Source organism: Lactuca saligna, chromosome 1 (genome assembly GCF_052625555.1).
Source record: "Lactuca saligna cultivar CGN05327 chromosome 1, ASM5262555v1, whole genome shotgun sequence".
Taxonomy (NCBI): domain Eukaryota; kingdom Viridiplantae; phylum Streptophyta; class Magnoliopsida; order Asterales; family Asteraceae; genus Lactuca; species Lactuca saligna.
In genome coordinates this window covers 12,124,740-12,196,828 of record NC_136417.1, presented here as the reverse complement: position 1 = coordinate 12,196,828, position 72,089 = coordinate 12,124,740, and the positions used below count along the sequence as shown (strand labels likewise).

At 35.0% G+C, this 72,089-nt stretch overlaps 4 protein-coding genes and 2 non-coding genes across 7 annotated transcripts; 3 read left to right on the top strand and 3 right to left on the bottom strand.

Moving 5' to 3' along the window:
• The first annotated feature begins 32,213 nt into the window (after positions 1-32,213).
• On the top strand, positions 32,214-37,402 carry BIM1 (basic helix-loop-helix (bHLH) DNA-binding superfamily protein). Of its 2 annotated transcripts, none has more exons than XM_078967000.1 (12): positions 32,214-32,630; positions 33,003-33,329; positions 33,521-33,592; positions 34,424-34,819; positions 34,889-35,009; positions 35,115-35,242; positions 35,373-35,463; positions 35,726-35,795; positions 35,893-35,988; positions 36,240-36,667; positions 36,757-36,889; positions 37,001-37,402. In XM_078967000.1, the coding sequence occupies exons 2-12, from the start codon at positions 33,293-33,295 to the stop codon at positions 37,109-37,111; spliced, it is 1,683 nt and encodes a 560-aa protein (XP_078823126.1). In that variant the 5' UTR covers positions 32,214-32,630; positions 33,003-33,292; the 3' UTR covers positions 37,112-37,402. The 2 variants fall into 2 exon arrangements, with proteins under 2 accessions (XP_078823126.1, XP_078823063.1); XM_078966937.1 differs by having other exon boundaries at positions 35,355-35,463.
• A 7,332-nt stretch (positions 37,403-44,734) lies between these two features.
• Positions 44,735-44,858, top strand: LOC145027876 (small nucleolar RNA SNORD14). Its single transcript, XR_013675639.1, has one exon. It is a non-coding gene; the product is annotated as a small nucleolar RNA SNORD14 (small nucleolar RNA).
• A 34-nt stretch (positions 44,859-44,892) lies between these two features.
• On the top strand, positions 44,893-44,977 carry LOC145028104 (small nucleolar RNA SNOR75). The gene has a single exon (XR_013675859.1). It is a non-coding gene; the product is annotated as a small nucleolar RNA SNOR75 (small nucleolar RNA).
• A 7,794-nt stretch (positions 44,978-52,771) lies between these two features.
• On the bottom strand, positions 52,772-54,357 carry LOC145008200 (uncharacterized). Its single transcript, XM_078966855.1, has 4 exons — positions 54,234-54,357; positions 53,996-54,085; positions 53,117-53,356; positions 52,772-53,017 (listed from the first exon to the last, which is right to left on the bottom strand). The coding sequence occupies exons 1-4, from the start codon at positions 54,291-54,293 to the stop codon at positions 52,964-52,966; spliced, it is 444 nt and encodes a 147-aa protein (XP_078822981.1). The 5' UTR covers positions 54,294-54,357; the 3' UTR covers positions 52,772-52,963.
• A 6,903-nt stretch (positions 54,358-61,260) lies between these two features.
• On the bottom strand, positions 61,261-64,274 carry LOC145008109 (GTP-binding protein-like protein). Its single transcript, XM_078966758.1, has 9 exons — positions 64,100-64,274; positions 63,105-63,158; positions 62,846-63,019; positions 62,683-62,754; positions 62,546-62,605; positions 62,330-62,439; positions 61,949-62,248; positions 61,681-61,872; positions 61,261-61,577 (listed from the first exon to the last, which is right to left on the bottom strand). Exons 1-9 carry the CDS (start codon positions 64,139-64,141, stop codon positions 61,475-61,477), a joined length of 1,107 nt encoding a protein of 368 aa, XP_078822884.1. The 5' UTR covers positions 64,142-64,274; the 3' UTR covers positions 61,261-61,474.
• A 5,498-nt stretch (positions 64,275-69,772) lies between these two features.
• On the bottom strand, positions 69,773-71,528 carry SKIP6 (SKP1 interacting partner 6). Its single transcript, XM_078966667.1, has 2 exons — positions 70,283-71,528; positions 69,773-70,083 (listed from the first exon to the last, which is right to left on the bottom strand). The coding sequence occupies exon 1, from the start codon at positions 71,426-71,428 to the stop codon at positions 70,316-70,318; it is 1,113 nt and encodes a 370-aa protein (XP_078822793.1). The 5' UTR covers positions 71,429-71,528; the 3' UTR covers positions 69,773-70,083; positions 70,283-70,315.
• Between the last annotated feature and the right edge of the window lie 561 nt (positions 71,529-72,089).

Sequence of the window (72,089 nt, the reverse complement as noted above, 5' to 3'; positions counted from 1 at the left end):
CAACAAATTTTTTTTCAAATGCCATTGTAAGGATATTTTAAAATAAATAAAACCAAAATTTTTCTTTTATTTTAAAACTATGCGGAAAAACTTATCCTTACAATCCATATGAAAACTTGTTGTTATCTATTCCTTAGCAATATCTCATAACTCCTAAGAATTAGCTCAAGAATCAAATCTTCAAACTATGCGATAGAAATCCATCTACGCGATCAGATTCAGCATATTCTTTCTTTAAGTTCCTTTACTTTTCTTTGATTCTTAAAACATCACCATGTGACCCAGTCACATCATGTATAAGGAATCTCAGAATAGAAACTTAACAGAGTTAGAGTAGTGGACTTTTACCTGAAGTAGAGTCAATCTTATTGACTTTAACATCCTTAGGTAAATTTGGCAGCTTCGCAACTAATGACCCTTACTTTGGCAATATAAACATATGGACCCTTTGATAATGGTACACAGGACTATTACAGACTTAGCTTTTCTCTTTACCATTTGTTCAACCGAGTTGACTATGGCCGATTCCTTTCCATTGGGAAGAGAATGCTTTTTCTGTATTTCCAGTGTCACCATTGTCAATGTCCATAAAGTTTCAGGAAGTTGATCTTAACAATAGATAAGATCATTAAGGGTCTTGTCATAGTCTATTTCATAGGTGTCCCAAAGGAACTCACTATGTGACTTAGAAAGTGATTGAACCACCAACTTTCTCAAGACTTTGACACCCAACTCTCCCGGCTTGTCAATATGTGACTACATCTCCAAGATGTGATCACACCTAGACCTTGCCTTGCCATTAGGGCTTGAGTGATCTTAAACTTTTCAAGAACTTGTGGGTTAGGGAGAATAATTGGAGGAGGAGAAAGAAGTATGATATCCATGGGACATCATCTTCACTTAGGAAAGCTTGTTTCAAGAGATTTGGGAAGATCATAAATGTCTAATCTAGACATGTTATGGGAGATATTCAAGATAGTTGATCTTTGAGTCCTTAATATGACACCCAATATGAAAATATTAAGGCTAGAACCCCAACAAACTATTTTATAACTTAGAAGAGGTATGCCGTAATCCAAGCTATAAAACAATTTGAAGGTAGGTGAATGACGATTCACCAATTTCCACCAAGATAAACGAAATGTATTATTAGGTTTTAATTGGTTTTGAAACTCCTAGATCTTTTGAGATTCATTGAACTGTTCAATGGCATGTTTCAATCTCGAGTGTGCCCTTCAGGTTTTGTGACTGGGATGCCAAGGATCACAAAACAAGGTGTGAAGTAACCATGCAAATTACTGGGTACCCTTAAGTGTTTATCCCTCAATCGATGTGTCGGTTAACCACACACGCTCCACCGATACTATGATAAACATTAAGTCACCCTTTGCCTACCTTGTTAAATACAAGTTAGTGTGCCGGTTAACCACACGCGCTCCACTAACCGACTTAAACAAAGTGCAAAGTGTAAGTTCATGGATTAGCACCTTATTCACATTTTTCTAAGTAACTAAGATTGGGTATTATTAAAAGTTTAGTTACTTAGTATTTATCATTAATACTTTTAATGAAGGGAGAATTATAGTCATGTCAAACCCGTTCGGCTAACGACCCTCCACCAGTCAAGCGAGCGGTGGGTGAGAGTGAACACCCATTAAGTTGCCATTTTATAGGCAACAACCTTATACCCACCTTATAGACCGGCTTCGTGAATGAGGCGTACTAGCGGTAAGACCGACTTTACTCTTATACATATAAATAAATATTATTAACTTATAATATTATAAAGTATAAGGGTTGAATTTTAACTTTTAAAATTCTAAGGGCTAACTTGGAATTAAAGTATTCATAAGAGAAAACTTTACAAATTCCAAAACTTGAGGGCAAGTTTTGAAACTATTCAAAACTAATTAATTCCATAACTTATGTATTTAAAGTAGTTTTAATCCAAAAACTCTTCAAGTTCCATAACTTGTGGACAAATTATGGAAGACTTTAAATTAATAAAGAATTAATCTTTTCTTTATTTTATAACTTATGGAATTAATTAAGGTTACATATTTTATTTATTTATTTTTTAATGAAGTGACTCTTGAACCTCCATAACTTAAGGACAAGACTCTTCATCTTTTTGTAACCTTTGCCAACTTTATGAGTTTTATGAGTCTTTAATGTGACTCTTCATGTAACTTAAGGATAAGTTACACAAACACATTTTATACTCAACTCTTAGATTAATTTGGATTGAAAACAATTTTTTCACTCAACTTTTCTATTAATCTAAGCAACTCATAAGAACAAGATAATTCAAATCAAACTTTTTCATGTAATTAGTCTAACCTTTAAACTAATACAAAACATGAATCTATTGATAATTATCTTGAAAATGGATTAGCATGAACATTACCACATTTAAAAACAAGTTTATAAGTTCAAAACACCTTAGGGTAATGTTCCTAGTCCATTTCTAGCCAAAAACCTCGAAGATATGCTGTCTGGGGTCCAACTCGTCGAGTGCATGAACACAACTCGGCGAGTTGGATGCATTTTGCCTTGGACTCGTCGAGTCCCTTTATGGACTCGGCGAGTCAGCTGGGCTGACAGCATCAAAACTCGATTTTTCAGCTTCTATTGCAGGTATAACAAGAAAACAAGCCTAGGCTCTGATACCACTGTTGGGTTATGAGCATTCTAACACTCCTAAGTGTACATGCAACCCTAAATACCTTGGATCTATGTTTTCTCTATTATACATGCAAATATGAACATCCAAGGTATTATCCTAATCTAGCATACAAAATATCAATATAACAAGATAGAATACATACCTCTTAAATGGTGCTTGTCTTCATGAAGCTTGAGTGCTTAGTGCCCCAAGTGTGACACCTCAAATGGTTCACACAACACCAAATACACTTGGAATAACTTGAGAGAAACTAGAACACTTCATGAAATCGGTTAGCCCTCTCTAGAATAATCTAGTGACCGATTATGGGAAGAATAATATCTTTATATAGTGTTACAATTAGGGTAAACCCTAATTGTCATGACTTTCCATTTCCTTGGATCCATGGGTTCAAATACACCATGGAGCATCATATGGGTTTTGGCCCAACTAGATAATCCATGGAGCATTAGCCCACTATATAAGTATGGATGATTTACACAATCAACCCATATATTTAATTAGTCTTCTTTTGATCACTTAATTAATCCTAGATTAATTCTTGATCAATACTAATTAAATAATCTTATTATTCTTATTATTAATATACTAGAACTTATAATATATTAATAACCATAAGTGTCTTATTTCTCTCATTATAGTCTATCCAAGTGCATGATGCCATGCAACCCAAATGGACCATGCCGGGTCGAGTCAAGTCTTACCAATTATAGTTATGGACTTAGACATTAATCCAACAGGGTGTAGGAGGGGGCGTATCCTTCAGATAGAGGAGCATGGGCGAGGCCCGTACCTCCTAGCTAGTTGAGTGTGGGTGAGGCTCGTATCTCATAAGTAGATGAGTGTGGGCGAGGCTCGTATCTCATAGTCAGCCGAGTGTGGGAGAGGCATGTATCTCATAGTCAGCCGAGTGTGGGCGGGGCCCCGTATCTCCTTGAGTGTGGGCGAGGCCTGTATCTCATAGTTTCATGTTATATATTATGTGTATGGTATGTGGTAGTTTGGGGAGACTCACTAAAATTCATGGTTACAGTTTTCAACTTTGTTTTCAAGTACTTCCACTATTAAGGGAAGAGTTCAGGATGACCGCATAGCACACACCACATCGTTTTAGCCTAGGAGGATTTACTCTAATGTTTTGACATATGATTTTGATATATTGACAGATGTTAAGATATTTTTGAGATAAACGAATTATGATTTTTATATGATGAATGAAACATATGGTTTTTATTAATGATTAAAAATGAAAATTTTAGACTGTATTTTTGGGATGTTTCAAGGTATTTTCCTTCTATTTACTTAAAATGTAGTATAGTGTAATTTTGACAAAAGGTCGTACACTAGGCATACATAGTGTATGCACGACGTACACGATTGAGGCGCAAAGCGGGGGAAGCCTTGTGTACGCTGTGCGTAATCTATCCATATGCAAATGCTAAATTGTAGGGTTTTCACCATATATAAAGACATTAACTCCGTCCCAAACCTCATCCCCTTAGCATCCATTATCCCTAAAGAGTATAAAATCGAACCCTAAACCTCTTGCATGCTTTGTGAGCTAACTTGGTGTACTTTTGGATGATTTTTTGGTGGTTTTGAAGAAGAAGAAGTTGGAAGAAGGAGCAAGAACATGAGAGGGGCTTATAGATCCAGTATTTTAGCATCATTTGTGACTCATTGAAGGTATCAAGCTTCAAACTTGACCATTGCATGCTTAGTTGTAGTTTTGGGGTATTTTAAGTGACATTTTGACTCCATATTTGAGATTTCTTGTGTTCTGGTAGTTCCAGGCCATAAGAGCAGTCCTTTTGAGCTCTTGGAAGCATTTAGAGCCATAAAAATCGGGCCTTGATGGTTACGCCACAACCATGCAAGTGTTAGATGGTCACAAAGTGTACTTAAGGACTTAAATCATGTATTAACCCTCATCCATCCATGCAAAGACATGAAGTTTGTAACTTTATGGTCTAGGATGTCTTAAAGGACATGGATCTATGTTTTGGATGTTATGACTTAATGGATTAAGTCATCAAGGAGTTCTAAGGAAACTGGCTGGTATGTTGGGCGTACCCATGGTATGTTGCATGTACTGGGTCAATTTCCCCAAAGTGGTCAAGACCAATGTACGATGGGTGTACGTTCCAGGTACACCGCGTGTATGCGTGCAAACTGTTCAAAAGGATGTTGCGCCTGAAAATATTTTGGCCTCATGACCCACTGTGGAGTAAGGCTTGTGGGCCTAAAAGTAGGATATATGGTATTGGGCCTTATTGGTCCTTAAAACTTAGATGGATGGACTTGGGCCTTAATTTAATTAGGAGTTGGGCCTTGGGAGAAAGAGGCCAAATAGGCCATGGATTTGGAAACCTTGCCTTGAGACATGAATTAGAAGTTTGGTCCATAAGGGAGTCCTATTTGGACCCAATGACTTATTAGGGAATTTATAATGCTTTAGGGAGAGCAGTTCTGAGCCATTCGAGGAGTATGATTTCAGCATACACAGTGAGGTGAGTCTCCCTTCGTATAAATCATGGGTCGAAGGCACCAATGCCGGCCCACTAATATTGATATGACTTAGTAATTTTCTTTCTAATAATTATTAAGGTGGTATGTATTATTTGATGCTTATGTGTGATATACATGGTTTTATGTGGGAGTGGTGGGGTGAAATAGACCCCATAATCGGTTGGAATAAAACCGATAGGTAGGTTGGGTACCGATGTATGCCTGACAGGGGTAGGTCGGACACCCCAGTATGTCTGACGTGGGTAGGTTGAGCACCTAGGTATGCTCAGCAAGGTAGGTTGGGCACCCAGATATGTTTAACAATATATTTATGATTTGTATGTTGTATGGAAGGGGAAACTCATTAAGCTTCATGCTTACAGTTTTCAGTTTTGGTTTCAGGTACTCCAAATCCAAGGGGAAAGGGTCGGCTTGATCGCATCGCATCACACCATGATTTCCACATTAGCAATTTTGGGATCATGACTCTGATGATGATTTTATATGCATCATCGGATTGCACAACTAAACTATTTAATGTTTACATGGTTTTGGGAAAAACAATATGGTTTATTTTAAGTTTGATAAACTTAAAAATGAAAATTCCGGGTTGTATTTTTAAGGGTGTTACACTAGGGTTTCTCCTAAGAGGTTCTAGATATGATGGAGGCTAAGAAAATACCATGAAACATGAATACTTACCATTAAATACCTTGAAAACCCTAAAAATTTCGTAGGCTTTGGGCTGCACATTTCTCGTGTTGTGAGAATATATTCTCACCTTGTGAGCACTCTCACATCGTGAGAATTATTTCTCACCTCATGAGAAATGGTTTTCACCCAATTTCACTCCAACTTCAAACAATCATAACTTCTTCATTTCAACTCCGTTTTCGGTGATCTTTATTTCTATGGAAAGGTATTAACGAGCCCAACACTTGTATCTAGTTAATTTTGGCATAACACATCTCAAACTAAAAACCATAATTCATGAAAGAAGTCTAAAACATCACTTTTCCCATTTTACCCTTTGACTCCAAGACACAAACCATGGATTTAGTCACTTATAAACATTGATATCATCCAATAAGGTCTAAACCCATTCCCTTGAAGCCCAAGACCTTTACTTGATCCATTTATTATCTACAGCCTCGAAAGAAGAAACTTCTTGAAATAGGATGTTACATAATTCATCCACTCTATTTTGGGAGTTTGCTACGAGGAGGATTGTAAGCTTTTATTGAAAGTTTAAAGTTTCATTTAAGTAAGATTTTTATTGTAAATTTGAATTTTGATTTTAGTAAAGTTATTATTGAAAGTTTAAAGTTTTGATTTGAGTTTAATTTTAATAAAAAGTTTGAAGTTTGTATTAAGCAAAGACATTAAAAGCTTTTAATAAGGCATCATGTAACACTTGTTCTGGTATGTTCATATTCAACAAATATTATTTTAAAGTGTTGCATTTTGCTCCTTGTAGCTAGTACGCGGGGTGTACCATAGTGTATGCTTGTACACTCAGCGTACGAGGGTTATATTGGGCGTACACTGGTCAGGGGCAAACCCTAATTTTTAGGGTTTTTTTTCCCTATTTAAGGTTCATTAACTCACCTCCTAGACATTTTAGACCAGCCTCCACCCTCAGAAAACCCTAATTCATCCCTTTGACTTGTGTGGTTCTCTTGTGCTCTTGTTTTAAACTTTAGAGGTTTTTGTGCGTCTTGAAGTGGTAAAACAAGAAGCTTGAAGACTTATTTGTAGCATCTGGGATTTCCCAAGTCTTATTATTATTCATCCTAATTCAAGTGTGGAGTGGTTTGGTTTGGGCGTTGACCTTTGGGCCTTGCTAATGGGCTAAGGAAGCTGCATACATGGGGCACACAGTACCATGTACGCCCAACGTACTCGTGTAAAGGAAGCGCGGAGGCCAAGCACGTACGCCCAACGTAGGTGTGCAGATCTTTAAACCCTAAAATTAGGGTTTACTCCCTATACAAGGAACATTATCCCCATTTGTTCAGCCTCCCTTCACCCTCATACAACCTCCACGAAAACCCTAGGCTACTTTTGTGTGTTCTTGTGATTTGGGTGCTTTGGTACGTTGCACGTACTGGGTCAAACTCCCCGTCTTGGTCAAGGCCAGCGTATATTGGGCGTACGTGCCAGGTATGCCGCGCGTACGCATGTAGATTGGGAAAATTGGGAATTGGGGACCTAAGTGGATGGGCCTGGACTTTTGGGCCCCATGGCCCACTGTGAAGTATCATTTTGGACTTATGAATATGGAACTTGAGTATTGGGCCTTTTGGGCCAAGATTGGGCCCTTGAGAATTATTATATTGGAGTTGGGAATTTTTGATCCTGTTTGGGGAAAATAAGGTCTAATTCAGAAATTGGACAATGAGTGGGACCTTAGGGAATCATTAATGGGCCGTAAGAGAGCTAGGAGTAGTTAGCTAGAATTGGGACTTAAGAATGTGACATTCCCATTTTCACGGCCAGAAAAGACCGATTTGTTTATGCTTTATTTGAAAATCAGAGTATATTTTTAAATAAATATATTGCGGAATTTGTTCCCAAAAAAACATGATAAATATATTTTCAAAGCATTTCCGAATAAATGTATTTTATTCATATTAAAATTTTGGGATGTCATCGTCAATACTGAAACATAAGCATAAACAGACCTTACATTTGTTTACACTAGTGATCTACATCTCCTTTAATCTCTCAGTGTAAAGTAGCTTCGTATCGATACCTGGGATACAAATAAACTCAGTAGGAAACCTGGTGAGTACATAGGGCTTTCAACCCACAATAATATAATTATTATGTTCAATTAAGAAAATAACACAATTACCCATCCTCATTATCTTCTTTATTCCTAAGTACCTTCCCTACATATTTATCCTAAGGGTCATCTCCTACATCGTATTTATCTCTCATCGCCTTACAACTCATTTCCTTATATGTTTGTTCCTAAGGAATTTTCCTAAGGATCATCACCTACATCGCATAGACAGTACTAATTTGGGGATTACTCCCTCAATATGTGTCTAGTAAGGGTTAGGGTATCATCGCATGAATACGTAGTTACAACATCGCTTGAACTCGTAATTCATAGTAAGTAGTTAGAGTATCATCGCATGGGTACGTAGTTACAACATCACCCGGACTCGTAGTTCATCACTTACAGGTTATGAGACCGCTGGTGTTTCCATATGACTATCTAGAATAGTCAGTGGTCGCCATCTATACTCTGGTAGATGACTACATCGCCACATCGCCGGTCGAGGTTATGGTACCTCCTCTCATCTCACATCACCTATTTATCATCACCTATCTATCATCACATAATTATCATCACATTTCTATCATCACCTGTTTCTCATCACCTAATTTTCATCACCTATCTCTCATCACCTAACTCATCTTTCATCACACAACAACTACTTCATCTACCCATGTTTTACCCAACATACTTGTAGATATAAAACACATGTACAGTTTAAATCATTTAAAACATGTATAAATCATTCATCTAACATAGATATCAAGAACACTTATAATATTCACATAACACACAATTTATATTAAATACTTCATATCTATGCATAAGATGAAAGTAAATATGCACTCACTTATAGCGTGCTTTGATAGAATCTAACTAGAAACGGTCAGTGGTTTGTGATTGTTGGGCTTGGGATGTGAAACGCCTTTAGCAAACGAGAGATAGGAAAAAAGGTTTGGTGTAAGGAATGAAAGGGTCTCGCTTGCTATTTATAGGCGGTTTTTGGCCCATTCACGTCGTGAACATGATAGGTTCACGTCGTGAACCTTGATGAGTCATCTCGTAGCTTTAACATGTGTTTTCTAACCCCTATTAGTATCCCTGAAAAATTTCACGTCGTGAACTTCATGTTCACGTCGTGACTTAAGGCGGCTAGGGTTTCTGCTACGTGTCATGCCCTTAGACAGCTACATGTTCGGAAGGCCATAACATTTGCATACGAACTCCGTTTTCGATGTTATTTATATCGATGCATAGGTGGAGACGTAATCTACAACTTTATTTTAGGTCACAAAGGCTAAAAATTATTTTATCATAAAATCATTTTTTTATGACTCCCAGTGTCGTACCGGTTTTGTCGCGAAACTTCGACAGGTCATAACTTATTCGTTATAACTCGGATTCCAGCGTTCTTTATATGTATGGAAACCTTGTGACATATACTACAACTTAGTTAATATTATTATTTCTAAATAATCCTATATCAAAAAGTCATTTTTGACTTTTATCGTCTCTAAATTGACTAGTCCGAATCTGCAGGCGTTACAAAGTATGTCCCAATTGGATCGAAGGGTAAAATGGTCATTTTACCCTGAGTAGTGTTATAGAATTTGATTGAGTGTTATGTGTCTCTGATAACCGCGAGTCATCAGAGCAACTGTTAGAAATTTCCTTTGCGATGTTCGACACACAGTTTACGAGGTGAGTTACATTCCAGTAGAAATGGGTCTAAGGCACCAAGGCCGACCCATTAGTAGGAGAATGTAGTAAAGATGATTGTGTTTGTGATAATTTTCTGGAATGTTGAACTTATTATATTTATGTGCTAGGATGCTATGATATATGTGTAGTAGTGGTAGGGGTGAAATAGTCTCTGGTTACCGGTTGAAAGATACCGAATGGGTGGATTGTACCCATACATGCCTAGCATTATTATCGTGACACATTATTATGTGATAGTGGTAGGGGAGAAATAGTCCCCGATTACCGGTTGAGAGATACTGAGGGGAGGTTAGCTCCCGGTTACTGGTTGAAAGATACCGAATGAGAGGTTAGCTCTCGGTTACCGGTTAAAAGATACCAAAGGAAAGGTTAGATCTTGGTTACCGGTTGAAAGGTACTGAAGGGGAGGGTAGTTCCCGGCTACCAGTTGGAAGATACCGAGGAAGGATCTAGGGAGGATGCTTTTTATGCCTGCTATGTGTATATGAGAACTGCATGCTAGAATAGGGCTAAGGATCTAGGAAGATGCATGCTATGCCTTTTGTATACGCTTATTGAGTTGCATGATATCCCGGATAGGATATGTTTGGGACGGGTTGTAACGCCCATAGATCCGGGCTAGTCAATTTAGAGGCAATAAATGTCGAAAATGACTTTTTGACAATAGATTATTTAGAATAAATAATCTTAACAAAGTTGTAGTATATGTTACAAGATTTCGGTACATATAAAGAACGCCGAAATCCGAGTTATAACAAAGAAGTTATGACCCGTCGAAGTTTCTTGATGAAACCGGCATGATACTGGGAAGCGTAAATAGTGAATTCACAATAAAGCGAGTTTTACCCTTAGTGATCTAAACAAAAGTCATAGAAAATGTTAAACTGAGAGCGTCCGTAAAAAGAATGCCCAAATCTGACTTCGTATGAGGAAGTTATGATTTTTCGAAGTTTCGGCTTAGCAGCGTACAGCCCAAAGTTCGAATATTAGATCGAGCAGTTTTTAACCGATACGACCTAAACGAGAATCGAAGATCTCATTATTTGTAGTGTAACGATAAAAAGAAAGACGAAAACAGACGTCGGATGAAGAAGTTATGAAATTTTAACGAACCAATCCTGTCCCAGCCTGTTAATAATAGAACTTTTAAAATAAAGTCAAAATTAGCTGACATAGTCTAAACGAAAGTTGTAGAGTACGTTCCCACCTTCACATGGATATAAAGAACGTCAGAAACGGAGCTTGTACGCGAAAGTTACGAATTTTTAAAGTTTGTAGTCGAATTTGCGAGACCTGATGCAAGAATGCTGACGTGGCACTTTCCCAGCCGTCTGATGATGATCGCTAAAGTCGCACTGGATAGAGGCACATTGCCCCTCGCTACGCCCCACGTCCGAGGCCAAGTACGAGCAGCGTACTTCAGTTCTTATCCTTTTCGAATGCGAGACAACTGGATCCGCTTGACACCCTTATCCGAAACCTACGCCTCGCATAGATTGTTGGACGCTTAGTGAAACCGAGGTTGTTGGCCCCTATAAATAGATGCGAAGGGTTCCGAGTTTTTCGCACCTTTCTTCACTCTCTCTCTAAGGTCTTTCTCTCTCTAGAGTTCCACCCCCCCCCCCCTAAACCCTAGGTAAAACCCCTAGCACCCGAGGGAAGCCCTGAGGCTCCCGGAATCCCGAGAAAAAAGGGTCTTTCGATTTCAAAACGCTGCTCCAAGCAAAGCCCGATTTTTTTAAAAACCCGTTGTAAGTGAGCTACGCCTACACAATTTTTAATATAACTTTTAAATAATTATAGTAATGTTATTAGGTCCTTAAAATGATTATTTGGGCTATTATTATGAGTTATATAGAGTGTTGTTTAACACTTATATAATAATAGTAGCTAGACTATTAATTAGTTGCGATTAATGTTAGACTAAACCCTAGTGATATTAATACTAGGTTTTATCTAGGGATAATTGTTTTGAGATAACGAAGCATTGTTCGAAGGCAGAATCACCACCTTTTTCAGGTGAGTGCAAAGTCCCTTTCATGAACATGATTTTAATACAATTATTGATTGAATGTATTAAATATATGTTTATGTGCGAATTATTTGATGTTGTCTGAATTACATGTTAAGGAACATACCTAGTTATTTATAATGATTTAGGGTAATGTGTAAACCTAAAATTTGTTATGAGGGTCATTAGGTAGTATCTCCTTATGAGTTAGAGTGAGATATATACGATGAATAGAACCCTTAAACATGTCATTGATCCAGAAGCATGGATTAGACATAGTCAACCGTCCCTATTCCGAGAGTATGGATTGGACTCAGTCAACTGCCGTTAATCCGAGAGTATGGATTAAGACATAGACAGTCGTCCTTAATCCGGGAGTATGGATTAAGACATAGTCAGTTGTCCTTAGTCCGGGAGTATGGACAGGACATAGTCATCTGTCATTAATCCGGGAGTATGGATTTAGACACAGACCAATTGTCCCTCATCCGAGAGTATAGAATAGGTACAATCAAGGACGCGAGAGCATGGATTAGATCTGGAGTAAGAGGTAAAAATTAAGGTCCGTGAATATGGATAGTCTCGTTGTGAGGACTGACATGGTGGGGGTAAGAGTTGATTATATATATGGGGAAATCGTATATTGAGTGAGTTTATATATATATATATATATATATATATATATATATATATTTGTGTGTGTGTGTGTTATAACATTGTGGGATTGAAATCCCTAGTACTCACCAGGTTTCCCAACCTGACCCACTCAGCTTATATATATATATCTCAGGTGTTGATATACAGTCACATTACACTGAGAGATTTAAAAGATATGTAGATCACTAGTGTAAATGAATGTAAGTTCTGTTTATGCTTATGTTTATGTATTGACGACGACATCCAAAATGTTTTAAAATGAATAAAAATACATTTCTTCGGGAATGATTTGATAATGAAATTATCATGTTTTTCTAGGAACAAATTCCGCAACGTTTTTATTAAAAGAGATACTATGATTTTTACAAAGCATAAACAAAAAAAATTGGTATTTTCTGGCCGTGAAATTGGGGATGTCACACGGGCTACTCAATGCCTGAATGCTGCTTGCTTTGTGCTAATAGGAGTTCTAGTTATTTTTAATTAACTAGTAAACGGATACATTACATTACATATTGAGAGGATTAAATAATTTTAGAAGGTTAGGTCTAGCCCTATTTCGCAGCTCTTGTCTGAGTCCAACCGTTGTAGGGCAGGACTTCTCATTCAAAGAATTATCTGGTCTTAGTGGTAAGTAATGGTATCCGCGAGCTAGTTAGGTGAAAGTGGCAAGAAGTTCTCATGCAACTGATGGTGGAGAGTAGGTTGGAGGAGTTACCCTAGGGTGAGCCTAGGAAGAGATTAGCACTAAGTACAGTAGTGGAAAAAGGGACTTGGTGAAGTCGAAGCAATCCTTGAGGAAAGTACAGATAGATATAGAAGGTAGTATGGGCCCATACTACTGAAAGTAGAGGATCCGTACTCAACTCAAGGAGTGCCAAGATAGAACCAGGAAACTTGTATTATGTGAGACCTCCTGAGGCTGTGTATGACCCTGAAAATTATTTGTTTGTGTCAGAATGGTGATGATTACGCATCACAGAGGAGGGTCAGGTTCAGGATCAGGTGTCGAGCCAGTTGATGAGGGAATACGTGAGTTTATTGCTTCTGAGATCACTAGAGGCATCCTAGAAGTGATCTCGGTTATCTTTGGGTCAATAAGGGAAGGGATCATAGAGCTGATGGAGGATCGCCTTAGGGCATTCTAGAGCGACATGGCAAATAGCCAATCAGGGTCGCGCACATTGTTAGGGCATTCTAGAGCGACATGGCATATAGCCAATCAGGGCCGCGCACATTGTCCTTCAAGGACTTCATCGGGAGTGGTGCGCCAGATTTCCATGGGGCGAAGGACCCCATCGTGTCCAGGAGATGGATTGCAGACATCGAGTCTGCACATTTAACTAGCTTCTTCCTTGAGGGGTCGAAAGTTTGGTATGTTGCAGGTTGTTTGAGGGACAGGGCTAGAGATTGGTGGGAGTTAGTTAGTGACTCTCTGGGAGCCTTGGCTATTAAGGCTATGACGTGACTAGATTTTGTAGCCTGGTTTAGGGCTGAGTTCGCGCCAACTGTGGAGCTTCAGCAGCTGGCCAAGGAGTTTCTTGATATGAGGCAGACGATAGAGACAGTGGCAAAAATTACCGCCAAGTTCCGAGAGAGGGCATTGTTGGTGCCCCAGTATGCGGGAGATGAGGTGATGCAGAAAACCCGCTATCATGACATGTTACGAGCTGATATCCGGGAGCATGTCAGCTTCTTAGCATGCCCGACCCTAGATTCTATGATTGCCAAGGCGAGGGAGAGGGAGATTAACTTGGAGCACATCCAGAAGAGGAAGGCGGAGGAGGGATAGGTGACATGGGTTTCTGGAAAGAAACCTTAGGGATTCGACCCTAGGTCGAAGGGCCAGCAGGGCTGACTTTATGTGATAAACCACCTTAAGGAACTCATATCTGAGTGTTAGGTGAAGTCTTAACCAATTAAGAGCTTAATAATGGAAGTTAGTTAAGTTAGGAAATAGGTTGGGCGTACAAGCTGGTATAGTGTGCCTACAAGCCCCAAAGCGAGTACGTTAAGCATACAAGCTGAGTACGCCCTGTAGACTCAGTAGTGGACTTCGGAGCTTTCAGGCCTTTCGGTGTTGTGTCATATTTGGACCGTAGATGATTCGAGCCTTTTTGGGCCATAATAACATTATTTTGGGTTCATGATATTTTATTGGACCTTTAGTTAAAGTCCCACGAATGGACTGGGACCCAGTTTGGAAAATTGTGCCATATTTGAGCTTCGAGTAATTATTTTGGACATTGGGATTTTTGGAAAGTGGGTTAGGCCTTGGCCTTGGGCCAAGTTAGGGAAAGAGAAAAAGGTCTTTTACTCTAGTTGGAATCATAGTGTGAATCGGGATCCAATTATTAATTGGATGTAATTTTGTGATTATAGCGCCAAGATTTTTAGCGGGACAGTAATCAGAATTTTTTCTGTGTGATTTAGTAGCATGAGGTGAGTTTTCTCACTAGTTTTAGCGGGTCTAAGGCACCAATGCTGGCCCATGGTTTGTTGTTTTAGTATGCTAGTTGTCTATGTGACTCTTGCATGTGTTATGTGTACATGTTTACCAGGCGGGGCTCGATGTTGGGCGGGGACCAATGATTGTATTGTATGCTATTATCTTTGTGATTATCACATGTGTTTGTATGATTATATGTTTATATGTATACCGGGCGGGGCCCGATGCCAAGCGAGGCGCATTATGTGTTTAATTATGTATGGTATATGCTATTTTGGGGAACTCACTAAGCTTTGTGCTTACGGTTTTCAGTTGATGTTTCAGGTACTTCGAGATCGAAAGGGAAGAGCCAGAGATGATTGAAGAGCACACACAACCTTCTTCCGCATTTTGGGATTTACTATGATGTGATGCGATGTAGTGACACACTTTTGTCTATATGGCTAGTATAACAATGTTTTGAAGTATCGTTTTAGTTAAATCAAAAATGGAATTTTTTGGTCTTCTTTTTGGGAGGTTACAAGATGGTATCAAAGCTAGGGTACGAGTCGATGTGTTCGACTGGGATGTCAAACCCCATACATGTTATCTCATACGATTTTAATTGTGAATTTGTAAACCGCATGCTAGTTGGGGCTAAGGATCTACTCAGTATTTTCATGATAGAATGCTAGGAGAGATGCCTTTGTATGCATATTGTATGAGCTCGTAGACTTGCATGCTAGTACTAATCAGTTAGTGATAGGATGGAATACTTAGGTTATACTTGGTTCTGATTACTTGATGCCCGGATAATTCTTGCTTTGTGCTTTCTAGGAGTTCTAAGTAGTTTCAGCTAACTAATAAGTGAATATCTTAAGTTACATATTTCTGACACTAAATAATTTTAGAAACTTAGGTTTTAACTCTATTGCACAACTCTTGTATGAGGCCAACCATTGTAATGTGAGACCTCTCATTCGAAGAATTATCTAGTTTTAGTGATATGTAATTGTATTCGCGAGCTAGTTAGAGGAAGTTAGCGGGAGTTCCTTCTACAGTTGGTGGTGGAGAGTGGTGTGGAGTTTGTCCTAAGAAAAACTAGGAAAAGATGTAGTGTTGGGAGCCTTATCTTGATGAGGGTTAATTATATGGATATAAAGTGACTTAACGGATTCAAGACAATCCTTGAGGAAACTACATATAGTTGTTGAAGGTAGTATGTGCCCATAATACTGGAAGCAGAGGATCCATACTCGAGTCAAGGAGAGTTGGGATGAAACTAGGAAGCTTGTAGAGTTTACGATCCCTTGATACATTTGATGCGTATTTTGATGGTTTATATGGTCTATTTTCAATATGGTGACTCTGCGAGGCACTTCAGTTGGCAATTCTGATGTTGGGGAGGTATCGGGCTCAGGTTCTGGAGTTGAGCAGGACGAGACGAGGGAGTTCATTTCATTTGAAATTATGTGTTGCATTCTTGAGCAGACTCCTGTGATCTTTGGTACGGTAAAGGAGGGTATTCTGGAGATTTTGGATGAGTGTTTGAGCTCCTTTAGCTCTGAGATAGTGGCCTTGGTAGGAGCGTCTTCTCTACCTTTCAGGGAGTTCCAGGCATGTGGAGCTCCAGACTATCATGGGGTGGAGGACCCAATAACGAGCAGGCTGGCTAGCAGATGTTGTTAATGCTTTTTGCAACAGCAGTTGTCCCGAGGTGGAAAAGGTCAGACTTGCTTCTTGTCTTCTGAAGGATAGGGCATGATACTTGTGGGAGGAGGTTGGGTGTTTAGTTGGTGATGATGCAGTTGATTCTTTAACCTGGGACGATTTTGTGACCAGGTTACGAAATGAGATTTGCACCGACGATTGAGGTGCAACAATTGGTGCAAGAGTTTTAGGATCTCTGCCACACTACTGAGACGATGGTTGTGGTCACTGCGGTGTTTCGAGAGAGGGCACTTTTGGTTCCGCAGTGTGTGGCGGACGAGGATATGAAGAAGGCGAGTAAACACGAGATGTTGAGGATCGATATTAGGCTATTTGTGAGCCGATCCGATTGAAAGACACTAGAGGATATGATATTGAGGGATATGGAGAGGGAGATTGATCTCTAGATGGAGAGAAAGAGGAAGTCGGATGAGGCTTGAGTATTTCGAGCAAGAGGCCCAAGGTACTTGATTCTAGATTGAGAGCCCAACTAGGTCGGATCCATTGTGGCAAGTATGGCAAGGCGCACAAGGGAGCGTGCAGGGTGGGTAGTTCTGGCTGCTTCAAGCACGGCCGGACGGGTCATATTATTAGGGATAGCACTGCTACCACCACCACCACCTTGATATCTTATTTGATTTACTTTTATTGCAATCAGAGGGGCCATAAGAAGGCCCATTGTCCAGGTTTGGTTGTAGTAGGACTGATGTTGGCACCAATTCCTGCGACTCTTCGGATCACCGATGACCGCCAAGGCAACGTGAATGTACCTGTTGTGAAGAGCAGGGCTTTTCAGCTGACAGCCGATGAGGCTCATGCAGCTCTAGACGTGGTGACCCGTATCTATCTTCTATTTATCTCTTTATTTATATTTAACTGGATTCTTATATTTATGTGTTTCATTTTAGGATTGTTCCTCATGAACGATATTTCTGCTATGGTATTGTTTGATTCGGGGGCTACCAGATCCTTTGTATCGTTTGCGCTTAGTAATAGGGTTGTTGGAGATTTAGGGGAGCTAGAATGTCCTTTAGATGTCGAGATTGTAGATGATCCATCTGTCCGAATATTGAGGGTTCATCAGGGTTGTATCCTTCAGATGTTCAGCAAACAGTAGCTGATTGATTTGGTTCCTATCCCTTTATGTGGGAACAAGGTTATTGTGGGTATGGATTAGCTGAGCCCTAATGGGGCAGTGATCGATTGTGAGTAGCAATTAGTTCAAATTTGAACCCCAAGTGGGGGAGAGTTATTGGTTAAGGGAGAAAGAGCTTAGAGTTGGCCGCATTTGTGTTCAGTAGTGAGGGCCACGCGTTATATTCAGCAGTGTTGTTAAGGATTTGTCACCTATGTTATGGATACCCAGGATAAGGGTAAGGTGCCCGTGGATGATGTATCGGTTGTCCGGGATTATTATGATGTATATCTAGAGGATTTGCCTAGGGTGCCTCCGAAGAGGCAGGTTGAGTTCACAATTAATCTGGTTCCAGGTGCAACTCCGATAGCCAAAGAACCGTATTGGTTGGCTCCACCCGAGATGCAGGAGTTGTTCACATAGTTTCAGGAACTATTAGACAAGGGATTCATTCGACCGAGCAATTCACCATGGGGAGAACCGATCTTATTTGTGAAGAAGAAGGATGGCTCCTATCATATGTACATTGACTACCGGGATATGAATAAGGTAACGGTGAAGAACCGTTATCCACTCACGAGGACTGATGATCCATCTGACTAGGTTTAGGGTGCATCTTGGTTCTCCAAGATTGATTTGTTATTAGGTTATCATCAGATGACGGCTAAAGATGAAGATGTGTAGAAGTCTGCTTTCCAGACTCGTTATGGTCAGTACGAGTTTTTGGTGATACCTTTTGGGCTCACCAATGCTCAAACCGCATTTATGGATATAATGAAGTGCGTGTGCAGGCTGTTGCTGGATCGGTCTGTGATTGTATTTATCAATGATATATTAGTCTATTCCAAGACTCAGGAGCAGCACGAGGAGCACTTGAGGGAAGTGGTGGAGACTTTGAGGAGGGAGATACTTTTTGCAAGGTTCTTATAGTGTGAATTTTGGTTGCGCGAGGTGTAGTTTCTACGACACCTTGTCAACCAGAATGGTATTTTGGTCAATCCAACCAAGGTCGAGGCCATAATGCAGTGGGAGGTTCTGAGGTCTCCATATGAGATTCGGAGTTTCCTTCGTCTCGCGAGTTATTTTCAGTGGTTTATCTAGGATTTCTCCAAGATAGTTGTTCCATTGACTCGGTTGACAACATAGATGCTTACATTTCACTAGGGGTCTGAGCAGCAGGCAACTTTTGAGACCTTGAGACAGCGGTTGTGTGAGGCATCGATTCTAGCCCTGGCATAGGTTGTTGAGGATTTTGTGGTTTATTGTGATGCGTCGATCACGTGTTTGGGACCAATATTGATGCAGAGGGGTCACATGATTGCTTACGCTTTGAGGCAGCTGAAGCCTCATGAGGCAAATTATACAACTCATGACCTGGAGCTGAAAGCTGTGGTTTTCACCCTCAAGATTTGGTGGAATTGCCTCTATGGGGTCAGTTGTACTATTTACACAGATCACAAGAGCTTGAGGTATTTGATGGATCAACCGATTATGAATATAAGGTAGTGCTGGTGGTTGGACGTGGTGAAGGATTATGATTGTGAGATCCTTTATCACCCAAGAAAGACCAATGTAGTGGCCGATCCTCTCCGCCGCAAGGCGGTCACGACTTCGATCAACAATATATGTTTAAGGATGACCGTGATTACTCAACTTTTGGAGCGGATTCATGAGGCTCAGGTCGGGGCCATAAAGGAAGAGCACCGAGAAAGTGAGCATATTGTGGGTTAGGTGGCTTCCTTTGATTATGATAGATGTGGGTATTTTGACTCTTCATCGGCAGGTTTGGGTTATGTATTAGGGCGGTATGCATCAGGTTCTAATGGAAAAGGCACACAAGTATAGGTTCTCCATTAATCCAGGGGCGATGAAGATGTATAGGGATCTTCGTCCTGATTATTAGTGGCCCTGAATGAAGTGGGATATAGCTTGGTATGTGGAGCGGTGCTTGACTTACAGGAAAGTCAAGGCTGAGCATTAGCTGCCTCACAACAAGATGCATCCATTGGAGATTCCTGTATGGAAATGGAAGGATATTACCATGGATTTCGTCATAAAGCCACCCCAGATTACGCGCGGAGTGGAGTCGATATGGTTCATCGTGGATCGATTTACCAAGAGCGTGCATTTCATTCTGATTCAGGAGAGTATTTCTACAGTGAAATTAGTTGAGGTTTATATCAGGGAGGTTGTAGCACGTTATGGGGTGCCGGTTTCGGTTATTTATGACAGGGATGTTCGGTTTACTTCCAGGTTTTGAAAGATGTTCCATGACAAGTTAGCTACTCATCTCCATTTCAGCACAACATTCCATCCACACATCGATGGTTAAAGCGAGTGGACGATTCACACATAGAGGATATGCTCCAGGAATGTGTTTTGGACTTTGGTGGGAGTTGGGATATATATCTTCTGTAAGCGGAAGTTTCATATAACAACAATTATCATGCTAATATTGATCAACCTCCTTTTGAGATGCTTTATGGGAGGAAATGTAGGACCCCGATTTTCTGGGGTGAGGTCAGTCAACAGGTTATGAGGAGTATCAAGGTGGTATTCAAGACCACTAAGATGATTCAGCATGTTCAGAGTAGGCTCTAGACAGCTAAGAGTCGGTAGAAGAGTTATGCTGACAGGCGCCGATCAGACATAGAGTTCCAAGTGGGGGATATGGTTCTCCTGAATGTGTCATCTTGGAAAAGTGTCATCCGATTCAGGAAGAGGGGCAAGTTGGGCCTCAGGTATATCAGTTATTTTAGGGTTTTAGCTCGGGTGGGCCGGGTTGCATATTGTTTGGATCTTCCGGATTAACTCAGTCAAATTCATAGCATGTTCCATGTCTCTCAACCGTGGAAGTGCTTAGCGGATGATTCCGCAATGATACCGTTAGACGATATTCAGGTGGATGACCGCCTGAACTATACTGAGAGACCGGTGGTAATTATTGATCGGAAGACGAAAACCTCGAGGAACAAGATTGTTGTGCAATGGCAGCGTTACAAGGGTTCGTAGTGGACTTGGGAGCAGGAAGGTAAGATGAGGGAGCACTATCCGAAATTATTTGGACCAGCAGACTTCGAGGATGAAGTCTGATTCAAGTGGGGGATAATTGCAACATTTGATTTGGTATGTTCATATGTAACCCTTATTATTTAAAAGTGTTGCATTTTGGTCCTTGTGGCTTTATGGGGGCGTACCATATGGTACGCTTGGAGTACTAGCTGATTTATGATCACAAGCATCGTCCTCGTACACTGGGCGTACGAGGGTTACGCTGGGCGTACGCTGGCCAGGGGCAAACCCTAATTTTTAGAGTTTGTGCCTTATTTAAGCTTCATTAACTCATCTCCTGGACATTTTAGACCAACCTCCACCCTTTAAAAACCCTAATTCGCCCCTTTTCCTTGTGTGGTGCGCTTGTGCTCTTGTTTTGAACATTAGAGGGTTTTGTGCATCTTGAAGTGGCAGAAGAAGAAGCTTGAAGACTCATTCTTTGTAGGGGAGCTTAGAGATCCAACTTTAGCACCTTCATTTCGTGGTTTTTGAGGTATAAAGTTCAAGGTTTGTCATCTCATTTCATATATCTATTCATTGGCTTGTTTTTGGCTATTTTTTTCCCTTTTTGGTTGGTTTTGTGAGCCAATGTCGTTTTAGGAGCTAAACCTTGTTGATATGGACATTTTAAGGGCTCCTTTAACATAAAAATGCAAACTTTATGGTATTTATGGACTCATGCATGTCTTAAGTGGTTTGTTATGCTCTTTTGAGCTCTATAGCCCCATAAAGCCATGCATGCACATAAAGTTGCCAACTTTATGTGATAAACCACCTTAAGGAAGTCAGATCAGAGTGTTGGCTGAACTCTTAATCGATTAAGAGTTGAATAATGAAAGTTGGTTAAGCTGGGGAGTGCACTAGGCGTACAAGCTGGTATGTTGTGCGTACAAGCCCCAAAGCGAGTACGCTAAGTGTACGAGCTGAGTACACCCCGCTTACTCAATAGTGGGCTTCGAAGCTTTTAGGCCTTTCAGTGTTGGTCCATGTTTGGACTTTAGATGATTAGGGCCTTGTTGGGCCATCAAAATATTATTTTGAGCTAATGATATTTTTTAGACCTTTGATTGGAGGACCACGAATGGACTTGGGCCCAATTTGGAAAATTGGGCCATATTTGGGCTTTGAGTAATTATTTTGGACATTGGGCTTTTTGGTCAGTGGGTTTGGGCCTTGGCCTTGGGCCAAGTTAGGAAAAGGGAAAAATGTATTTTACTCTTGTTGGACTCTTAGTGTAAGTCGGGATCCAATTATTAATTGGATGTTATTTTGTGATTATAACGCGGGGATTTTTGGTGGGCCAACAGTCAGAGTTTTATCTATGAGATTTAGCAACCTGACGTGAGTTTTCTTACTGTGTTTAGCGGGTTGAATGCACCAATGTCGACCCAAGCTTTGATATTTTTGTATACTAGTTGTCTGCATGACTCTTGCATGTGTTATATGTATATGTTTATCTGGTAGTGATCGATGACGGGTGGGGCCCGTTGACTGTAATGTATGCTATTATCTTTGTGACTATCGCATGTGTTTGTATGATTATATGATTATATGTTTATCTGTATACCGGGCGAAGGTCTGATGACTAACAGATCTGTATACTGAGCGGCGCTTGATGTCGGCAGGCCTATTATGTGTGATATGTGGTATTTTGGGGAACTCATTAAGCTTTGTGCTTACGGTTTTCAATTTATGTTTTAGGTACTTCATGATCGAAAGGGAAAAGTCCGAGATAATTGCAGAGTACACACCACCTTCTTCCGTATTTTGGGATTTACTTTGATATGATGTGATGTAGTAACACACTTTGGTCTATTTGTTTTGTATAACAAAGTTTTGAAGTATCCGTTTATTTAAAATCAAAAATGAATTTTTTTTGGTTTTATTTTTGGGACGTTACACAATAAATTTTGTTATTCATTACGTAAGAATTTTTGAGGAAAGTTCATTATGATTTAAGATTATGTATTATGTCCTGGACTTTGTTACTTAAGATTTTGAAAATGTAAAAGCTTTACTAAGTGATTTGAAACATGAACTCATTGGGATATTATTTGAAGTTTATATTGGTTGTCGAGTCTAAAACTCATGTAACTCGCAAGGCTCTATGTCTACCGTTTTATTTGTTTTAAATGTCATGTGTCTTAGTAAGTTGGAAGTAAGAAATTTGAAATGACAATTTACTAGCATAGTATCTTTGGAAGGCATAGAAGTGATACAACATTTGGTTACTTTTACTATGGTTGTTTGATATATAGATTCTCATCCCAAAATGTTTCCAAAATGTTGTATTTGTTTTGTAACAAAATATTTTTGTTAAACAGTATTTTTAAAAAAAAAAAAAACTCTTTAAAATTTGTGGTGTCATACTACCCTTGTTGCACATGATGTTGACCCAAAAGAGGACTTAAGATTGCAGCCTAGTGATGATCTTATTATTCCTCTAGTTCATTCTCTCTCCATCGATCAAGTTGATCAAGCAAGAACTTTGTAACCTCCCTATTCTTATTTGAAATTTACATAGTGCTTTTGTAATTTTCCCACAAAAGGATTCCTCCCAATTTCTCCGGAATTGATTATGATTTTATGTCATTCCATTGTTCATCATATTATAACAGTTTGGAGATTGAAGTTCTATTTTAGTACCCCACATATTTATTTAAAAGGTGAACCAATAAAAATATCTCTTTCATTGACTTAAGTTGTTAATCGAAGTTTATCACCAAGCGCAAAAGTGTCATATAGAGCGCAAATAAATTAGAGTTATCACCAGCAAAGGCAACGTAGTAGATTAAGAAGACATACGATTAAATGGAAATGTCAAAAAAGTGCATCACGCCATAACATTAATAAAAATTAAGGCGACAACGACAAGCATATAGCGGGGTGAGTTGGCCACGTGATTTTTGGAAGAGCCGGACTGTTTCTCCTTGGTAGTGGTAGGCAGACATTTTTTTTGTTCACGTGACTCTCCCCGCGATTCAAGCTCCATGCGGCACGTGTCCTCAATTACCATTACTTTAATTAAAAGCAAAAAGCTTTTAATTATATTTAATCCTTTCCGTAATTATAATAATAAAAATAATAAGAATAACAATAATTATATCCAGATCATAAACCGTGGAAAATAATTGTTAACTGATCCCTAAGAGGATATCTTAAGAATTAGAATGTCCATGTTACAGAGAACCTTCCCTGTGTTCTTTCTTATATGTTATTAATAAATTAATTACTCAATTAATTACTCCACAAAAATATATATATATATATATATATATATATATATATATATATATATATATATATATATATATATATATATTACTATTCTTAGGTCAATGATGTTTTACATTTAGGGGATCTTGATATGCTCTTTTTATGTCTAGTAAAATGTTAGGTCTAATTCGGTCAAATTCAAACAGTTTAATATCATGCGTACAAGTTTCATAGGCAGATTTAAGTGGTTCTCGGGGGTCCGAGACCACTAATCTATTTTCACACCGTAGTAATGTATTTTTTTTATTCTATTAAAGTGCAACATCTATAAAAAAAATTAGTGTCACTGTTATTTTATGTAGCCATTACTACCAGAAGTTTTTGTGTTTGCAACTGACAAGCCTTTGATTCGGTCTTGGCTCCTCAAATATGCCTCTCTTATTCTGTCGAATTCAGGGTTTTGTCTAACTTAGTAAGACCTTATCAATAACTATCAAACGTTTTAGATTAACATGAGTTTGTAGATTATGTTTTCGGGTATTGTATTTATAATCTATTTTTTCATAAATTAAAACCACTATCTTATTATGTCAATCTAACCAAACTAAATAAATAAATAAATAAATAAAAAAAAAGAACAACTAAACTGAATGCAATAATGATTGAGAGATAAGTGTCGAAATTGTTTAATGGTGTTGTGATTAATTTATGTTATGTTCCCATGTTACATAATTATTGTGTTTGTTGTAATGAAATAGAAAATGAAAGAAGGGGAGGTGTGTTCATGAACCTAAATGTGCTGGCTTTATGTTTATTTATTAGAATTTGTTCCATAATCCTATAGTACATAATCCTCATTCTTTTTCTAAACTTATATATTAAAACTTAGAAATAATTCATATTCTATTATTATAATACCAAACAATCATGTATTTGACTGCCTCCTCTTACAATCAAATCTTTTGTGGCTCCCATTTCTTATTTTCTACATTAAACAATTATCATTTTAAACATAATATATCTAATATTTTGTTATATAAGTTTTCTTTTCCCATGTCCAGATACTTGATTTTACTAATTTATTTTGTTCGAACATACTGTCTCGTACATTTAGACAAACCATTGTTTCTGTATTAAAAGGGGTACGATCAAGGGTAAAATTTATTATATAGCAAATCATTTTCAGAACAGTTATCCAATGAATGCAATTGTTTAGAAAGAGATTGTTAGTGTAAACACTAAATAATAATAATAATAATAATAATAATAATAACAAAAGGTGAGCATATAATTAAATAGATTAAATTAATTAATTAGGATTATAGTGGAGGGTCACATGGGGGGTTTGGGGTGGGGAACAGGTAGGAGCCTTCTAATTGTTCATTAATAATAATTTAATAATCTTTTTATTTTTTAACGTTAACCGGCTAACCGTCACGGCTTGTTTCTTTTGTCAACTCTATATTTACCTTCAAAACTCACGTGATTCATCTCCAAATTTTTAAAAGAACATAAAAAACAATAAATATTAACTTTCAAACTTTCATAAAAAAAAAATATTATTTAAGAAGTTACATTTGACTTTGAATTTAATTATAAGGTAAAAACCATGTTACGAGAAAACATGTCCAGTAAAGTCGAGTTGAGTATTCCAATTGTTTTTCTTAAATTTTTATTTTTATTTCACAAATTATAATACTAAAACAAAATTTCATTTTTTGAAATAGAAAATTTTAAGAGGTAAATATTAGAACACATAGTTCATGAATTTAGATATCAATTAGGTTTAATCCAAAAAAAAACATTATTTTGTATTTTTATCAGATTAATTTTTATTTTTATTTTTCTTTTTGCATGAAAAGAGCCTTATATTTTTTCATCTTATCCAATTTGATCATTTTAATCATTTTTATGCCAAAAAAAAATATAAAATATAAGTGTTTTTTCGAGAAAAATGAAAAAATACAAGGTTTTTTCAAACATTGTTTAATCCAGAAAAAAACAAACTATAATTTTTTTAGATTAACCCCATCAACTATAGTATTGATTGTTAATTAAAAAATAAAGACATATATATTGGTATAATGATGTCTCATCTTTTAATCTAAAATTTTGACGACTAATTAAAAGACATATTTAACTGTAGTTGTCAAAACCATAAGCCGTCGTGTCATTGGTATGTAAGGGACCATCAATATATTATATCCAAAATTTTAGTGTTCTCATTAAGCTATAAAAAAATATCATATTTATAAATGTTCATAAAAAAGAGTAAATGAGATGAATGGTCCTATAGTGTGGATGGGGTAATTTATAAAGTTTGATCTTTAACTTATTTTTTTAATTCAAAAGGTCTCTACTATTTATTTTTATTACGTGTTTGGTCCATACTGTTTGTTTTTGTTACGCGCTTGGTCCCTATCTTACCTAAAAATATTATTATTTAAATAGGGAAAATGATGGGTTAGGTAAGGTAAGGTGATGGGGTAGGGTTGGGGTGTGTTTATTTAAATAAATTAAAAAATCAATGGAAATAGTATTTTTAGGTAAGACATAGACCAAGCGCATAATAAAAACAACGGTGGGGACCTTTCGAGTTAAAAAATAAGTTAAGGACCAAACGCACAAATTATCATAAACCATAGGGACCATTCATGTAATTTACTCCATAAAAAAATATAAAACATGTAACTTCTGAAGCATACAGTGTCCATCATAACTTCTAACATTTTTCTTTATTGTTACAAGTCATAACAATCTCCTACTTGGGTTTGTTAGGAATAAGTCGGTAATGCATGTGTTACTAAGTCTTCAGTTTACCAAGTATTGATTTTAATTTTGAATAGACTCTTAGAGTTTGACCGGTGGTTGTTAGATCCTCTATTCTAGCGCGAGTTTGTTTCTTGTTAAGTTTTCAATCAAAGGCTACAAATCCCCTTTTATCATCAACAAAAAACATCCAAGCTTTGAGTATCACCAATTCTTATTAGCTTTAAAGCTTGGTATCATAGGAAAACATGCGAGAATTTTGAAGGATTACATATCAACAAGAAGAAAAGAAGATAGTCAAATGATTGAATATCCTTCGTTAAAATGGGGGGGGGGGGGGGGGATGATAGCATATCACTTTCAAATTCAATTAGCATGGCCCCGGGAGATAAGTTTCTGTTAGGTTTTCTACACATCAAATACACTCTAAATTAGGTAGCGGAAAAATCGAAACTACGATGTACCGAAGTGTACATATAACTTATGGATCTATGTTTTAATACTAATTACTTCTACCCTAGAAATCAAAAACACAAAGGAAAAATCACATACCTCTTTTGCAGCCAAAGACCTTTGCGCTTGAGCTCTCGTACATGCTACCTTGTTTGGATGATCAGGACCCAAACCATAATCCCTCTCTTGGTTCACACCCGATGAACTCAAAATAATAGAATAAAAAATAGCTAGGATGGGACAAAATATAAGGAGAGTTCATCCACAATGAGAGCGAAAGAAGTGGCGACACTTCAAGCCAAAAAATAAGAAAGGAAGAATGAATCCCTAAGGCCCTATTTATAGCTTTGGATATATTATATGGTTTTATCCTCAAGCCCATGTGGGATGGATAACCCTATGAACGAAATTTCCTTTATCCTAAGGGAATTTTCGTCCACCACCCTTCTTCCTACGGTTCAAAAATATTCTAGATTAATCAACTATTAATTAATAGATATTCAACCATTCTATTAATTAAACTTTTAATTAGTTCCCAAATTATTTTCTAATTAATTATTAAACGATAATAACTAATAAACTACTTCCTCATTTATTAATTTTACTTAATTTGAGTTTTGAGGACAACCGAAGAGAACCTTGTTATTATTAGAAATATTACTAATAGTTAATGAATTTGGATACACTTTCCAGCAGTCTCTCACTTGGACAAGTTATCAAATATATATGTTCCAATACTTCTCAAATAATGAGCAGAGAGAATGTCATCCAATGTATATGTCGAACTCTAACCTAATTAGTTTCAGCCCTCATATTAGTGACCAACTATTCCTTCGTTCTCATGATATTTGGATGAATTCGAGACATGGATAATGGTTTATCTCATAATTCAAGATTATGGTTCCTGATATAGACTTTTGCTGACTGCATTTGACTACTAAATTGAACACATCCATTTCATTCAAGACCTAGCCATGTATTCATGATGTCAACACCGAATCATCTAGGGGCCCATAGATATCTATTCTCATGTTAAGGCATTGGAGACGAAAAACTTTAAATACATATTTTTTTGTCTACTTCATCATATCATATATGGATATACCCATTATTGCTACCAGTTATAGATAGTGTTAAAGTACACTAATACATAACAAAATCATAGAGCAAAACCCCACATGCAACTCGGTTTGAAGAATATAAGATATTATCTTCTTAGAATTACTTGTGACTATATCCTTGAAGTAATATCTAATTGCGAGTTGTTCCAATATTTAAATCTCCATTAATTATTCATGAGCGTTAGCGCAATCACTATGCAATGCTCAATCACTATGGACAATCCACCAATACTCATGACAGTCTTGAGTCACTACTTACTTCCAATAATATGACTGGCTGTGGAGGTTTGAGCAAATTAATACTCAGGAAGTGGGTTCTAAACATGCAAAAGTAAAGCACAATAATATATTAACATAAATGATAGCATCACTAGCACTTTATTAAGTCTCCATAAAATAAACGTCAATTCAGTTAAACTTCATACTGCTAAAAGTTTCAAAGATTATCAAAGTAAACAGGTAAACAATTACACCATATCATCAACAAATCTAATGCCTATAGATCAATTATGACTATCTTCCTTGATCCTTTATAATGGCTTCAAAAATGGATCAGTTGGATTCTCCTCTAACGATACTCTATTCACGGCAATGTTTCCATCCTCGACTCGATGTCTTGCGTTATGGAATTTCCTAAGTATAAGCCTTGAGTAACCATGGTCCCTAGGTTCTTTAGTCAGTGTAACTGCACTCTCATTGTCACAGAAGATTTCCAATGGATTCTTGATGATCGGAACAACACCAAGATCATCAATGAAATTCTTCAACCATGTAGCTTCTTTTGCAACCTCACTAACTGTTATATACTCTGAATCACATGAAAAGTCTGCCACTATCGTCTTCTTGGAACTCTTCCAAGTGAATGCTCCACCATTAAGCAAGAATATATATATATATATATATATATATATATATATATATATATATATCCTAACTGTGAACATGAGTTATCTCTATCAGTCTGGAAACTTGCATTTGTATAAGTTGTAACTCTCAACTCACTTTTATCCCCATATACCAAGAACATGTCCTTTGTTCTTCTTAGGTATTTCAAAATTTTCTTTACTACTAACCAATGACTTTCGCTTGGGTTGTCCTGAAATTGACTCACCATGCTCAAAGCAAACGAGACGTCAGGTCGAGTACATATCATGGAATAAATGATCGATCCTAAAGCAAAAGTATATGTGACTTGACTCATTCTTTCCTTTTCATCACTAGAACTATGACATTGATTTTTACTCAATTTGGTGCCATGTTCCATTGGTAGAAAACCTTTCTTGGATTCTTGCATCTTGAACCTCTTCAAGATCTTACCCAAGTATGTACTCTGGCTATAAATATAACCCATTGGCTCATTATTTTCATGGTTCTCACTTCCTAAAAGTTTGTGAACGAAATTTTGCATCTCCTCCTCTCTCCTTTCTTGTCTTCTAGTTCTAGGGTTTGTGAGTGAACCATTAGATGCATCATCCTTTTGGTTCTAAGCTTTCCAAAACCAACGACTACAAGGGATTGAAGTAAATTGTTTACTACAAAAAATCAAATAGATGTAATCCTAGTTCCATGATTTTGATTATATTAGGGTTCATATAGTTTTGTTGCTCATAGTATGTTACCATCAAAGTGTTATGACATAGATCCTTGTAGGTTGCATGTGTCCTCTTAATTGTTAAGTGTTTTTTTTTCGCATTGTATATGTATTTATAAGCTATAAAACTCATCAGAGATATTAGATCCCTGGTGTGTCTAACATTGATTGTACATGATATGAACTGAACAAAATAATTTTTTCAAAAAATCTTCCTGTCACGACGTGACTATAGTACAAAACTGAATTTCAGGATTTTCTGCCCAATCTGATTTGTATGGTTATTTTTGGTTGTTATTTGGTTTTAATTCCGCCAAAATTTGAATTTTAAATGCCTTAGATAATTAAAAATAAAACCTTAAATATTAGAAGATAATTTTGGATGGATAATTTTTAATTATAAAATTAATAAAATTGCATTAAACTTATGGATTTAATAATAAATTTAATTATAAGATTAATAAAAAGATAATTATAAATCCATGATAGGTTTAAGTTGATTAATTAATTATACGATTAATTTAGATAATTAATATCTAAACCTTGTGTTTTAAAATACACCTTATACATATATAAACATTTTAATTACTATATCTATAAGAAAAGTCAGTCAAATCGGTAGTATACCTATTCACGAAGTCATTCTATATGAGGGGTATAATGAACCTACTTATAAAATGACCGTTGAAAGGGTGTCATTTTCACCCACTGCTCCTTTGCGTGGTGGATGATCATTAGCTGAACAGGTACGATATGACATAATCACATTAAAAGTATACTGCTATAAAGTACTAGAACCTTCTAAAACTCCACTCTATTTACTTTAAGAAAATGTGAAATTGTATGTTTATCCATAAAAGCGTACATCATTTCTTTATGAGTCGGTAGTGAAGCGTGTGGTTAACCGACACACTAGTGTGAGACCATAAAGATGAAATGATGAAACAATTTGTGTATATAATTGTTGATAGAGCGTGTGTGGTTAACCGGCACATAAATGGGAGACTATAGTCAATCGGGGGTGTTTAAACGAATTTTCATGGTTATTCACATATTAATTGTGATCATCGACATCTCAGTCACAATTGGTTAGAACATAATCTGAGATTAAACGTGTCATTGATATTTCAATGAATATCTCAAAAGATCTAGGAGTTTCATACGATTGAAGTTGGTGAAATATTTCTACCTACCTAAAATTGTTTCGTGATATGATTACGGCATCCCTTTTTGTATTACGAAATGAAAATATGGATCCTAGCATTAATTTATTTTATTGGTTAATAATTAAGGACTAAAATCAACTAACTTGAATTCTATATTTTTCCAATTTAGATGTCTTATGAAAATAGAAATGGTCTTCCTCGTTCTTCTGAATACATAAAAAATATGTGTTTATATATCTAAAAACATGTTGATATTTCCAAAAAATATATAAATACATGTTTATACTTTTATATATATATATATATATATATATATATATATATATATATATATATATATATATATATATATATATATAGATTTTAAATTTTTATAGTAAATTACTGAAATCTACTCTATGGTTTGGTCAAAATTTCACGTTTGGTTCCTAACTTTTCTTTTGCACTTGGATCGTCCATATGGTTTGATTTTGTTGCGTTTTTCGTCCGTTAGATACATAAAATTAGAGACCAAACGTGCAATTTTGACCCAAACCATAGGGACGATTCGAGTGAAAAAAAAAAGTTAGAGATCAAACGTGAAATTTTAACCAAACCATAGGGACGATTTTAATAATTTACTCAAATATTTATTTAACATCTTAAAACATATTATTACTTTTTAAACCATATAAATAAAATAAAGGGAAAATCTTGTGTACAAAGAAATAACATTTAAAAAGAATCTAAATATAATGTTTAATTAAATAAATTTTCATATAAAAATATAAATATGTTTATAATTATTAAAAAAAAAAATCATACTTAGGTAATGTAAAAAAATTATAAGTTTTAAGGTTTAATTTATGAATTTTATTTTATTATAATATAGAAACATGATCGGTAAGAATGACAAATGTAAAATAAAAAATTATAAAGTTCATATATTTACAAACATAAAACGTATTTATTGTACAACCGTAATTTTTACAAAATTTAGGGTTGTTACGTCAATATCTTAAAAACATACGATTACGTGACTAACTACCTTCTAATAAAGCTTTCAAATAACATGGTTAACGTATAACGGTGTAAGAGCGTCATGGTGAAAGGAGTTGCGGCGGAGGGTAACGGACGTTAGCGAAACGTAGTTAGAACTTTACATCCAATTTATCGACGACGAAACGGTGACCATATAAAAACACACTTGTTTATCAAAACCAAAATCACACACACTCAAGAACTTTGTTAGAGAGAGAAAGAGAGGGAGGGAGAGAGAGAGAGAGAGAGAGAGAGAGAGAGAGAGAGAGAGAGAGAGAGAGAGAGATCTGGATTCTGGACTGACAATCCTATCTTTCATCACAGCGCAGACACTGTTGCTTTACATCATCATCATCACTTCATCGCCATCACCATATACATACACAATTCTCTATACTTTCTTCACAACACCACCTGCACAAGAGGTGGAGGAGGTTTATTGTATAAAATTTTCTGGAAAGAAAGATTTGCGAATGAATTCCATGGAACATTTTAATTGATGGCTACTGGTTTCGCAATTCTCCTCCGTAATCATCTTCAAAGCAGTTCTAACAACTGAATTTCGCAGAAATATACACGTTCAGATCGATTAAGGGTACGCATCTGTCGATCGTCTCAGTTTTACTTCCTTTCGTTTTCGATCGGGGTTCCTGCCTTCTACGTTTCCTGTTTCTGTTTATTTTTATTTTCTCCAGGAGTTTTTCTTCTAGTTTCTCTGTTTGTATCTGCGATTATGATTTTAGAGAGCTGAATTGTGAAGTAAAAATAAATTCATTCTGTCTACTACGTTAACTTGTTTAATCAAAGTGGTTTAGAATTTTAGGCTAGGTAAATTTCTCGATTTGCATCCTTGTGCTTTTTCCAAAATTCTGTTTACAAAATTATCCATAGAAGACGAACAACTTGAATTTCCTGTACAAACAGCAGAAGCGAATTTTCCTAATTGTTAGATTTGTGTTTTGTGAAGGTGGTGGAATCTACCAATTTCAGTCGGAATTACGTGGTGAATGCGCCTCCAAGGTTCAAGAAGAGGAGGCGCAACCGCGGTCACGTCATCTACATGGGCGGTGCTACTAGATCTGGACATCCGTGACGTTTCACTTTCGTTCTCGTTTCCATAATTTCCCAACAGCAAAAATAAATTCAAAAATTCCGCGACCCTTCCTCACCTCACCTGACACAACATCTGTCCGTTTTGTTTTGCCCTAATCAATTGGATCCAATCCAAAGGAGGAGAAGCAAAATCTGTAAATCTTGATGGAGCTTCCTCAACCTCGTCCCTTTGGAGCCCAAGGTACCCACTCTTTTTTCCCTCTCTCTTTCACGCGCACGTGCTCATACGTACACACACAGGATGCGTGCGTGGATGTACGTCAACCAACAGAAGGGGGAATTGTTGCTACTTGTTATGAGAGTTAACGATGGGGTGTGTGTGTGTGTGTTTGTATGTGTGGATGACGTTGATTTTTTTTGTTGAATTTACAGGTAGAAAACCAACGCATGACTTTCTTTCACTTTATTCACCTTCCCAGCAAGATCCATCTCCTACTCCCCCTGGTAAACAAATTTATTCCCTTTATATTCTCCTAATTATTTAATTCATCATCCACTTTGATTAATTTAAATCTTCATAGTTAGTATTATTGTCAAACTCGAAGTCGTTATTAAGGTTTATGTTGAGAATTGAGAATTGAGATCATCATCTCTTCAAAAAAGAAGAGTGATCTTGCTGGCTATGACATATTGACATACCTTGCTTAGTTGAACAAAAGAGGAATCAAATGCTTGTATTATCTTAATTAGTATCATAAAAATGTTTAGAATAAGAGATCTTTATGTATTTAAAATAATATAGTATTATGTCATACATTTAATACGCAAATGTATTAATTTATAGTAAAGTTTGTTATGACGTTTCCAGATTAAGTTTGCTGTATTCATTATTTATTATTTATACAGATGGATGATTGTTTTTGTTAATGGTAGAAATTACCCTTTTACATTTACAATTATTTTATTTACTTTTTGATGCATTATGTGTCAAAATAATATAAGTTTATGAAAAGTTGAAAAAGCAAGAAATGTAGAAAAAGACTGAAAGAGACAAAAGAAGATAGATAAAGGACGACAAAAACGATGAAGAGAAATGTCTTTGTTGGGATCGGTGATAAAAATATCAACCGCATTTTAGAGCAGTAGTGGATTCATGTTGGCTATCACGTGGTGCATCCACACACCTAACCTTCCCATCTATGTCTTTTCTTTTCTTAAATCTTTTCCTATTTTCAGAAATTAAAAAAAATCATTTTTATATCTTTAGCATTTATTTTCACATATGATATGACCTTTTAATAAATAAAAATCGTTATTAAATCTTTTATCAAACAGGTGGCTACCTTGAAACACATGACTTCTTGCAACCATTAGAACGAGTCGGAAAGAATGGTACTACCAAAGAAGTAGGAAAGAAAATCGAAGAACCACCACCGGCCGGAAAGTCCCTTCCGCCGGCTCCGGCTCCTACTGCGGTGGAGCACATCCTTCCTGGCGGGATTGGGACTTACAGTATTAGTCATATTTCTTGTATCAATCAAAGTCAAAGGGTGGCAAAGCCTGAAGGTGTCCTCATCGCCGCCGCACAATCTAGCGGCAGTGATAAAAACGACGAAACTTCAAACTGCAGTTCTTACACAGGGAGTGGGTTTTCGCTGTGGGAGGAATCTACAGTAAAAAAGGGAAAGACAGGGAAGGAGAATATTGCAGGAAATAGGCATGTTATAAGAGGTAAAAAAAAAAATTATATATAGAAGTAAGTGTGTGTTTTCGTGAGAATTAATAAAGTTTTGTTAACAGATGGGGGGATGAAGATCGGAGGAGTTCCATCGCCGTGGATGACGTCAGTGGAGCGACCATCACAGTCGTCATCTGCTCATAACCATCAGAGCACGACTATCAGTTCTCTCTCATCTTCTCGGTATATATGTTGGATTTCTTTCAACTTAATTTCATATCTTTTATAAATTATATAGTAATCTTGTTTATATCTAATGCTTTTTATAATGGTGATTTTAATATGCAGTCCATCGTCAACACAGAAGAATCAGAGTTTTGTTGAGATGTTGAAATCTGGTAAGAATACACAAGAAGATGAGGATGATGAAGAAGAAGAGTTTGTTATCAAGAAAGAACCATCTTCACACTACAAAGGTTTTATTTTTTAACTCTTGGCTATTTTAATTTCCAAAGTTTCACAAAAAATGAAATCATATCATGATCATTAGTGTACAATTTATTTATTTTTTTAATTGGAAAATGATAGGTGTTTTGTCTGTTAAAGTGGACGCAGCACACAATGATCAAAAGCCCAACACCCCGCGTTCCAAGCATTCTGCTACTGAGCAACGTAGAAGAAGCAAAATTAATGACAGGTACTAACTACATCTTATTCTTATATGTGGTCTCAAAGATTCCCAACAATATAATAACACATGATGTTTATAAACATGGAGAACTCTAAAACAATTTACTGTATGACAAATTATTATTACAATCGTATATATTAATCTCTCAAGCCACCCTCAACCCTCAATTACATGCAAAGGAAGTGTAGTTAACCTGTGGATCCTTTTTGTAGGCATTGAGCTAAGATGGATATATTACCATTTGACATTTGATATAATACTTGTGCAGATTTTCTATGTTGAGAGAACTCATCCCTCATGGAGATCAAAAGAGAGATAAGGCATCATTTCTATTAGAGGTACCACACTATGAGACACATCTCTGATTAATTTCTTTTATCTTCAGTACTCAAAACTTGACAAATATCTAAGCTATGAGTTTTGTGAATTTTCTAGGTTATTGAATACATTCAATTTCTACAAGAGAAGGTGAACAAGTTTGAGGATACATGTCGGGGATGGAATAACGAACCACCAACAATCATGCCATGGGTAAGTTGAAGATTTCACATATTCTTTCTCTAATTGTTAAACCCCAATTCTTAGTTTCCATTTCATTTGTCACACTGACAAAACATTTCTAGGGCTATTTTCTATGATGAGGAATGGTTCACGTCTTTTGCACAGACAAAAGAGACAAAAGGTTGCAACTTTTGTCTAACCGAGTCGTAATCCAGTACATATCAAACACAGTACAACCTATTATATAATTTTATCATCTCTCTCAATTTTGATTCAAACAGAACAATAACCAACAAGTAACAGAAGGTTTCATTGATCAACCACAAGTCCAAAACGGTGCATTGCTATACACCCCAAAAGTCAACGAGAACAAGTGCATTGACCTTCCAAAAAAGGGACAAAACCTATTCGATTCCGACATTTCTTCCCTTGAAACCATGAAGGAAATCGGTCAACACCCGCAGTTGACCAACAAGGGATCTCCTTTTCCTTCACCATTGCAGCCAAACATATACTCCCCTGGTTGCGGAAGCACCAGTGCCACCGCCCCAATTCCAGCCATGGTACCCGATACAGTCAACACGTCATCCCATTTGCAGCATTCAAGATCATGTACATCCGATTGTACCCTTGCTACTGATAAATTAAAAGACCAGGAACTAACAATCGAAAGTGGCACCATTAGCATCTCCACCATCTACTCTCAAGGGTACATATACATATAAAAAATACCAAATTCATGCTCCTTTTGTTTATCTATTAATTTTTTTTTTTACCAACGAATTGGTGTGGAAACAGGTTATTGACTACGCTAACGCAAGCGCTACAAAGCTCGGGTGTCGACCTATCTCATGCCAACATCTCCGTACAAATTGACCTAGGGAAAAGAGCAACTATCACTACGCATGATTCCTCAACACCCGTTCTAAAGGTGGTTACGATTTCGAGGGCATTTACGTAATTTGAGTGGGATGACAAAAATTAATTTTTTTTTTGTGTCATTGACTTTATTTTAATGTTTTTGTGTACTTTTTGGAAACAGAAACATGGAGTCCCTACCATTAATGAGACGGTGGGACGTTCACGACTTGCAAGCACACGGGAAGAAAAGAGCGATAAAGGATTGAAGAGGTTTAAGGCAAGCAGAAACTAAAGGTTACTAGGATAAACCCGATTAATTAATATTTGGTATCATCCTTACTAATTTTTTGGTCCTTTCACATTATTGAGGATCATTTATGTTTTTTTTTTTTTTTTTTTTTTTTTGTTTGGAGATACGATGTACATGGGAGGGGGGAGGTCAGGGGGTGTTGCATAGAATATATTGACACAAATGTATTGTTATTATTCATTGCTTGTCTCTATAAAGAGGCGTAGTTCTGTAGTTAGATTGATAGGATTATTGGAAATTTATTGAAACCAACACCCATTTTTATTGTGGATACTTGCAACGAGACCTCTTTAAGACTTTTAAATAAGTCGAAGCATGTTTTCAGGTTCTTATCATGTTATGTTTAAGTGGTCAGTTTCAATCTTCTAAAGCGGCTATTGGTTATCATCATCTGGATATTTTAAGGCGAAGATATTTAACTAAATGAGATGAACAAAATAGATTTCTAATATAAATTCCCATCATTAATTTATTCTGACTTGTTGGAATACTATTCCTCATGGTGCAGTATCGAACTTTAATTGTAGACGACTTTAAACTTTTTGTTGTGGGATGAACATATGGAGAAGCTTGCCCATTAATTTCAGACTTAAGGAGGAGAAAAGGGACGTGAAACTAAAGAAATACTATCTTCGAGAAGGAGTCGCCACCAACTTGAAGGAAACTTATGAAATAAATAAGAACTTAATTAGGAACACAAATTTGTTAAAGTACGAATAGCGACAAATAAGAGTAGTATTTCTGTCCCATAAATAAATGATCAATTTATTGAACTCTGTTTAAACACAATAAATACATATGCCTAACTAGAGTATAGATAATAAAATACGGACAATGAAACAGTGCATACTCGATTCCAATAAGACCAAAAGCTTCTAAGACTCCGTCATCTAGTCTAGCTGAATCCCATGGCCGGGGCAGGGGCAACTTGGGCAATTGAATAAAAATTTCAAGGGCCCAATTTTTTTTTTTTTTTTTTAATAATATTATACACTTCGGCGCTTAAATCATTCTTCTTCTTCGGCCTCTTTTTTTTTCTCTTTTTTTTTAATAATCTCATGCTTCCAATAAACACGCTACGATATATGTGTTGATGTGTGTTGCTCAAATTGTATGGAAGGCATTTAGAGTCTTCGGGAGTTCTATCCCCTTCAGGCGTGTTGGGCTGAGGTGGCATGCCTCCCCACGCATGAACACTGCCTTGCCTCCAAGTCCCGATGGGTTGCGTGTGGCATGAGGCGGCATATGGATGAAGACGCTAGCTTTGATTGGCCCATTTAATTTGGAATGTTATATTCGACCGTTTGACGATTAAAAAAAAATATATTTTTATTAGTTTTTCAAATTCTCTCTATATATACATCAATTTTAAATATAATTTCCACTATAACACATTCATATTTTTTCAAAACAAAACACACACATTAAACCAAAAAATGGATAATTTCCACATATGATTTCTTCGTCATCCGATGATAACGATTTTGATGAGGATTTTATTTTGTGTACGTTGTTGTCCGCGGCATGAAACATGGTACGTGAGAGGGGCGAAAGTTCAAACGTCGAGAATAAGCATAGAAAATGGATCAACCAGGATCGAGAGACGGCACATGAATTTTTGGTACGTGATTATTTTGTTGTTGATAGTTTATATGATTTATCGAAATTTGAAGAACGTTTTCGTATTAATAAAAATTTATTTTTACATATAGCTAGAGATTTGACAAGTAATTATGAATTTTTCCAATTACGATGGGATGCTAGAGGTAAACGCGGTTTTACTACGATATAAAAATGTACGGCCCCTCTTAGACAATTGGCATACGACATCGTCGTAGACGCATCAAATGAATATCTGAAAATGTCTGAAAGGACGGGTCGAGAGTGTACATATCTATTTTGTGAGTATGTTATAAAGTTTTAACGTGACATATGCTTGCGAAATCCGACTAAAAGCGATGTCGGACAGTTGAATGCCGCACATCAAGCTAAACATGGTTTTCCAGGGATGCTTGGTAGCATTGATTGTACACATTGGGAGTGGGCAAATTGTCCCAACGCGTGGCGTGGTCAGTTCACGCGAGGTGATCATGGGGTGCCGACTGTTATTTTGGAGGCAATGGTTTCAAATGACCTATGGTTTTGACATGCATTCTTTGGTATGGCGGGGTCAAACAATGACCTGAATGTGCTCCAAGCGTCTCCGATATTTAACGATATTTTATAGGGTAAAGCACCAGAAATGTCATATGTTGTCAATAGTAATAAATATGGGTATTACCTAGGTGATGGGATATAACCAAAATACGCTGTATTTGTCAAGTCATACACATTTCCGACCGACGATAAACAAAAAATGTTCAAGTTAGCATAAGAATCTGCAAGGAAGGATGTAGAACGGGCGTTTGGAGTCCTCAAACAAAAGTAACACATAATCAAACATCTCGTACAAACATGGGATAGGGAAAATTTGACAATGGTGTTGACTGTTTATGTTATTTTACATAACATGGTAATAGAAGAAGGTTGTAGGGCTATTTGTTCATATACCACAAACGACTTACTTAATCCACCTGCAGTAATACAAATTGACAGTCTGACATACTTCTCAAGGGTTTTGGAAATAAAAAACCATGAAATATATCATAATCTACGACATGATTTAACCCAATACATATGGGAAAGACCATTTCAAGGGCAAAATGATGGTGACAACGAAGAGGATGACGATGGTGACAACAAGGAGGATGGGGACGGTGACGACAAGAATGATGACAATGGTGACAACGAGGCGGATGATGTCGGTGACGACAACGATGATGATTTTTTTCTATGTTTTTTATGTTTTTTAAATTTTATTTTATTTAGACAATGTAATGTTTAATTTTAGCAATTTAAGTTTTAAATTAATGAAATGTGGTTTTATTTTTTTTATGTTTTCAAAAAAAAATGTTATAAATAGTGTTTTTTATTTAATATAATGTTTATAAAAATAAAATAATTTGTGGAGTGGTAACCATTTCCAATGTTTGGTGGGTCGGCGGTGAATCTAACATGGCACAGCTGTGTCAGTACGTTTTTGGTGGGCTGTGTGTGACCACTCCTCACAGTCTCATGATGCGTTATACGCGGGTTTGATGTGTGTTGTTCAAATGATGTGTTTACTCTAAAAATGGAAAATACTAACACCTCGTTTCTGAGTTTTAGCAAAGATAAAGAAAATAAGAGAAAAGAAAATAGGAGAGAAAAGAAAAGAAATAAAAGGAAATAAATTTGTCTTTTGTGTTCCCGAGTCGAAGAGAAATGAAAGGAAAATGAAACATTTTGTTCTTTCTCTCTAAATCCGTCTAAATCGAAAGGAAAGTTAGGTGAGAAAGTAATCATTCCATTTTCTTCCACTTCATTTATTTAATGACGCTCGGGAACACTAATTTTTTTTATTTTTCTCTCACTTCCATCAATTTCTTTTTGTTTCTCTTGTTAAGGTCAACTCGCGAACGGGGTGTAAATGATCATTAAGGATTTAAGTTAATATTCTAACTTTTGGGAATTTAAAAATGATTATCATCTTCAAATTATTGTAATCCCGACTATTCCATTTTGTTTCAGAATATCAGTTAAACAATTGGGATTTGACTTAAATAGTTCAAAGGATGATATTTCGGATGAAGTACACTCGGGGCTCTATTTATCTTGCATGCACTGCGTTTGAACTAACTGTATGTGACACCTAATAGTCCAAATTTCAAACTACAATAAATTTGAAAATAATATGAATATGTTTGAAGTTGAAACCCAATGAGTGTATTCAGAATCTAATATCTCAAAAACACATATAAGACTTGACAGTCACTTTTTGGACAACCCATGAAAGTATAAGATAGAAAACATATGCAACATACATCTATTTTTTTAACGAAAAATTAAATAAAAGTAAAAATAAAAAATAAAAATGGTATTTTGGACCATGAAATACGATGTAAAGATTAAAATCTAACAATTTTTAAAGATGTGTAGATTCTGATGCAATGATATAACAATTTGTTGGATCAGAATCTAAAACATAGATAACACTTCAATTTAAACCTAATTTTTTTTTTATCAGAAATAGTAAAAAGATCCTTATGTTCTTTCAACTTTTTCTATTATGATCATTATAACAGGTTTTTCGGTAAATGATTTTTTTTGCTGAACAACATTGAAAAAAAAAACCCTCGTATTTATTTGATTAACTTTTTCGATTTAGCTCACAATTTTCTTGTTCTTGTTGATAATGATGTTGCTTATGTTGTTCTTGGTGGATGAAGTTTGAGGTTCGCTTGTATATGTGTTTTCTAATTTGAAAAACCGAAGGTTCTACATCTTCTAACTTGAATGAAATTTTATCACAAATGGTTTCAGGTTCGCTAATTTACAGACTAATGTTGTATGTATATTAACTTAGACGGAATCACAAATAGCTACATATTTGCTTATACATTGTTAATTTGGATTCTAAAAGATTATATGCTTATTAACCGAAGATTCAACATCTCCTAATTTGAAATAAATATCAAAATAATGCTTAAATTTTTGTTGACTCTTATTATTGAAGAAAATAATTAAGATTCCAAATAATCTATTGGTATTATGATAAAATCAAATTACATAAAATGTGAAAAGTAGATTGTAAAAATATATTGAATTTGGTAAATTGTCTTTTTGTTTGATTTCAAAAACAATTGAAGATGAGATTTCGGTGTCTCCAAGCATTTACGTTGTTCTTCTATAGAAGAAATCTCTAAACATCTCTTTAAATAGTTATTGATGTCTATTGATATTTCTTTCAAATTTATTGTTGAAAAGTATTATAGGGCAAGAACATAAGATACGAGGCAACAAAAACAAAACGTAAAAGAAAAATGTTAAATATATTGATTTTTTAAGAAAAAAAGTTAGGTTTTGCTTTTCTTTTTTATTAATTATAGATGATTAATCATTAATTTCCTAAAACCGCTAGAATAAAATAATAGAAAAAAGGAAAAGTATGAAATTGTATTTGAAAAAAAAAATAACTTGGGAAATCAATAATCTAAAATTATTAAGGCTTTTTATATATCCAAACTTATTAATTTTAACTTTTACGAATAGGAAAATCCCTATTAAAATCTTATTATTTCTACCCTAATTTACGAATAAGTTTCAAATTAATATTTATTTACGAAAAACGATGAATTAGCAGTAAGAATGATGATTTGATCATTTTCTCCTGGTTATTAGTTTCGTGGACACTTAATCATTAAATGATTTGTAGAAATCTCCAATTAAGTCTCATTATTTTACCATAATTTACGAATAACTTCCAAACTATGATTTGTTTACGATTTATTTTCTCCATGTAACAAACATTTTAGCGGTTATATTGTCGACATGAATGTCTAACAATTAAATGAGCTCAAGAGATGAATATGATGGTTTATATGACGATACATTTACTGTAAAACTTGATATATATATATATATATATATCATCAACTCATATAATAGCTAGACGTCCATGTCAAACTATTGTTAGCAATGAAACTGATAAAGTTTGTGTTGGCCTGAAAAATGTGGGAAATGAATTTGATAATATGGATTTGATGGATTACATCAAATTCGATGGACAGGTTGAAATTTCTTATAAACCTCGAAAATGATGAAATTTTTGTTATTTGATGTAATTATTGTAGTTTTTGTTCAATGTATTTCATATTCCATAAAATATATAATGTAGCATGATATGAAGTTTTACTCTAAATTTAGCATTATATAATTTAACATATCAATCTCAACAACTTATTTAACGATTAAGCATCCAAGTCAGTAATGAAAATCGATAAAGCATAGTTCTCAATGTTAACAAAAGAATAGAGAAGAAGAAAAAAAACAAAAATCAGAAAAAAAAAAAAAAAAAAAAAAAAGGAAAAAAAAAACAAAATTTTTTTTTGTGTTTCTGAGTTTGAGAAAAAAAATAAGCAAAATTAATTATTTATTTTTTCTTTCCAAATCCTCCGAAATCGGAAGAAATGTGAGGAGGAAAAGTATTTATTTCTTTTCCCTCCATCTCCTTCCACTTCTTTCCTTTAAGGTTATCCTATATACACATCACGAGAAGGCTCGTGGTGTGTATACACCTCATCATCTTCTTCTTCCACTCTCCTTCTATTCTCAATCCAGTATACTCACAACGAAGGAATGTGGTCATTGTGGGTGTAAGCTGCAAGAGAAAAGAGGAGAGGAAAAGAGAAGAAAGACTCTGTGGTGAATTGTGGCGGCCAACACGAGAGACCACACTCGTGGTTCAAGATCAGCACTATAAGAGGACTGGGATGGTGTGCACGGAAAACCACCGTGGCCACCTAGACCACGAATGGCTTCGTGATACCCATACCAGACGGCCTAATCAAACTCAGCAACACACCATATTTTTTTTTTATTTTCTTCTCATTTTCACACATTTCTTTTATTTTGTATCGTTAAGTTGAACTCGGGAACACGGTGTAAATTGCGTCTTGCAAGAAAAAAATGGCAATATTATAAACAAAGTTTAGTTTGGAACTTATTAGTAAATTAGCGTAAAATAATGAGATTTTAATGAAGATTTTCTTAACTCGTTTAATAACTAGACATTCATGTAAGCAATGAAACCTACAAACCGGGATAAAAAGGTCAAACAATCATTTGTATCAATAATTCATGGTTTCGTAAATAAATTTAGTTTAAAATTTTTTCGTAAATTAAAGAGCAAAATACCGAAAAAATACAACTATTTATCAACCAACATTAAGAAAAAACAATATCATTTTTTTATATGTATAAAAAACCTTATATTTTCTGTTACCTTTCATATTAACCAAAATATCCGTTTTTGTTTTTTTTTTAATTACAAGTTGTTTTTTAATATATATTTATATTTTTCATTTTTACATTGAAACAAAAATAAATAACGTCACCTCTTGTGACATCGTTTTTTTTTTAATAATCTAAGAACGAAAAAGAGAAATACAATATCACACAACAATTTTACTTGATATTTTGATAAATTTGAAAAGTAATTAAAGTATACGGATTTTTCTTAATATTAGGATTTAATAAGATTTCCCTTTAAAAATATCCGTTATTTTTTAGCTCAAAATCTTTTGATCGTTTGGAGGAAAGAAGCGGAACCAACGCCGCCGCCATCAACATATCATCGCACCACGAAACCCTAATCCCCAAATCCCTCTATATAATAAATACATACGACCATGTTTCTCGCATCTATTTACATCCACCAAACCCTAAATATCAAATCTAGTATCCGCTGAATTAGTCTCATTTTCTGAATGGTTAACTTGCGCCTTTTTTTTTTAATTTTATAAAGATAGTAAAAGGTCTTCCAAATTGGAATATTGAGTACGATGGATAGTATGTTCCTTGTCCAAATTTCCAATTGCCTTTCCAAAATGGAATGATATCCTCTTACATTCGATGCACATCTAGTCTGACAAACATGTCAATGGGGTGCGAGATTTGAATTTGTTCGGAAAAACGTTTTGCAATTTTTATTTGATTTGATTTATGTTTGAATTGATATGGAAATGGAACTGATGATGATAATCCAAAGGCTTGTTTCTCAGAGACATTCGCAGTGGCCGCCTAAGAGCTTTCGCCTTCGCCAGGCTTGAGAGCTAGTGTTGTTTCACTCCTTCCTTGGATGTCTGAACTTTCTTTAAAATAATAATATTTAGTATTATGTGTTTTCTCTGTGATGATTTCATTGATGACGAGTCTGATATATCCATTCCATTCATCGTGAAGACAAAACGAGGCATTTGTCTGAGAGATAACCTTCAATTATATTCTTATTTCCTATCGTTTCCTCCATAAGTGTTTCATATCTTGATGACGTGTTTTCGATTGAAATCAACTAAAATTCGCAAGATTGGAAATGGAGTTTGTTAGACCAAAAACAAAACTGCAAAGCTTATTAGCAATGGCACAGTGACACAACAAAAAACAGGGTATATAGCTTAAAGCTTGAACTTCATTAAAGATGATAAACTGATTAGAGGTGGTACCTCAACTTACAGAGTCGACAACTATTTAAGCAAAATAAAGTGCGATTAATTAGCAACTACCTCAACTATCTCTACTACGCATAAGACTCGGTACTACAGCCAACATGGCTTTGATTTATTCAGCTACTCATTTAAACGTGCATAATTAAATAAACTAAGGAATTCTGAATTATTTCAACATTTTCCCCTTTAATTCAGAATTCATACCTTCTTAACTCCAACGAGCTTTCGCATCTCTTCAAACTTCAATCTCCCAAGTGGTTTGGTTAGAATATCAGCCTTCTGTTCCTTACTGTCCACATGAGTAACAATGATGTCTCCATTTTCTACACACTCACGAATGAAATGAAAACGGATATCTATGTGTTTACTCCTTCCATGGAACACTGGATTTTTCATTAGCTCCAATGCAGATTTGTTATCCACAAGTAGTTTTACTAGTGGTACTTTTTGACCAGTTATCTCACTTGTTAACCTTCTCAACCAGATTCCCTGACAGGCTGCTAAAGTAGCTGCCATGAATTCTGCTTCACACGATGAGAGTGCAACACATCTCTGTTTCTGCGATGCCCATGTAATCAAATTGTTGTTGATATAGAACACCATAGTGCTTTTCCTTTCATTCACATCGTTTCCCATGTCACTATCTGAATAGCCAGTGAGAGTTACCTTTTCTTTCCCCTTTGTGTATTCCAAACCAAAATTCACAGTGCCCTTCACATATCTGAGTATGCACTTTACTGCTTGAAGGTGTTCCAGCATTGGCTTTTACATAAATCTACTAACTATTCCTACTGCAAAAGAAATATCTGGACGAGTATGTGTTAAGTACCTTAGTGCACCCACTATACTTTGATACTCTGTAGGATCGACCAGCTCTCTTGCTTCTTTCTTTCGCAGTTTTAGCTTGTTTTCCATTGGTGCCCTTGTGGAATTGCAAGCTTTCATTCGTGTCTTGTCTAGGAGAGCTTTTACATAGGCTTCTTGCTTCAAGGAAACTCCTTCTTCATGCTGATTTACTTCGATTCCTAGATAATAGGTCAGGAGTCCAAGATCACTCATTTCAAACTTAGTACTCATGTCCTTTTTGAACATCTTCACAGTATTTGGGCAGCTTCCTGTGACTAAAAGGTCGTCGACATAGACACCAACAATCAATATGTTTCCTTTTTCCTTCTTCGTGTAAACTGAGTATTCATAGGCACATCTTTTGAAGCCTAGATTTTTCAAGTGTTGATCTAAGCAGGCATTCCAAGCCCTAGGAGCCTGCTTGAGACCGTAGAGGGCTTTAGATAATTTTAGTACCTTGTGTTCTTCCCCTTTCTTCTGGTATCCATCTGGCTGTGAAACATACACTTCTTCCTTCAAATTTCCATTCAAAAATGCTGACTTGACATCTAAGTGATGTATTTTCCACCCGTTTGACCCAACTAGAGCTAAGATCAGTCTAATTGTTTCGATTCTTGCCACCGGTGCAAAGACTTCTTCGAAATCAACCCCATACCTCTGTACATATCCCTTTGCTACTAGACGGGCTTTGTGCTTCACGATTCTTCCTTCTGGATCTCTTTTTAGTTTGAATACCCATTTCAGTCCAATGGGTTTTCGATTCTTGGGTAGATCTACTAAGCTCCACGTATTGTTCTTCTCGATCGAGGTCAGTTCTTCATTCATCGCCTGTACCCACGCATCTTTCTTGCTTGCTTCTGTGTAAGTGGCTGGCTCATCGAGACTACATAATAGAAGAAGTTCTTTAGGGGGTAATCGAATCTCCTCTGTATTCTCATACAGATCTGTGAGCAGTCAATAACGTCGTGGGGCTTCATCAGAGCTTTCAGTGTTCGATGAATTTGGGGAAATGGGTGATGTGGGCGTACTCGGTGGGCTAGGTAATTCATCGACAATCGGGTCGGGTAGTGGGTTACTGGGCTGAATAGTTTCAACGACCCGGTCTTCATTATGTGTTGACCTCAAAGCCTGATCCGGTGTGTCAGCAACCCATGCTCCTTCTCCGTCCCATTCATCATCATCTTCATAGTACCCATCTTTAAAATCAACACCTTCCACTGTGAAACTCATTCTCGGTGGTGATTTTATTTTTAGACTATCATTCCAAACCCAGCCTCGTTGTTCTTCGAAGATGACATCACGACTCACATACATTTTTCCGGTGCTTGGATCCAGTAATCTATATGCCTTTGATCCCTTCTCCACTCCTAGATGAACTAGACGAAGGCTTCTATCTTCAAGCTTCTTTAAATGCCCTTTTGCTATCTTCATATGCGCGACACACCCAAACACCCTGACATGATCAATGTTCGGCCTTTTACCAGTCCACATTTCATAAGGAGTCGAATTTTTTAAAGCTTTTGAATGTGCTCTGTTTAATACGTAAACAGAGTGTGTCACCGCTTCACCCCACAAGACATCTGGCATCTCCATGGTTTTTAAATTGCATCGTACCATCTCTAACACAGTTCTATTTCGCCTCTCCACTACCCCGTTTTGTTGTGGGGAGTATGGAGCTGTGTAGTGTCTTTCAAGCCCTGTTCGTTTGCAATAATTTGAGAATTCATTTGACATAAACTCTCCACCACGATCTGATCTAAATACCTTGACTTTATCACCGGTTTCAGTTTCAACTTTCTCCCTGAAATCTTTGAACATTTGGAATGCTTCATCTTTCGTCTTCATCAAATAGACCCACATTACTCTGCTAAAATCATCAATTATTAGCATAAAGTATCTATTACCAGCAGGAGTAGGAGGAGTGATGGGACCACATAAATCGCCATGGACAAGCTCAAGCTTCTTCTTTGCTCTATAGTTTGCATGATGTGGGAATGGATTTCTTGTTTGTTTTCCAACCAGGCAGCCCTCACACGGTTGTGAAGGAATTTTCACATTCATTGTTCCTTCTACAAGTTTCTTATCCACCATCTGTTTTAGTGTGTTGAAGTTGATGTGGCCCATTCGTTTGTGCCATAGCCATGACTGATCCTCTACCTGAGCAGTCAGGCACATGTTTCGAATGTCTTCAAGCTCGATCTTGTACAAACGATTTGATGACCTTCCCACTTTCATTAACAGCTTCCCCTTTGCATCTCTGACCCATAAGAATGAGCCTTTGATTTGTATTTCATCTCCTCCTTCAGCCAACTGTCCCAGACTTATAATGTTATTGCAAAGGTCTGGAATGTAATAGACTTCGTTCATCTTCCGTTGCTCACCATTCTTGCATCTGAACACGATTGAGCCCTTTCCTTCGATTCGAACTTTGGATTCATTCCCAAATTTCACGAAGCCTTGTATCGTGTTATTCAAAGTTGCGAATTTTGATTTGTCACCAGTCATATGATTGCTGGCTCCCGTATCTAAGTACCATATACTAGATTGGTTTTGAGAATTACCGTGTGTTTTCAATTTTGGGCTGAGATTCTCTTCATTTAGATACACTTCTCCATTTTCTTCATATGCTGCAAGCAACAATGCAGGTTCATCTTCTTCTCGTATCAAATTGTTTTCGTAATTCCGTTCTTTTCGTGGATTCTTGCATTCAGCGGCGTAATGTCCAAATTCTTGGCAATTATAACATTGAATGCCACTTTTGTCATGACTGCTCGATGTGGATTGGTTCCCATCCTTCTGATTATACGATCCACCTTTGCCACGACCTCCTCAACCACCGCCATTCCTTCCTCTCCCTCTTCCACGACCTCGTGAATTACTGAAGCCACCACGATTTGCTTTTGATTTTGATTCTTCGTCTTTCTTCTTGTTTCTATCGAACCATTCCTTGTGAGTCAACAACAGTTTCCGATCATCATTATCGACAAAGCCTTTCATACGTTCTTCATAGGCCTTAAGCCTTCCAATGACTTCTTCGACAGACATCTCATCCAGATCTCCAAATTATTCGAGAGTTGATGCAATCGGAACGAATTTGGATGACACAGCTCTAAGTAGCTTTTTTACTACCTGAGCTTCTTCGATCTTATCTCCTAACGTACGTAGAATACTTACAGTGTTGGTCACTTTTCCTGTGAAATCATCAACACAGTCCGTCTCCTTCATCCTCAATGTTTCGAATTCAGCCTTCAACGTCTGAATTCTGGCCACCTTCACCCTATCAGCTCCCATATACATTATTTTTAGGGCTTCCCAGGCTTCTTTGGCAGTTTTCTTCTCCGCCAAGACCATTAACAGATCTTCCGGTATACCCTGATAAATGGCCGCCAACGCCATGTTGTCTTTCTTTGATTCAACGAGGGTATTCGAGGTTCTGGGTTCTACTGCATCCTAGGCACCTTGGGCCAACATGTATACCCGCATTTTGATTGCCCACACTCCATAATTCGTCTTCGTCAACATGGGATACTGGAGTGTTACTTGGCCTTCTCTTCCACCATTGCTACTCTCTCCCGTCATATCCTTTGGTTGATATTTGGGCATGCACCAGATTCGCTCTGATACCAAATGTTAGACCAAAAACAAAACTGCAAAGCTTATTAGCAATGGCACAGTGACACAACAAAAAACAGGGTATATAGCTTAAAGCTTGAACTTCATTAAAGATGATAAACTGATTAGAGGTGGTACCTCAACTTACAGACTCGACAACTATTTAAGCAAAATAAAGTGCGATTAATTAGCAACTACCTCAACTATCTCTACTAAGCATAAGACTCGGTACTACAGCCAACATGGCTTTGATTTATTCAGCTACTCATTTAAACGTGCATAATTAAATAAACTAAGGAATTCTGAATTATTTCAACAGAGTTTGGTTCAGCTTTTCAATTTTCTGTGTGGAACTTGGTTTCAGTTTATTTCTCGTTTTAAAATTGAGGAGAAATTAGAAAGCAATATCTAATCTCATCTATGATTATCATGAAATCAGATCAGATCGCTCACGTCCATTTAAAGATAATCAACTCATGCTCATTCCTTTGATGTCGTTAATCATCTCGTGGAAGAACTTTGAACCCTTGTCACTTTCACTAGAGATTTTGTTTCAATCTCACAATCCACAGCCACCTTTAATGTAAAAAGTTAAAAAAAAAAAAAAAAAAAAAAAAAAAAAAAAAAAAAAAAAAAACTCATTCCGAGAAATTATAGCTCTATGTCTCCTTGAACTAGCTTTCTTATTTACTTTTTTTTGTGTCCCTCACATTATCACCAATTAAGATTGTGTCATTTCATACTATAAGTCCAATTCATGGCATCTTCTACACAGATGTTTATGATTTTATTTGTTTTCAAAGGACAAATTATATAAACACCACATTAACAAAACACATTGGGGTTTGTGTGGGTGGTGCGGTTGCATGGCCCTCTTATAAAATGGCCTTGAATCGAAAAATTCCTTTATACTATTAATATTACATTACTAAAAAATATTTGAAAACAAAAATAATAATTCATTAATTAAAAGATCTTGTTTGGTAAACTTAGTATTAATATCATTTAGAATTCAGATATCAAAATATAGACATTTACCTTTTTTTTGACGGTAAATCCAACTCAATTCTCTAAAATCATTATCGTGTCAAATTAATAAATATATTGTGTAGTTATATGTAGTAAATATAGTAGTTATATGGTATCATATATCCGCTAAATTAAATAATTTGAGCAGACAACTATAATCTTAAACAATGTGAAATTATGAGGTAATGAGTAGTGTTGAAGTAGGGCTTATTGTGTTTTTTAAGACTATCAAGTCAACAAGACATTTTTGTTTTTTATTTGAAATAGAAAAACTGAAGCTGTTGAACTACTAACGAACCAAATGAAAATTGCTAAATTATTGAAAAAAAATGTTATATCGGTGATGATTTCTTCAACAGAACTAGAGTTGTTACAAAAGATTACTAATGGAAAATAATAAAACTAACACAATACTATATTTATTAAAAAAAAAAAAAAAAAAAATCAAAGCTAAACATTTTAAAAATATTATTTGTAATCTACAATGTCTCAAGAGAGAGATTGAAAGCTTTGGTTTTGATTTCGATTGAACTAGTTTCTTGAAAAGATTGATTATGCATGAAAGTATAATACGTTTGTTGTTACTATATCTCAAGAGAGAGAAAATTGTGTCTAAAAAGCCTAGAAGATCAATGGTTAGAAAATTATAATGCTTTTGTTGTTACTAATTAGTGAAAACCATATGTGGTGTTCAAGCATGAAATTTACAATATCCTTGTTATCAACTTTTAAGTGTACACACACTGTCCAAAATGTTTGGATTAATTACTAGTGAAATCATTGAAAGATGAAAAGTTCAAGGTCAAGTTCATCAAATAAGAAATCCTTGAGTATATATGGATTAATGAGAAGTTGAGAACTTCATATATTATGTTTTTTTACATAAATACTTTTGGATATATTAAGTTGGTTTTGTCATAATTAAATAGGGTAAATTGTTAGTCAATTTAAGTAAACGCTAGCCATTTGTAAACACAAGTCAAATTTCAATTTTTTAGTAAACACCAGGCATTTGTAAAACAACAGCCATTAATAAGACTAGATTTGTGATAAGTGTAGTAAACTAATTCAATCTAACAATTTTAGAAAACATAACTAGTTGTCAGGTTTCTTTGAAAGTGGACTTGGAATGTAATTGAAGGTTGGTTGCATGTCAACTTGAACTAAGTAACTAAATCAGTTTCAGCCATTAGTCAGCTTCATTAATTCGAAGAACCATTAGTTCCAGTAAAATGACTATTTCATCCGAGAGAGATCAAAGTTCACATCGTAAGGACTTATCAGTTCAAGTTTTTTAACAATCACTGATACTTGTTAATCCAATAACTGTCAATCAAAAGTTATCTCAGCTCTTCCCATGATATTTGAAGGTTTACATATAACTATATTATACACAAGAGAGATGTCGATCAACTAGTTATTCATATCATATAGTATTTAGTAATTCCAATTCCACCAACAAATCGACCTAAGATGTTTCAAATATAACCAAAGATCCCCATGGAAAATAGTAGCCCAAGTTGTATTTTCCACTTGTGTTTTTTTATTCATTCACTTAAAAAAGTGTTTTTTATATTCTTTCTCTTCAATTAAAATTAAAATGAAAAAAAAAATCAAAATTCCTTTTTATTTTAAACAGACGAATAAAAAACATAAAAAAAAAATATATATATATATATATATATATCACCTCCCTTTCCATTAAAATGCAAGGGCCAACGGTGTCTTAAGTGAGCTAGTGTCATGCAATAGTATTTCGCAACACTTTCAAACATAAAGAAAAATATCACCTCCCGTATACTTTTTCAAAGGGATTTAAATTATACTTAAACGGCATCCTTGGTGTCACTTTTATCACTCAAACACTCGTACATTCGTATTGAAACTTATTCTTACAGAATATTAATTACCATAAATTAGATAATATCAGAGAAGTAAAAGTTTATTTCTATCTCTTTATTAGATTCAAGTTTGTTACTTGTTCGAGAATACGTTTTTGGATTCATTCTAGCATATTTTGTATTTGTTTTGCTGCATACAATAAAAGCATAAAGTGTCTATAGACTAATCATAGCAAACGTCAAATCGATTGTACCATTCATTCTAAACATATATACATCATGCAAATTTTAAAGAAGAAATCCCACACACCAATCATCATCATAAATCACATGTATATCAACAAAAACAAGGCAAACAAAGAAACATATACCGAGAATTTTGAAGATTAAAAATCTCTCTCCTCTCCATGAAATGAAACATATCATGCCTTCATGCAGCAACTGAAGCAATTTAATACGCTTCGTCTTTTCTGCACCTAAAATCAATAATAAAAAACAAAGTAAATACAAGAATGTGATATATATATGAAATAGTTATATCTTGATTAGATATTTGTGGATATGAAGGTGCTTACATTTGGAGAGTGGGGGTCCTCGTTGTACTGCTTAAGGGGGGCACTTGGCTGTGGTGTATCTTGTTTGACTTTATTGGAGGAGATGAAGTCTTCTTCATTACCAATGCTAGTTCTTGATATCTCTCTCTTGTTTTGTTTCCTCTTCTCTCTGATTTTTGAGAAATCCAAAGAGTAGTCTGGTAATGGTCCCTTCTGGTCCCAATCCCCAAATTGTGGGACTGATAACCATGGCGCATCTTTCTACAAACAGATCATTCACCATATTTTACTAAAAGAATTGTGAAATTAAGTAACCAAATTACTATAAGAGGGATTGATTTCCTACCTTACAGGTTTCACATGGTAGTACTATATATACAGAATGTTACTTAAAGACGTGATGCAAATATAGCAAGATATATTTCTATATACTTTAATTTATTCAAACATGTACAGCTGGAGCATTCAAACTTTGAAAACCGACCTTTCTTCATCCTCCAACGCAATCGAAATGTCAATTCGTTCGTTGAAAAAATAAAAAAGTAAAACCTAAACGCAAATTAAGCAATCATGACAATCACCAACTCCTGAACCTACAAAACTGTGAGTAATTCTCACCACAACACTCGAACATCACTCACCATATCAATTTCGAACTTCGGAACAGCACGATTATCTCAGATCAAAAGCTTAACGGATGAATAAATTATAAACCGTAAGCATCAACCCTACCACAACTGAATAACATCTTTCACTCATAACTAATAATCTCTAAAGGAAAAGGAAAAGGAAAAAACCGAAAATCATTTCAAAAGCGTTCGGAATAGTGAAATTCTGAAATTAAACCTATAACAATGGCGCAAAGAAGATAGGAAAACACACAGAGTGAGAAAAATCTACCTCTTCCTTGAGGTTATCCATGCAATCAGCTCTTCGATTACGCTCAGAAAAGAAGGATCGATCTTCGATGTTCGGCGATTCCGAATTGAACTACATAATCAAAAACAGAAAAATTAATACACGCAGAACTGTGAATCATAGAGGCTTAGAGTTTTGAGATAGAAGTGCGTGGTTTTTTGTGTAGTTGTGGGAGAGAGAGAGGGAGAGAGATGGATTGGAGAGGGAGAGAAGTACACACCGGTGCAGCAGGAGAGACTTCACGAATGACGACAATTGAACACAGAATTATCTTCGTCATCCTCTTTTTATAATAAACTAATATTGCAATTCCACTGGTTTGTTAAAGGGACAGGTATGGGTTATTAATTACGATATTGCCACCAAGTTGACGCGCTAATTAGAACACTTATTGGGTGGATCCATGTTAAAAAGCAGGGAAAGAAAAAGCATTTAATGATTTCTAAAACTTCGACCAAGTACTTTAATAAGAATAAACAAATTGGGTACGTAATCTGTTCGTTTATAACATTTTCTTCAAATACGAACTTTAAAATATGTCATATGGTTTAATTGGATATTTGTAAATTCCGGATGATTGAATTTTGATATATAGAATTTTAGATATCTAAAATTAAAGATGAAGATTTGTCTCAAAAAAGTTATAATTTGGAGGTTGTTTGATAATTACTAATTGGATCAATGTCTAAATTAAAAGTTACAACTGTTAATTTATTAAAGTTTTGGCATACAAGTACAAGTTCGTTCTTTCTAGTTTGTAGGCTTTAGAGAAAAGAGATACGATATGTGTTTGCTTTGCTCTTTTTATTTTGATGATGGTCGTTGATTGGTGATCATTGTAGTGAAAGAAGATAAAGATAGAATAATCTTGAAAAAGGTAATTAAATTATAAGAGTTAATTTATTTGATTAGATGTCTTATACGAATGTAATGAATTAATTACCTTAAAATCACCAATTATAAAAATATTGATAGATACTAATTGAAAGAGTATTTCAGGTTTAACCTTTGAAAATAGTACAATTAACTATTTTATTGAACAGGCTGAACAGATATAAAAAAACAAGACCCTAGCAAGGAGCTAGCGGCTAAAACGAGATTACAATTAATTTTTGATGCTTTAAAAGATAAAAAAAAATTGGTGACTCAAAATTCTTTACTAGATCTTTGATTGTACAACAAAATAAATATTGAATCATTGTAGGACCATTTCTGTCAAATTATGCTGCACTTATATTATCACGAGTAAAGGTAAATTGCAATTTTAGTCCCTAAGGTTGACACCAATTTGCAATTTGAGTCCAAGTTTTTAAAAATTGAAGTGGCTCAACCTTATCGTTTCCAAAAGTTGTACGTGTCGCTAGGGGTGTGTATGGGACGGTTTGGTTCATTTATTGGTCAAAACTGAACCATAACCATTACAATTGGTTAATGTATTTCAATAGTCATTGGGTAGCGGTTAATATTGGTTTTGTATAACGGTTTTAGTCGATTAATGATTATGGTTAATGGTTAATATTGGTTAACCATAATGATCAAATGATATAAAATTAAAAATACTTCTCTATAAAAATTAAAAAATATAAAGTCCATTGTTATAAAAAGTGAATGGTTATGTATATATAGTTGTATTGTAGAAGATTACTTATCATATCTAATTTTAGATAATTACCCTTAAAAATTTTAATTCTTCATATAATTACATATAATATACTCCTTATGCCTTATATTTATTGTTCACTTTTGACTTTTAAAGTATTTATTATTCAACTTTAACCTTAAATATTTATATTTATGTTATAAATTACTTGATAAAACTTATAAAAATGAAAAGACATTTAAAACACAATTCATGCATATATTTTGCATCAAGTATTATATATAAAAAACAAAAATATTTAAAATTAAAGTTGGAATATAAAAACTCCAAAAGTAAAAAGTGGACAATAAAAATGAGATGGGGAGAGGGGGTATTTAATATTATATTATAATAAAAATATTTATTAATATTATTGGTTGATTCGGTTCGGTTCGGTTAATAGTGGTTCGGTTTTAGATGAAAACCATAATCGAACCATATGTATTCGGTTAATCAAAATTAGAAACCGCACCATAGATTTTAGTAATGGTTCGGTTAAAATGGTTCGATTATATTGGTTAATTTGGTTATGGTTCGGTTTTTCGGTTAATATGCTCACCCCTATGTGTCGCTCCTATGATGTTTACCGTATAATGAGCTTCGTTAAATGGTTGTAAAATGACGAGATTGCTCTCAAACCAAATTAATAAAACCTATTAACTAAAGGGGACTAATTTGCATTTTCATATTTCTATCAAAAATTATATTTTGTTGAAACTTATACCATAACATATTTTAAACCTTCTAAAGAGAGCAGTCTCCGCCTCTATTCATTCTTCGCTGCCATTCTTTCTCAATAATTCTAGAAAACCCACCCTTACATTCTCTCTGAAGCCAATTATCTCCTCGGCCACCTTAACTCCCCATACCACATCTTCTTTTCTCAACTACAACACTAATCTCCCCAACGAAGTTTTCAAACCGTTTAAAAAACTCAAATTATGTTTTGTTTGTTCAAGAAAACCTAACGACCTTAACATTTTGTTTTAAAAAACCCAACTAACTTACACTTCTCATTAAAGGTCAACCGGCTAATGAAAGTCAACGAATGACATGACTTATAACGTGTAATTAAATATCGAAAATGACTTGTAAGACCAACGAAGTTTCAAAACTGTTCAAAAAACATCAATCATGTTTTGTTTGTTGAAAAAAACCTAACGGACTTACGCTTTTGTTCAATTCTCGTTAGAGGCAACCAGATTCATTAAATATACAACTAGTTGGCAAATGACATGACATTATATTTAATGACATGGAATAAACATGTTAGAATTACCCTTTATATATCGATTTAGGGCTTAGAGAAGAGAAAAACGAACGACGTCTGTGTTCAATCTCTTGTAATAACTACTACTTCTTCTTCTTCCTCTCAATTGTTAATGTCCAACTCAAGATCTACAAAGAAGATATATGATGATGAAAACTCTTGTGGATGTAGACGCCCTTCTCAGATTTGGACATTTAGAATGGAGGATCGTCCAAATATAATGTTTAGGACTTGTTTGAAAAGATGGGTAAGCGTAATTGAAAGCTTTATCATGTCCATTTTAATAAGTTTTTGTTTTTGAAAGAAACCAAACAAATAGATAGAATGTATTACACTTACCCATCTGTTCAAACAAGCCTTGAAGTTTTTTCTCTGGATGATCCTCCGTTCTAGATGTCCAAATCAAAGAAGGGCATCCACATCCATAAGGGTTTTCATCATCAAATATCTTCTTTATAGATCTTCAGTTGGACATCAACGATTGAGAGGAAGAATAAGAAGTATCTATTACAAGAGATCGAACACAGACGTCCTTCGTTTTTCTCTTCTCCAAGCCCTAAATCAATATATAAAGGGCAATTTTAATCTGTTTACTCCATGTCATTATATTATGTGTAGCGTCCGGTTTCTAGTATGTATTTTAAATATGAATTTTTGCATTTTACTCTGGGACTCAGCGAGTTTGAGGCCCAAACTCGTCGAGTCGAGGTGAAACATGAACGCGGGTAGAAGGATCGAATCATCGAGTCGGATGCCCCGATTTGACGAGTAGACCTGTCTGGATGAAACCCTAATTTTAAGGGTTTGCACCCTATATAAACACCTTAATTGGCTTCGTTTATAGCCTCCAACACCCTCAAACAATCCTCACGTAACCTTAATCGATTTTGAGTGTTCTTGAGCTCTTTGTGCCATTTTGTCTGTGTTAGAAACTTAAGAAGAAAGACGAGGTTTGGGATATCAAGAGAAGGCAAGTAGATCAAGAAGTTTTGGCACATTTCCGGCTTGTTTGAGGTAAAAAGCTTCAACTTTGACCATTTATCTCTTGGATCTATAGTTAGGGAAAGTTTCTACCTTTTCTAAGCTTTAGTAGAGCCATTTTTTAGTGTTCTTGAGCTCTTTGTGCCATTTTGTGTGTGTTAGAATCTTGAGAAGAAAGACGTGGTCTTTCGTTGGGCGCCTGAGCAGCAGGCAACATTCGAGACTTTGAGACAGTGTAACGCCCGTACATCCGGGCTAGTCAATTTAGAGATAATAGGGGTCGAAAATGACTTTTTGACAAAAGATTATTTAGAATAAATAATCTTAATCAAGTTGGAGGACTTTTTAATTTTTTTGTTGGAGTAATTCCTTTTTATTAAATTATTATATATCAATACATATACTTCGTAATATAATATTTATATCATAATAAATATATTTGTATAGGATTATTATATATTATAAAATATTATTTTATTGGATTATTCCTTTTAATTGATTCTTTTTATAATTTTTTTATTGGAGTTATTCTTTTTTATTGAATTATTATATATAAATAAATATTATTTTTAATATATAATATTTATATCATAATAAATATTATATTATTGGATTATAAGTTTTTTTTAGTTATTTTTTGTGATTCCTTTTTTGTTTTCTTTTAAATATTAATATATTGAACTATTACTTGTAATTTTTTTTCATATAATAATATTATTTTGTTGGATTATTATTTTATTTTTAATGTATACTATCAATTCTTTTTAGTTTTATTAGTTTCACCAGAGAGTCGCCGAAAGACGCAAAAACGTCGCTTCTCATCGTCAAAAATCGGCAGGATCACCACCAAACACCTTCATCAGAGGTTCAACAAAAACCTTGTCTTGTTCCACTCAACATCGTTGGTAGCCACCTGCAACAACCTATTCATAATAAACTAGAATCATTCATGTCACGCATAATGTGCAACAAACCTTTGTAAAATTATAAGTGGTGGTGGTGGTGGTGGTGACCGGGTGATAGTGGTGATGCTTTCCCTATGATTTCTAATGATAAGCTACCTACAATGAAGGTGTTTGGAAATGATCCTCACGATTTCTATGATGAGATACGGTGATTTTACGTATCCCAAGACTTTGTAGTGGAGCCAATAAAATTAACAAGAACTAATATTATACATTAAAAATAAATTAGTAATCCAATAAAAATAATATTTAGTATATGAAGAAAATAATAAATTAAAAATAATAATATAATAAAAAATAATTTTAAAAAAGAAATTACAAAAATTAACTAAAAGAAATTAATAATCCAATAATAAAATATTTATTATGAAAAAAAATAATCAAACAAAATAAATAAATAAATAAAATAAATTAGTAATCCAATAAAATAATATTTATTAATATATAATACTTCAATAAAATAAAAAATATATATATGAAAAAATGGTCCTTACAATATAGTAAAGATAAAACAACGAAAATGGTTCCTGAGGATAAAATAGTTATTTTAATGAATTTAACAGTCAACTTGTTAAATTTAACGGAAGAAGAACCAAAATACAACAAAACTTGTTGAAAATAATCAAATCTACAACTTTCTAAACTTTTGAACATTAACCACATAAAAAGAAACCACGTAGACATTTTTTGCAATTTGTCTAGTTTCAGTTAGGTTTTTTGATTTTTGCCAACCGAGTTTTTCACACCCTTACATTTTAACGAAGATAAATTAGGTACCATACACTACATGTTGTTAGTTATTGGCCCGTCATATCATATATTTCACTGGAAACCTCAATTCCATATTTCACTGGAAACCTCATTTTTAGGTGATTTATACAATATAAAACTTCTTTTCTTTCTAATAATTATTTAACTTAATGTTTTACTTTAATATAATTAAAAAATTCAGTTGTTTATAGTTACATCATAAATTCTTATAATATGAATCATTTTATTAAAACAGAAACACATAATGAATTCATATCAAGCTTAGGATACAAGTAAAGAAGCCATATTATATGGCTTAGTTGTAAGAAATACTTAAAACGGAATCGACCGCAAATACTTTTTTTTCAATTTGTTACTATTTTTTATACAGCTGACAATAGATCGATATGTGTTGGGTTCGGATTCAACCTATTTACTAATTGGGTGGAAGATTTCAACCCAACCCAACCTATTTGTTTAAATGGGTTGATATTTTCAACCAAACCCAACCTTTCAAATGAATAAGTTACCACTACCTGCTTATGTATTTCTCAACGCAACCATTTAAAAAATGGGTTAAACTTAGGTTAACCCATTTAAAAAAAAAAAGTAAATAAATTAACTAAAGTTCACACCATTTAAATTAGTTCCAAACTTAAATAAAATTTCAAAATATGTCAAAAACACAATCACAGTTCACAAATACAAATAAATGTTCAAATAACAATAAAAATAATTAATTTCGAAGTGATTTTAGAAGGTGGCTAATGTTTTCGACACTGAAAAAAGATAGGAATTAAATTGCATTTTTTTTAAACATGAGTAATAACACAATATTATAATTTATAAATTAATACTTAGAGTAATACATAATATTTAAATAATTTTTAAAATTAAATGGTATTGTAGGTTGAAAACATGTTGATAACTTTTATACAATCCAACCTATTTAATAAAAAAGTTAGACGGATTGACCCATTTTATTTAAATGGGGACCAACATGTTAATATTAGATTGGGTTCAGGTTGGATTGAACCGGTGGTTGGATCGATTTTTATGGTCTTTAATGTTTTCATAAGTTATATCTCTTAACACCTCTCATTTCTTCATCTCATCTATGTGTTGTAAACCAAAACTTTCAAAAAAAAAAAAGTCGTTTTTTGAAAGTATGAATGTGCATGTCCACACTTTTTGAACATGTATATGCACAAAAAGGATTCTGCGTCTTAGACCGACATGAGTCCATGACATACCTGTAGTGTGCTCGTTTGATTTATTGACGACAAAAAACTTTAAACAAAACATAATATAAAAATAAGGAACACGCTCTAGAGCTTAATTTTTTAATGGTCAATAATTTGATTCTTTTTATATATTGCTTGTTTCTTTTACACCAAGTTACAAAGACGTACCTTTCTGATTTTGACGAGTTATAAATCGACATGACAATGAGTATATGACATACATACCCTCCTTACGACTTTGATCAACTTGGACCACGATATATTTATTAGTGGATTAGTGGGATAAGAGACAAACCATACAGACATATACTTAATAATACCGAACGACAAAACATTCTGGCTCAACCATCACCACCAGAAAGCTTAACAAACTTTGTGTTAATATGAGTGCGACTTAATTTATATATCAAATAATGATAAAATTAATTAACATGGACCAAAATAAAGAAGAATGTACGATACAAAATCTCAATACTCAAATCACTTATCTATTCCATATTGCACCACAAGGCACAAACGATACAAAGTACACAAACACACGCAAATAGTTATCAAAAACAAAATTTAGTTTGTTTTCTTCTTTTTTTTTTTTTTTTTTTAAATAATTTAAACTCACACTTTCTTAATGATCTGCACAACATCTTCATCTTCAAGCTCATGTTCCTTCCCAACCCTTTGTGGCTTGTGTTTTGCACTAGAACCCCACACCAGTGCACTGCATTAAAGAGAATAAAATAAATTAATCAATAAAAAAAAAAAAAAAACACACATAAAATATATAGTTAAAGTATTAGGTGACATGAGATGAGGTGACTTACTACTTAAACTGCTTAAGCATGTCCTTATGAATCCTGAAGCAAAAATCCTCAACAGTTTTTCTTTTAGAAGAAAGAATCACAGGGTCTTCATAATCCGGATTCATTCCTTTGGGTTTTGTATAAATACGGGTCAAACTCAGATACTCCCATATCATCTCAAGCAAACCATCAAGATTCCATTCCAAATGAGCACTACAAAACAAATACCATGGTTCAAAATAAATAAAAATAAAAAGAATAATAATAATAATAAATAAAAGTATGTTACCTAACAGGACAATAGTGAGGAAGTTTATCCAAGATCTGAAGCTCTTCAAGTGTGATTTGATCTATTTTGTTGACAACATAGATGCAAGGAGTGTATATTCTACTACCTTCGATCACATCGATGAGGTCATCAGCTGTTGCATCAAACCTAAGGGTGACATCAGCATTATGTATTTTGTATTCACTACATATTGCCTTTACTGTTTCAAGGTCTAGATGTGTGTTAGCAACTGTTGATGTGAAATTAATGCCACCCTTTTCTTTTTTCCTGAATGTTAGATTTGGGGGCTCTTTATTTAACCTGTAATAAAATGATTATATATAATAAGAAACAGTAAATAAGGTGTGTTTTTTTTTTTTTTTTTGGAAAATTATGGTTTACCTAATGCCAAATCCTTCAAGCTCTTTTTCAATGAGACGTTTGTGGGTTATTGGCTTAATTGCATCCAGCACAATCAGAATACAGTTGCATGTCCTTGCAGTGCTGATAACCTACACAACAAGAATGTATTTTTATTTAAGTTAAACAAAATTAATAAATCAATAACAAAAAAGGAAACTTTTTTTAATCAGATAAGAGCAACTATTGAAAGATTACCTGCCTTCCTCTACCCTTTCCATCCTTAGCACCTTCAATAATACCAGGAAGATCCAACAACTGCCAACAGATAAATACTATAAAACAATATAAACATTTCAAAAAAGAAAAAAAGATTGAAGGATTTGGAATTATACCTGAATTTTAGCTCCTCGATATGTAATAACACCTGGAATGCATGTGAGAGTGGTAAACTCATATGAAGCAACCTGTGAACAAAGTCAACAAACATAATACAATGTCCATTAAACTTTAGACAATTTAATTATGATGATTAAAGAGTTATTATGTAGTATATACCTCTGAAAAAGTCCCAGTTAACTTATTTAAAAGGGTTGATTTTCCAACAGAAGGAAAACCCACAAGACCAACCCTTGCATCTCCACTTTTTGTAACATCAAAACCTTCACCAGCTCCACCACCTCCCTTTGTTGTAGGTGTTAGAAGCTCCCTTCTCAATTTTGCAAGCTTAGCCTAATATCACAAGCAATTAACTCAAACTCAACTCTTTTACTTTCTGTTAAAGGAATTAACAATTAAGCAACCTACTCATATTTACCTTCAACAAGCCCAAATGATGTGCTGTTGCTTTATTCTTTTGGGTCTTTGCCATCTAAAAAGGAGAAAAAAATAATGCATTCAGTGACTCAGTTACATTTAGCACACTATAATTACCATAAGTACCAAAACTAAGTACAATTCACATGCTGGATGCCAAATGTAGAGATGGGATAAAAGGAGAAAGGATAAGAAAAATGCTAACTTGGAGAATAAGGACTAAAACTGCTACATTTTATTAGGTATACAACATGAAAATAGCTGAAATTCTATCAATGTATCAGAGATGAATCTGCACATTCTGCATGCAGCTAACAGCTTCATACCCATAAAGATTTTGTATGGCTATCACAGATTCACAGGTGCACACTTAACAAGCAAGGTAGAGCAATACATTTATGCTTTTCAGAGCCTTGAATTCAGCATACATTCACCAAATATCTTCCCAAAGTGTCCAAAACATATCAAATGTGCAGCTGAAATTAGCTCATGTAACATCAACACCATTAAGTTCTTGAGATCATTAAACCTTTACTTCTCATGTGCAAATTCTCTAAACAGATTTTAAAATCTATGGACACAAGCAGCTCCCCTGGCACTAAACTGGCCATCAAAATTGTGTTTCCATTGCCGCAGATAGGAAATTTGTTCTAAAGTGCCGCATCTAAATTTTTTTTTCATCCAAGACAACTTACTTCGAAGTTAAAACGTAAACTGTGTCACGTCGTAACTCGTATTGTAGCTTCATACTGAATCTAAGGAATCAAGATTAACCAGAGCAGTGATTTTGAAATAACTGCGAATAGATCACATCGATTTATAATACCCGAGTGAACTAAAACAAAATCGTGTACTCAAACTCGATTAATTAAATTAATTATGATGTTGCGAAGACATAGCGATGTTTCTAGGGTTCGTGAACTATTGTTTATCCGGTATACGAGGTACGTGTATAGATGGAAAGACGAAAGTATATAAATGGAACATGGGTAATACCTCATCTTCGATATCTTTGATTTTTTGCATGACGGTCGCCATTGCTGAAGTAAAGAAAGTACTGCTTTGATGTCGTCTTCGAATGTATGAGCTTAACTGGTATCGATAGACGAAGGAAAGAGGGTTCTAGAGTAAATGGAGTCGCAGGTCAGCAGCCCCTAAAAACCCTATTTTTTTTTCCTCACTAATTTTATTTTAATTCAAACCAACATCATATTTTATTTTAACAATTTAACTAGCATTTTACCCTCGACACGTTAGAGAGGCGTAAATTGATCAAAAAAAAAAAAAAAAAAAAAACAGTAGAAAAAAAAGTTGTTATGTAATAAAAGGTGATTTATGTTTTTGTAGTTGAAATGTAAATAAATTTGAACTCATGCAAATTTGTATATAAATAATTTAATAACCAAATAAAGTTTTAAATTTACGTCGAAACATTAACTATATCCAAGATTGTCAAAATCGGGATCTACGTAAGATTGTTTTTATGTTTGCAATATCGGAATCGGGATCCTAAGATGCCTCAAAATAAAACATAATTTTAATTTATAATGATTAAACATGAAAAATATTTCAAACATTTAATTTTTCTTTCAAAAGTTATAAAAACTTAAAAATATTAGTCATAAGTCACAACACAAAATGATAAATGGTAAATTGGTAAATGGTGAAGGACATAAAGTGGTAAAAAAAAAGTTTCATTTGCAAGCAATTTTTTTTTTAGGGAAAGTAGGATTGGATCAGATCCCGATCTTACGATCCTACCTGCGATCCTAGCCTAAATACGATCTATTTACGATCCAGATCGTTTTTCATACCTAGGATCGTCCAATTTTACGATTAGGATCACGATTTTGACAACTATGATTATATCAAATTTATACCGACAGATAGATAAAACTAAATAGGTAATAAATTAGTCACAAACTAAAGTTATGGATGCAATTTATAGATAGTAAAAGTCGAGGGTGTCAAAATAATATTTTAAAAGGTAGAGAGATTAAGGTTGTGTTTAGTTACGGAAAAACACTTTTCATTTTCCGTTTTTTGTTTTCCCTTTTCGATTTTCGTTTGCCGTTTTCATTTTTCATTGAAAAATTTAGAAAACACGTTTAGTTAAACTTATTTATTTTTCATTTTCAATTTTAGAAAATTAGAAAACGTGTTTAGATGTGTATTTTTCTATCGGTTTTCATTTTTAGAAAACGGTAGCGGTGGTAGGGTATGGATGGAGGCGGTGACAGTAACGGGTCCGCGACGGTGGTGGTGATGACATGCGATGGTGGTGGCGGCGGCAATTGTGTCAGTGGTGGTGATGATGGTGGTGCTAGTGACAGGTTAGTGGTGATGGTAGGTCGGTGATTGTCGTGGTGGTGTTGGGTGAGTGGGGGTGCGAGTGTGTGTTTATAGGGGTAGGTGTAGGTTTGTGTGTGTGTGGGTGTGTGTGTCTGTGAGGGTAGGGGTGGGGGTAGGTGTGGGTTTATGTGTGTGTGGGTGGATATGTATGTGTGTGTGTGTTGGTGTGTATGTGCAGGTGGGTGCGTATGTGTGTATGTGTGTGTGTTTGTGGGTGGGTGGGTGGGTATGTATGTATTTGTGGGTGTGTGTGTGGAGGGGTATGTATGTGTGTGTTTGTGGGTGTGTGTGTGTGTGTGAGTGAGTATGTATGTGTGTGTACGGGTGTGTGTGAGTGTGTGGGTGGGTATGTATGTGTATGTTTATGGGTGGGTGGGTATGTATGTGTATGTGTTGGGGTTGGTGTGTGTGTGTGTGTGTGAGTTGGTATGTATGTGTGTGTGTGTTTGTGGGTTGGTGTGTGGGTGTGGGTGTGTGTGGCGGGTGGGTATGTATATGTGTGTGGGGGGTGGGGGTGTTAAGATGGGGGTAGGTAGAGGTGGATGGGGTGGAGTGGGTGTGTGTTTATAGAAAAATTTTGGAATTAGAAAAATGTGGAAAACAATGATTATCAGTTTTCCAAAAATTTCCAACTTCTTTGTAATTTTAGAAAACGGAAAATTTTCATTTTCCGTGAAAAATTTAGAAAAATAGATGAACTAAACGCGTTTTCAAAATTCTCATTTTTCTTGAAAAAATTTTCCGGAAAACAACCCATTTTTCCGCAACTAAACGCACCCTAAAAAACTTATTTTCCAAAGTTAAGGACGCAAAGAAAATGTTATCTTACTAAGTAAAGCGATTCGAGTTGTAAATGGTAAAAGTCCAAAGGGTCAAAATGACATTTTAAAAAATAGAATGTGAGAAAAATCATTTTCCAAAGTACAAGAGTGTAAATTATGGTGAAAACATTCACCAACATTGTTTTTTGAAGGCGGTGGACATTGAGGAGGGAAACCGGCAAAAGCCTTTTTGTGTAGGTTTGATGGAGAGGTTATTGAAAAGTTGGTGAAGTTTTTTAGTCGTTGGTGTTGAGAAGCAAACCAAATCGAAGCAGTGGAACTATTGATCGAAGAACGGAAAACTACAATGGATAAAATTACACAGCTTCAAAGCAAGCCGACAGCTACACCCCAAGCCAGCTTGAAACATATACTTTTAACAAGCCGGTATGAATTTTAATATATAGTTAATTTAAAATTCATTAAGAAAAAAGTTTATGTATGTTTTTGATAGTTAAAAAATAATAATAATAATAATAATAATAATAATAATAATAATAATAAATAATAATAATAATAATAATAAAGAAACCCATCAATTAAATAGAAAACTAGAGATTACAAATTTTTAACTTTTATTTGAAAAAACAACCCATAATTTCAAAACAACTTCATTTTGATTATTTGTAAGTGACAAAACTTCAAAAATGGTCTCTGTGGTTTTTGAAACTATCAAGTTTAGTCTCTAAGTTCAAAAAACCTCACAGATGGTCCCTATGGTTTCAAAACTTTTAACAAATGGTCATTCCGCCTAACTCCGTCAGCTTTCTACCGTTAAGTGAGGGGCATTTTCGTTATTTCAATACACATAGACTATTTATGAGGTTTTCTCTACTTACAATATATATATATATATATATATATATATATATATATATATATATATAATTATTTAATTAAAGGCACTCTATCTCTCTCTCTCTCTCTCTCTCTCTCTCTCTCTCTCTCTCTCTTTCTTTGATTTTTGGTTTAGTGTCTGTAAGTTCCTAGAAATCGCACCGCCATTAATTCAACTACAACACCATTCTCCATCTTCTCCAAAACCATCAACCATATAACCATACACTAGTCTTCTTCTTTTGCCAAAATCATGTTCACCACCATACCTCGCCTTAAGCGCACCACCCATACCATTCACTGTCTCACCATATCTTTATGCCCACTTGTGGGAACCTCACTCTCTAACTCCTCGTTCTTTTGTAACATCGAATTTGAGTCTCCATTCTACAAGATCATCTCAGTGAACTCAAAGAGCCCCGACCACCCTTCCCCTCCCTAAATGTCTTTTCACCTTCTGAAAAGGTTTAATATATTTCAGAGCAAAACCTAATATCACCCCTATATCGGAAGGAGCTCCCCAAATTGCAGTCAGATATCCAATTTCTGGTTCATGTAACGCCATTAGAGGCATCACAAGGGTTCTACAACGACTCATATACAAAACCCAGGTGTGATCTCATCTTATTCAATTCCAATTTAGGAATTTCAATTCCACCACACAACATCGATGAAAGAAACCAGCAGTCATTGCACAAACTTGCTTGGAAGACATAACCAAAACCTGAAGGTCAACAACCTCATGACTAATCTATGCAAACTCGGTGTAATCCTAAGCTCCGAGCAGCTCAAATCTCTTCTCCGACAAATGGAAGAAACTCGTTTAAATTTTAGACAAAATTGTGAGAAAAATATACAGATTTGAGGCTACTGGAGGTTACCTAAGGTCTTGGTAAGCTGCCTTAGGGCCAACTAACGACCATAATATACCTTTCTGCAACAAGGTGTATTCATGTTGGATTCCATACCTATTACATGAAATTGGAAATTATAAACATCGAAACTAGAGGTGGGAAGTCGTTTGTGAAGTGAAATTAGGAAAAATACCATGGGATTTCCTTCTCAATCGACTCTGGGGTCACTAAATTGAGAGAGAGAGAGAGAGAGAGAGAGAGAGAGAGAGAGAGAGAGATGGCCCTTTAATTAAATAATTATATTTTTTTTTCTTTTTTTTAAATAGCTTCATAAATGGTCCATGTGTATTGAAATGACGAAAATGTCTCTCACTTAACGGTAGAAAACTGACGGAGTTAGGCGGAATGACCATTTGTTAAAAGTTTTGAAATCACAGGGACTATCTATGAGGTTTTTTGAACTTAGGGACTAAATTTGATATTTTCGGAAACCAAGTGGGACCATTTTTGAAGTTTTGTCTTTGTAATTTTTTATAAATTTCAAAAATTTATAGTTATTTTTTACTAATATTTTTATATAAATAAAAACTAAAATCTTTCGTATTCAGCTTTCAAATTTCTGATTATACCTATCAGCTTCTAAACGTGAATCTGTGATAGAAATCTAAAAGTTTTAATTTGTGATAGAAATCTAAAAATTGATGAGAAAAAAATTAAACTTCAAAAGTTTCACAAAAGGTGCTCTTCCTTAAACTCTTAAAGGTGTAGAACTTGTTATATATAAAGAAAATCAATCAATTTGATATATATTATTTTGAATAAAACGTTTATTTAAATTTAAATTTAAATCATCTCTTGTTACTTTTAACTTTAATAATTAAATTAGGAATCAAAACCAAACTTCGCTGGAAACTGAAAATTCAAATAAACTATTTAACTGATGTTACAAATCCAATAACTTTATAAATATTATGTGTAAAAAATTCAAATAAACTATTTAACTGATGCTACAAGTTCAATAACTTTATAAATATCATACGTAAGACCTATGTATTACATGTGTTAAATTAAAAAATCAATAAATATAAAGATCTAAATATTTAAGAACTTTGGATTTATAAAAAAATAAAAAAAAAATAATGAATTATTAAAATTGATTTTTTTTAATCTTTTAAATTTAATAAATAAACAAAATAAACTAATAAATTTTAATTTGAGACTTTTGAAATAAAAAGGTAAATCTTCTAATTAAATTAATATTCATTTATTACTATATTAATTGTAATTGTTATATTAAATATTATGTAAAATTTATTAAAATAGAAAAAACCCATAAAATGGCATGTAAAAAAGAAATTAAATCAAAATAACCACATTTGATAAATTAATTGAGAATATGATATGCGCTAAAAAAAATCTTCATTTATTAGAATAGAATGGATAGATTCTTAAACTTAAATTTTAATTTTACTTCACCTGATTATTTGAATTTGGAAAAATCAGAATCAAAACCATTTCCTCCAATATTGTAAACTTAATCACTTTGATTCCACATCACATTTGTTCATCCGATTACGATTTGACGTTGTGAAATGAACCATTACAAATTATGTATCTTGTAGTATGTGTATACTTTGTTCTCTAAAGTTTATTTTCAATACATGTTGATGAAAAACTATAAATTTGTAAAATGTACACTTACAATGAACAATTACAAGTACGTTAACAAACTGACTTCGAAAATATTCCACTATTCAGTGTTTTTTCATGCAATTTCACACTTCCACAACCCTTAAAAATGGTGATTTAAGTTTAAACCATTTGAATATAAATTTGAGCAATGTCAAGATGAATGAGGATTGAGGGCTCATCACACTTGAAGTAGAAGTTCACAAAATATGTACAACAAACCAAATGTAAGAAATACAAGTAGCCTTTGCAACATTTCAACAAAAGGCTTTTTATTTGTAATCAAGACAAGATGATATACATTCACATTTTTTTAACAATCAACAATACTGCTTCAGCTCTTAATTCCCCAAAGATCTGTATGTATACCTTGAGGATAAGAACCATATCTAGATCATTCCTTTTGCAAGGGGAATAGTTCAAGATCCTGCAAAAAGAAGGTGTTCATAATATCTTTCTGGGATAAATGCAATATTAATAACCAACTTTCATATATTTGCTTATTATAGCATCCTATTTTCATTTCATCTACAAAAAATTATTGGGTAGATATTTCACCCAAATAAGAAATATATTTGAGAGTATAATGTTATAATTTGGTAGGTTTATAAAGAGAAAGAACATACTCTGGTAATATAATGGAAGTCACAACTCACAACTCACAGAGAAACAGCCATGCAATGAAGAATTGAAGAACCAACAGGAACAGAAAGAACCACATCAACCCACAAGATCGAACCGCTTAATCCTCCATCTTCATCCGTATAAACTTCAATCTCTGCACACATAATTGCTTTCTCACCACCACCACCCTCTTTGCATTCCCACACAACACACAACCTCCCATCCAAATCCACCATTGTTGCACCACATAAAAACTTCGGTAACCCTTTCTCCACCCCTCTTAACTCCTTCCAAGCATCCTTCTCAACATCATACCCTCTGATTTTCCCCAAATAATCGTAGCAATACAAAACCCCATCTACAACTGCAGCTCGCCCCCTCCATCCCATGTCGAGCCTCTTCGGAACTCTCCCCCACTCCATCTCCGCCACATCATAAACCACTCCGCCCCTGTCTGCCATCGCATAAATCTTACCATCTATAACAGCATTAGCATGCATCCATTTGTCCTTTGCCTCAACCGAACTGCTAGGTAGCGGGCACCACACCCCCACCGCCGGATCGTAAACCTCCGCCCAATTAATCGACCGAGTCCGATTATCCACCAAACATCCACCCATCACATATATCTTCTCATTTACCGTCGCTGCAGCTGCAAACTCTCTCCCAACTCTCATTTTAGGCCCAATTTCCCATTTATTAACCCTACAATCGAGAACCCAAACAGATGTCGAAGGAATATCGTTAATCGAACCGCCGATTAGGTATATTTTGTGGCCGAGTACGGCATATGCAGAACCGACGGGTTGAGTTGGGATGGGCGGGAGAGGATATAAGATGCCTTTATCGGTAGGGTTAGGGTTTGGGTGATAATACCACTTGAAAGAAGAGTTGTGGCGGATGTTGAGGTAGAGGGACTGTTGTGTCGAACGGATGAGGGAACGGGTGGCGAAGAAGTGTGGGGAGCGTATGGTGGATCGCCATAACTTGGAGACTAGTAAGAGGGAGCGGTGGTAGGACCGTGGAACTCTAGCGATGCATTGGAGTGCGACGTCATCTGGTAGGTTTGGTATCAGCAGTGGTGGTTGAGGTGGGAGCGAGGAGGAGGCGTCCGGTGGTGGGTTACCGGAGTTAGTTTGGTCGGTCATTGGTGTTCAAGTGGCCTCAGATGCGTTCAGTTACTTGTTTCTTCATGTTGATCGGATGTTTTGTAAAAGATCTAGAAATAGGGTAATGTGCAATTAAAACATGATATGATTTTAAGGCAACATTTTGAGTAAATCCTTTTAACGTGATCCAATCCTATTGTAAATATTTTTAAACGTGACATGATTTTATATACATTGACCATTGCTTGTTTTTACTAAATTAATTTTGTTTTTTAAATTTGGTTTTGTTATTAGTGGGCATCTTATTTTTATATATTTTATATCAATTAAATAATGGGTTGTTTGACCTTACAATGCGGCATCCCCGATTTGCAAGGTTATAACTAAGAGAATATTTAATTTCTCTTTGGATATTGTATCACGCATCTCCGATTTGCTAGGTTATAACTAAGAGAATAATTAATTTCTCTTTGGATATTGTATCGCACCTTTTGGCCTAACCAATATTTTGTTTTATTATTGGTTAAATAATTTACAAAATTTGAAGAAATGACAAAATTCTTCTAACGAAAACAAAATATAACTATATATTTATTTTAAATTTAATTGTTTATTTAAGTTGTATAAGAAGCCTAATCGACATATGCAACCAAGGTTCTAAATGGCGTGAGACATGACATTACGGCAAGGCCAAATCTCA

What these genes read in the sequence shown, in the direction of transcription:
- BIM1 (XM_078966937.1), top strand. Translation starts at nt 33,293, where the DNA reads ATGGAGCTTCCTCAACCTCGTCCCTTTGGAGCCCAAG. An exon ending in TCCATCTCCTACTCCCCCTG is followed by an intron (nt 33,593 to 34,423) that starts GTAAACAAATTT and finishes TTTATCAAACAG; the next exon opens with GTGGCTACCTTGAAACACAT. An exon ending in TCCACCATCTACTCTCAAGG is followed by an intron (nt 36,668 to 36,756) that starts GTACATATACAT and finishes GTGTGGAAACAG; the next exon opens with GTTATTGACTACGCTAACGC.
- LOC145008200 (XM_078966855.1), bottom strand. Translation starts at nt 54,293, where the DNA reads ATGACGAAGATAATTCTGTGTTCAATTGTCGTCATTCGTGAAGTCTCT. An exon ending in AAGTCTCTCCTGCTGCACCG is followed by an intron (nt 54,086 to 54,233) that starts GTGTGTACTTCT and finishes TTGATTATGTAG; the next exon opens with TTCAATTCGGAATCGCCGAA. An exon ending in AGGACCCCCACTCTCCAAAT is followed by an intron (nt 53,018 to 53,116) that starts GTAAGCACCTTC and finishes TATTGATTTTAG; the next exon opens with GTGCAGAAAAGACGAAGCGT.
- LOC145008109 (XM_078966758.1), bottom strand. Translation starts at nt 64,141, where the DNA reads ATGGCGACCGTCATGCAAAAAATCAAAGATATCGAAGATGAG. An exon ending in TCAAAGATATCGAAGATGAG is followed by an intron (nt 63,159 to 64,099) that starts GTATTACCCATG and finishes TCTCCTTTTTAG; the next exon opens with ATGGCAAAGACCCAAAAGAA. An exon ending in TAACTGGGACTTTTTCAGAG is followed by an intron (nt 62,755 to 62,845) that starts GTATATACTACA and finishes CTTTGTTCACAG; the next exon opens with GTTGCTTCATATGAGTTTAC.
- SKIP6 (XM_078966667.1), bottom strand. Translation starts at nt 71,428, where the DNA reads ATGACCGACCAAACTAACTCCGGTAACCCACCACCGGACGCCTCCTCC.